Source organism: Besnoitia besnoiti, chromosome III, assembly GCF_002563875.1.
Source record: "Besnoitia besnoiti strain Bb-Ger1 chromosome III, whole genome shotgun sequence".
Taxonomy (NCBI): domain Eukaryota; phylum Apicomplexa; class Conoidasida; order Eucoccidiorida; family Sarcocystidae; genus Besnoitia; species Besnoitia besnoiti.
The window spans coordinates 4,055,331-4,120,822 of NC_042358.1; the positions used below are offsets into that span (position 1 = coordinate 4,055,331).

Below are 65,492 nucleotides of genomic sequence, written 5' to 3' on the forward strand. Positions count from 1 at the left end.
ACTTCGTGGAACAGAGATTTGTAGAAGAGAGGTGTACTTTCGGAGGAAAAGCGCCTGGAGGCTTGTGCGGGCTCGTAGACGACATTAAAGGCATCTGAATTACACTGCAGTTACGATAATCCGCAGACGGTTAGACCGGTATCGGGGCAGCCCACATGACATTGTGAGTGGCAAACGTGGGAGACCGGTTGGGGAATGTGGGGGCGTGGCGCTGCAGTGAGTAACATGCTTTCGTGCATTAGTGAGTAACATGCTTTCGTGCATTATTAGATCTATCACTTTGTGGGTCATATTCCTCATTCGCTGCTACTCCCTTCAGAATGATGGGCTCTACAAATGCCGTGCTTAGTCACGTGCCGAAAGATGCGTGCACACATTTATGGGATGATGAGTCGTCTGAACTACCATAGAACTGAAAATATGGATTTCCCGTGATATTCGCGGCAGGTGGTCCAGCCATCTGTATTTTCATTCGAACAGGCCTGCTGCATCTGCGGCACGGTGCTACTGGCTAATTTCCGAATCATGATTTCAATGAATGAGATTCAAGGGTACGCTGTTCTGCGAACGGCGCCGTCTCCTCTGCCCCGAAAGCCCCGAAAGCCCTAAATCGTGCGGGTCTTTATTGCATGCCATGAAAGAAGTTGCAATGGGAATTTTCTAGCTACTGTTCAGTGCTTGACACCAATCTGTGATCCGACCGTGAGCCTCCTTTTCCCCCGAAAGCGAACGCGTTTTTTTGTGTTCTCTGCCCCGCCATGCTCTCATGCGGCAGACAGGTGCTTCAGAGCGGAGAGCGGAGCCGTGTGCCGCGCTGCGCACACCCTGGAAAAGCCAAAGTAAAATTGTCCACAAACCGTTTCTGGATCCGCGAATCAAAGCCCTTTTTCGTCAGTTTTTCTCTGCTACCAGTGACTATACCAGCGGGCTCGTTTTCGTGATCGCGAGTGTTGCACAGCAGAATATCATCGAGAATGTTGTTTTGCACGGCGCGTCAATTTGCTCAATTGACCAGCCGCTCTAACAAATCTGTTTTGGCTTTGCTGGCTGTCAGCAGTGTTGTTGACCCACACACATGCGCGCCATAGTACCAGACTGCTCGCTCATATCGCCTGAGGAAGAGAGCAGCTCTCTCGTTTGCCGCCATGGAGCACGTCGTGTGCACCATCTAATCGTAGAGCCTTTAATACGGAGAGATTCCACGTTCCCTCGACAGTGCACATGTGCATAGACGCCTGTGATCAGCAGCCCAACCTCGGCCCTGGCGCAACCCGTTTCAGTCTCAGGCCAAACGTCAGGAGATGTAGAGCATAGAGCACTATTTTTGTTAGCTGGGGTGCTTGCACGGGTTTCGGGTTGCGTCCGTTTATGCTCATCTAGCTTCGAAGGATCGGAATGGGTGCATATGTGTGTGTGACGAAGCGAGTTTCTGTCGCCCCTCGTACACAAGCGGTTGATTCCTTACCATGTCGTCACTCATCGCTCTCCTTTCCTCTACACGCATTTGCCGCCTTTGCGTGGCATGAGTCGTAGACGGTGATCTGGGTGAGTCTCTCTATTGACGCCCCCCTGCACGCAGTTACGAGACCTTGTTAAACCATGTTATTTACCTGTATTCCGCCCTCACTTGGTACGGCGCCCCAGCCCACGAATGCTAGTGAGAAAGTGCTTCAGAGGAGACAATATGGTGAATTTCTACGTGAGCAGATGGCAGCTGGCAAACGCCGCGAACTCATGAGCAAGATGGCACTCTCGAACCCCTGCCCTGGGCCGTACGTTTCATCTTCTCATGACGCCTACAGCTGCCCACAAGGATTGAACATTGCGGCCGCGCCAGCGTATCCGACCCTCGGCCTTCCTCCTACTTTTGTCAGCAGCAGTGTCGCCTCGTTGATACCGTCCGTGCAGAGCCAGGCAGTCTGCGCTGGTTGTAGCGCTGGATCAGCAGGCGGCTCCCACGTTCGCCATGCAGATGGCAGTGGCCTGATGGGGACGGGTTACACACTCCACGTGCCTGCTTACGCCGCCATTACACCAGATCGCATAGCACAGCCGTACGCAGGTGGGCCCCCCTCTTACGTGTTAGGACCAGTATACCCTCCACAACCAGTATTTCCGCAGAACCTTTTCAGCGCAGACATGTATCGGTCCGGCTGCGCTGGAAACGCTACATCCTTGGCGGAGCTGCAGGCTCGGAACCCCTCCCAATGTGAGGGGGGCCCCGAAGCTTGCGCTTCCCTCAACTTGGTCAGCGACAACAGAGCCTGCCAGCCACTTGAACAACAGAAATCGAATGCATCTTCTGCAGAGCCGACTGCAGAAAGCACCAGGGCGGAACATCCGATAACAGGTAGGCTTTGCAAGCTGACAGCCGTCCTTACGCATGTCGAAGCATGGAAACTTTCATGAGGAAACTGGACAGGTAACATCTGCACAGAAGAAATGCATACGTACCCCTGAGATGCACCACCTGTGGGTTTTCGTGCTGCCGTTGGTGTCTGAGTCTGTTTCCGCCATCGAACCGTAGAAATAAAGGCGCAGGTGCATTGAAGTTATTGGCTGTTGCTCCACTCGAAGTGCGACAGCCCGGAAAAGCCGCGACCGTGCAGACGCTCTTATCAGTATTGTCTTCTGCCCGTTTCTGCCCGCTTTCTAAGGCTCTGTTGCCAGCGAGAACTTCTTGCCTGCGAGTATCGAGGGCGAGCACCGTGAACTTCTTCCGTTTAGCGCGCCTGTGCCCGCGAGCTACATCGAAGGTCGGGGCGGAGAGCGGAAGGCATCTGCGGGTCAGACAGCTCGGGAAAAACGCAGGTACAGAGAGTTTTTACAAGCTCAGATTGCTCTGAGGAAGGAACGGGACAGAGCGGAACGAGCGCGCGAGCTAGGAGTCGATTTCCTCCCCGAAACAAAGCAACACCGACCCGGGCTTCAGGGCGGTACTGGCGATTCCAGCACAAACGGCAAGTCTGCAGAGTTGCAGGCAGAAACCGATGCCGGCATCAGGCGAGCCTTCCTCGGCAGGCGAGGAAGCACCCCAAATCATGACACGTTTAAGCAGATGGCCCAAGCTCCACCCACCACCGATCGCCTAAAACAACAAAAAGAGTACGGCGAGTTCCTAAAGAGGCAAGCGGAGCAGAAGAGGCTCGAGAGGGAGCGAGCTAAGGATGAGGAAGTAGCCGAAGACAAGCGGATACTCGAAATCGCTCGCCAGATGGAGGTGCGTCGTGCTTAGAGGTGGGGGGGGGGCGATAACCTGCTGCAGTTACACCCGAGGTTGCGAACACTATGCCTGTTCTTTGGCTCTGTTTTTCATAATGCCGACTCGGCGTCGTTTCCCGGTTTGCCCCCAGCTCAGCTCTTCTCATAGTTACCGGCTTCCTCAGACCAGTCAAAGCAGGCAACGCACGAGAGACCTGCGACTGGCTGCGGAGCGAACTACGATACCCGGCGAGCCCCTCGTCACTGGCATCCAAGAGGGTCGTGATCGCTCGGCCGACCACTGCGCAAAACAAGCGAGTAGCCCGCCTGACGGTGACATTTGTCACTCCCGCAGCGTTCCGAGCGACAAGCGAAACGGCTGCAGTGCCCCTTCGTCTCGACAAGCAGAAGACCCACGAGGCGAAACATTGAGCCTCGGGGGCAGACGGATGGAAGATGCGCTGTCACAACCGAAGCAGGCGCTCATGTCTCGCGAAGGCTTGGATGAGACGCGGGGTGGAGCCGAAGAGCAGTGGCGCCAGAAGTTAATCAGGAGACAGCTTTATCAGCAAGCACTAGCGGAGCAGATTCGAGAGAAGGAAGCTCGAAAAGAGGAGGAAAAACAGAAGAGACTGAAGGAGCAAGCCGAAGAACGGCGACTCATGGACGAGGCGCTGGAACAGGAGAAACGAATGCCGCGGACAGGACGAAAACACGTCAGAACGTCTGACGAGGATGCCGTAAGCAGACGCGGCATCTTAGTCCAGACACGTGATCTAATGCCGGCGCAGTCTCCGCACGAGGTGTTCTAGCTGACCTGCTGTACCCAATTGCTCCGGTGAATGTGAATTCAACCCTACTCAAGGATGAAAAAACACTGGCACCTAAATCACCAGTTATGCACTTTGGTGTCTGCCACTTCTTACTGGTTCAGCTTGTCCACCACAGCAGCTTCTCAAACACGTCTTGCGCGAATGAATTTGAAGGGGCGGCGCGATCTTGCTATCTGCCTTCTCAGGATGCCTTCGGACTCCCCCGCCCTTCTGATGGGCCTCCTTGCCAGTTGTCGAAGGGAGTTAACGGCTTTGCCGCTTCTGCAGCGACGACTGTGGCAGTTACGCCTCCTCCTGAGACGATGCCGAGTCGGGACGCCGCCGGCAGGCCGTCCGCAGTGCCAGATGGCCCCGAAGGCTTCGAGAAACCTCCTCCGAGCTCTGCGGGAGCATGCACGATCTCGCCCTGGGTGGAAGCCACCGACAAGAAAAGCGCCAGCTGTGCGGTTGACGGCGGCCACTTTCCATGTGGCTTCACAGATCATACATTGGGCTACTGCCGCCGCTACGCTGTTCGCTGTATGGGTCGCTGCGTGGGCCCTGGGTCACCGTGTCAGCGAATGCGCGACTTCACCAGCTGCAGGCCAAACACAAAGTCTGGGGAAGCTGACACCTTAGACATCGTGGGGTTGGATCTAGAGGCTGTGCGAGCTGAGATCAAGCGGCAGCAAGACGAGCTACGCAGCATGCAGCTCCAGCAGCAGCTGGCTCAACTGCAGCAGCGTCTGCAACAGGACGAACTCAATCGGGCCCTGTTTGGGCTCTTGGAGAGCAGGAATGTGCTGCTTCCGTCGAACGGCGGTCACAGCTCGGGGGCAAGCGAATCAGAGAGTGGGGTTCCTGTTGCTGCAAGACCGCAACCCCCACCTCTTGACATTTCGGCGGTGCTCCGTCTGGAGCAGCGAGGGGCGAAGCTTCCAGACAACAGACAAGAGGCACTGGCGCGCAGTGTTTTGCAGGTGGCTCATGGTTTGACTGGCGGGTCGCTGCAGCCGGATGCGACGCATCAACCTACTGAAAAGGATGTTCCCGCTAGTCAGGCGACAGAGACCGCGCTGGGCGGCTGCTTGCTGCGTCTGCTTACTCCGTTTTTCACCCACGTGCTGGGGGATCAGAGAGAAAGAGTAGAAAAAGCTGAAGCGCCTATTGAAGACCGTGGTGGGAGCCCGAATGCACGTGAAGACGACCCGAAAGCGGAGGCAGCGGAAGTCCATCACGGCGGCCGCACGAGCAGAGGACGGAGCGAGTTGTCAGTCAGGCTGGAGCCGCCCAACAGCCTCTCGAAAGAGAAAGAAAGAGGAGGATCAGAAAGGCAGAGGAAAGCCTGGTCCAGCAGTCCCCCAGTGCCAGCTATCCGTGCCAGTGAGCGCCAACGAGGCATTCGCGGGGGAGAAGCGGCAAGCGCAAGAGCGTCGAGTCGAAACTCAGATAGATCACACGGGGAGGGATTTGACTGCGGAGGAGTCCGGTCCCACTTCCTACGAATCGACGAGGTGATTGACGGGTTTGAAAAGGCGCTGGAGACTGAGGCGGGCGGCCGCCAGAGCCGCCTAGGCGGCACGTCGAGAGCCTTGTCGCCCCCGCCTTCTCCCGCTTGCTCTCTCTGTTGCAGCCACCGACAGGATGCACCAAACGCGTCTTGCGGTATGTCCCTCTGCACAGACTACTCGCTCGCCTTCGGGGATGCCACCGCCTCTCTGGCGCTCCGAATCGCTTCCGCGACGCCTTCAAAAAAACTCGATCGGTGCGAAGGCTGTCCGGACTGGAGCTGTACGCGAGGTGAACGATGCGCGAGCTGCGACACAGACGATTCAGAGGAAAGTGGAATCAACTTGGAAAAACTACCGCAAGCCATGCGGAGGCGGTTCCTCTCGATCCGAGCTCTGGATAATCTGGCAGCTCGGACTTTCTGCGTGGAAGACGACTCCGGCACCGCTCTTGGTTCAGAGGGCGATTCTATTTGCGAGCCTGCTTTGCCCCCTGTTCCTGCTGGATCCCCTTCGGACTTTCTTCGGTTCATACCCCTCAACTACCCTTCAGGTATGCCAAGAAGGGCTCACAGTCTCTCCCCGCTTTCGCGTGGTCTGCGGCTCGGGATTGCGCCACCGGTGTCTTCCCCGGGCTCTGGCGAGGCTGGAGCCAGCAGGCGCGGAGGCAAGAAACGTGGCGCAGACAAAGAGCCCTCAAAGACTCCGGGAAAGTTGTTTCTAGCTCTGCTGCAAAAACGACGGGCGCAAACCGAAAGACTTCAGAGGATGAAAGAGCCTCTCCGACGCAAAGATCGATTCCGGGGTCGGCTGACTTGGGACGCCGATATTATGCACGCTTTCAGCAGAGACCTTGGCAGCGGATTAGACGCCGTAGCAAATGCACTCGCAGAGGCTCCGCAGGAAGAAACGAAGGATACCAAACATGACACAGAGGAAAAGAAGTTAAGGAGATGGAGCATTCTGCGGCGCGCCGCCAAGCTGAGTCATCGTCTAAGCAGGAAAAGGATCAGCTTCGCCCCGGACACCATCGCAGCACGCGAGCAGCTGGTAGAAGAAAGTGAGCGTGGGAAAAACGATACGACAGTGGAAGATGAAAATGAGAACTCCCAACAGCCGGTGCCGAAAGCCTCTGAAAACTAAGAGGTCGGAGGCGAGAGACCCTCAGACAACGAGTTAAACAGGCGGACCTCCGGTGACTCCGGGGAGAACGGCGGATGCCGCCTCTGTGCTCTCCAACTGACAGGGCAGCGAAGTCGGTACATGCAAAGCCGTCTACGAGGAGGTCCAGTTACAAAAATTTATCGGAGCTTCTTCCGATTAACACACACATGTACTGCGCTGGACTGCATCCATTTCACCATTAGTCTTGACGCACTCCACAACATGCACTGTGATCAGGAGCGTGATTGCAGGCTCGTAACTACCTCCGTGGAACGCTTTTTTTTTCGGAATCTGTCGCTCAAACTTTAGTTTGTGCCGACGGTGGTGGGGTTCCGGTAGCAAGCACGCGTCCCTTCCGACAGCGGCCGCCGACTTTAGGAAGCAGAGTCGCCGCGATGCCGTCGTGGACTCGGCTGTTGGGGTTCCCCGATACGCTCAGACTTCCCGCGATAAGCAAAGCATTCTGGGCTCTCCATGGGGCACGTCTTGTTCGTAGCCTGACAAAGACGCGACGCTTGCCGCCACCCTGTCAGCTCTCGAGGCAGAGGTCTCCGCAACTGAAGAAAATAGACAAGCTGCAGCAAGCGCCCTATTGGACGGCTCTCACGGCGCAGAGATACTGAGAATACGATATTCCGTGGAAAGTTGCGAAATACCACTGCTTGAACGGCCTAAAAAGGTGCCGCGGAAAACACCCTGAATGCTACTCTTGTGTATCGGTGGCGAGAGCCAGTAGATTGTCAGGACGGGCGCCGGCGCTCAAATGGCTGTGAGCATCTGCGCCCATCAGCGTTCCGTGCTGCAACTATATCTGGCAGAACGCGATCCTACCGAAACGGCGGCGAAAAAAACCAGAACGGCCACGTGTTCGATGAAAACAACCGATAGAGAAAAACAGCCATGCGTCATAGGGACCATGGATTCGCGCTCATGCATGGAGACAGGTGCGCCTTTGAGGAAAATTTCCAGGCCTTCAAATGCTGTGTGTTGATAGGAAAAAAAAACCAAAAGGAAGACGGATGGCTATAGCCAGAGAAGCAGGGGTACGTTGAGTTCCTGCCGACTAGCAAACTCATCACGGAATGGGGCGAACCGGCTGCCGACACACACTCTGGACTGGTATCTCTCCAGGATCTACAAGCACACAGGAGAGGCGTCTACATGCGGTGCCTCTCCGCCTGCGGGCACAAAAAATGGGGCCACACGCACTTTGATCCCGTCTCTGAGTATTCTGAAGGAACGCGGGATCGAACAACACTTGCGTGTAGGGGTTGTGCGGCTTGATTCCCACGCCGGTAGATCGCTGCCTCCTGAACGCTGACGGCACCAAAGGCACCATCTCCTTCTCCAGCGTGCATTCACATCTCCTTCTCCAGCGTGCACTCACATCTCCATGTCTCTGTCATCGTTCGCTTTTTGGATTTCGTCGGTGGGGAGGAGCGCCGGATTGCCGCCCCACGTCGGCGGATGCCACTTCGGAAACACGCGCTTGTAGAGATACATGCACACCTGAAGGAACCGTCAGCCAAAACCGCCGTGGTCCATCATCACGAATGCGCCGCCGAGTCACGCCGGTAAAACTTTTGTTTGTCAGCATGTCATCCGCGCACGAAACCCATGGATATCCACCACACGCGCGGTTCATTACAAACAGAAACCACCTTTGAGAAACACAAAACGGCAAATGCTGAACAGGGAAACTGGATGCATGCGCACCGGCTCTCCTGTGCTCTTTCGTCTGTTGGGCGCGCGCCGAAAACATGTGACGAAATGCCGGAATGCCTACCGTATCATCCTGTTTGACGTATTGATTGAATTTGCACTTCATGTAGCCGTGAGTTCCGAGCGGCTGCATAATGTTGCCTCGCAGTCCTTTCTTTGTGTGGAGCTCAACGGGCGCAAACCACCTGAAAAGAAAGAAATGCAAGGAATCGCACAAAGCCGCCATGCACAAAAACACACGACACGACACCCTGCGTCGGCTTTACTTCTGATGACGACATGACAAAGACAAAACGAGAAGCGCGCGGAAGAAGTCATCGGCTCCGATACTGGCTAAGAATGCATCTCCTACTCGAGCCGCATCCCTATCATCCATGCGGCCGCCAGATCCGACCAGCGGACGACAGGTACCGAAACAAAGAGTAACGAAAACTACTTGTCCCGCCAATCAGCAGGCCGTTCGTCGCAAGCCGGCTGCGAAACTCACCGGATATCTCGGGGGTTGAAGAACATGAAACGCACAACAGCTTTCCGGCGATGCACCTTGAAGGGGTAGCCAGTCAGCACAATTCTCTTGATGATGAGACGATTGCTGCTGCTGTTGAGCACGCTTCCCCATGCGCAGACTTGCAACGGCTCTGAAAACAAGAGACAGACAGAACACGGAGCGACAAATGAGGGACGTCCACCGCGAGTGGAAAAAGATCCAGAGTGCGAGACAGCCGAAGGGAGACAAGATTTCGAAACAGAGGTACGAAGCGAACACCACTCACAGCAAAAGAAACTCCGAAGGCTAGGCGAGGAACCCGCAAGCAATACTGTTGCTGCAGCTCAGACGAATCATCGCGACAACAGACGGTTCGGTAAGCCCCAGAGCAGAGGACGGACGGCCCTCTGGCATGGCGTTTTCGTGGTCACTCTCCAGAGGCACCCGTCTGTCAAGGTGCGTAGCCCCTCACGGCGTCATCGCGAACCCTGCTACGGTACGCCGCCGTCCAGTTCTGCAGATTCGCATCCCGCAGACCGTTCCTCTGTTGACTCACGCGCACTGTCTTCTGTTCGCCTAAACACGACAACTGACGCCGGCGGGTAGAGCGTAGGCGCGTAGAGCGAAGCGACGCAGGACGTCCCAAAGCGGAAGAAAGGCAGCATTTTCGCCTTGTCCATGTGGCTGCCGGTGTTTGAGATACCTCGGTCCACACTGTAGACCGGGCGCCCGACAAATCTGAAAAAAAAAAACAGAACTCATGTTCCCGTTTTATATTCCTCCGCCGATATAGCGTCGCATGACCAGATGCTGTGCGTACGCCGCGCTTTACCCGGTGTCACCCTCGGCAGCAGCCAAGCATCACACGCACGAACCGCTCTCCGTCCTTCAATTATTTTGCGCTTGGAGCGATATCACACACAGACGAACCCCGACGCCTCATGCAGAAAAACGCGAGAACGCCCCTCAGAGCCATCGGATCGCACTGACTTTGTGGTGAACCAAACACGCAGCTGGTTGACGTCCCAGTGCATAAGACCAACGCGGCTCCCGCTGGCGAGCGAAAACAGAACGCACCTTCGGAAGCCGCAGTTGAATAGCAGCTCGTCTTTGCCTTTAACTGGGCCTTCGAAGGTTCCGCCTCGCGTCAGCTGCATGTGCACGACGGAGACAGCGCACTCGTACGGTAGCAGACTCGAGAGAATGAGGAATCCCTTATCTGTTCGCCGCTGGATGATACCGCCGTTCCCGCTCAGCTGCTCCATGCTGTGCCCCGGGGGCGCTGCCTGCGCCGTAGACGCTTGTTGAAGGTGCTGCAGAATCCGCGCGAGCTGCTCCTTCGTGCACTTCCGCGGCGCATCGCCATCCACCGCCGCCACAGGGTTCAAGGACGCCGGATGAAAGTGCAGAGGAATCGTCACTCGGCAAAATCGGCCGTGGAACGCGTTGCTGCTGCACAGGCGCCGCAGCTCGCCTCGCGCAAAAGCGCTCATAGCCTGCCACATCCCCACAAAAATCCGCAAAAAACGCAGTGAAGGACCTCCGCCCACACACACACAAAAGTTGAACAAGGCGGAAGCCAAACCACCGGGAAGCAAACGAACGATACGATACAGGGAACACAACCGAGAGTCGAAGCCAGGTGAAGAGACGCATGCGGCGAGGAAAGAAGCCGTAACTTCGCTCGTACGGGAGACCGCCTGCATTTCTTCATATCGCATTGCCCGCCCCACGACGAAGGCTAATGGCGTTTTTGAGCCGGCGAAAAAGTGGTTGGCAGCTAAAGTGAGTAGGGCGACCTCAGCTAGCCCCTGGAATACAGGACGAAGCCACAAATACCCGGATTACGTACGTGGATGCACTTACGAATACTCGACCGCACATCTGGCTGCACACATGAACGCATATGAATATGTGTGTTCGGGATTATATACACACATATATCCAAATACATATATATATATATGTATACGCATGCCACGAGATGACAAGTTAGGCGCACCCTGGTTATTTGAGGCTTACCTTAAAGCGCTCGAAATCGACGACTCGTGCGTAAGCGACCGGTAGATCCTCGTCCTTGTTCCAGAAGGACGTCCTGAAGCTCTTCAGGCCGCGATACTTCTGGAACCGAACCCGCGCCTCGACATCCAGCGGCGTGTCGACCTTAGCGTACAGAAAAAGCACGCAGGGGCAAGCATGCAACGCCAAAGGAGCAAACGCCTAAAGCTACAGCGACTGCCGTTTGAAGGAATGCCTGTCGATACACAACCCCGCTGAAGTAGCCGCATGCGTATCTCACAACAAGCCCCCCCCCGGACACGCTTACCTCATCAGGGAACTGGAGGTCCTCAGCCGCTCTCTGCTCAATCGTGAAGTTGCGCTTCTTCGCTTGCTCCTCTCTGCAGACAAGAGACACTGAACGTGCTTGCTGCCTTCTGGCTGCCGATGCCTTCCGATCAAATCGCGAAAGACATTCGGCGGTATATTCCCTCGTCTGTGCCCACGCCTCAGACCCACGCGGCACGACAAAAACCAGCTGGCACATCTCGCGCCCAGCCGCAGATGCATGCATCATCAGCGGGGAAAGAGGAGTCATCGGAGCCTCCCGCCCCTCCTTACTTTTCTTTCTGCATGTCGCCTGCATCGGATGGATGCTCGGCGATTTCCTCCGTCTGCCACTCGTCGTCGTCTTTTTCGTCGTCGGAGCCCATCTCCACGGCTTCCTCTGAGAGCCAAGTGCACACGCAGAGAGAAACACTCCAAAGTCGCAGAGTGGCATCCCCTGCTTACCCCCGCCAGAGATATAAATCGAACTGCCACACGAACTCCTGGCACTGCAACTCTCCCTCTCGTCGCCCTACAAACCTGCTAGTCATTGATACACTCCGGACTGCGTAGGCTTCAGGTACACGCTACATACGAGGAATAGGGAACTGCACGAATGACTGTTTCAGCCGAGCTCAAAGCACGCATGTGCGCGTTGGATTCACACCTACTCGCCTGCGCAGTCACCCCGTTATGGAGACGTTGCCAACCCGAGGGAGGGTATGGCCTGCATGCGAGCACGGCTTACGCAGAGAGCCACAGAGAAGCCATTTCGACGAGGATGGGGGAAGCAAAAAAAGGCATAACTCACCTTCTTCCTCGTCCCTCTCCGCGTGGTCTTCGGCCTCGTCTTCGTCGACTTCCTCTTCGTACCAAATGCGCTCGTACTCGGAGATGCCCTTCGGCACCCGGATTCGGCGGCACTTGCCTCCCTTCTTTTTCTCTTTTGTCTCCGCAGCTTCCTGCAGCTCAGCCTCCGTTGGCCAAGTCTGCTCGAGGGTTGTCGAATCAAACGGCTGCAGCGGCCGCATACTCGCCAGCAGCTCTGCGAAGCACCCATCACAGCGGCAAACGCTCACCAGAGGCGACTACAGTGACTCCCACACGGAATGTCATGATGTTCGTACAGCGTGTATACAGATGCTGGATTTTCACGTATACGCCGGACGCAACTATACGAATGCGCCTAGCGTGAGGGTCACGAAAAGCACAAGAGAACTTGGATCCGGTAGAAAAGACCTTCGAGATCTAAACCAAAAGTCCAACTCGTCGTAGCTGCTCACAACTCAGCCTTTTCATTCCCCAACCCCCTCCAGACCGTGTCTGTCTGAACCACGCCACGGGCGTAGAAAACCGTCCCAAGACACTGCGACAAGATCAGATCCGCGGGGATTCGAGGCACGTCAAACACGCGGGGCCTTGACTCCTCGCAAACGAACTAAACGCGCGCCGCATTGCGCATGTTGTTTTTGCCTCGCGAGCCCGTCCAGCCGAGTTTCAGGAGGGGCAGCCCAACGCTTTCAGGCCTCACCCGCTCTCTCAGCCGGGGTTAAACTCTCTTCATCCAAGCGATGGAGGGCAGAGGAATCGCCACTGCCGTTCTCGCTGGGATCGGCATTCATTCCATGGCCCCCAGAGGCGTCCCCGGCTTGCATTTCGCAGTCCTCCTGGCGAGGCGCGAACTGGCATCCCACGCCGTTCGCAGCCGCTGCGGAGACTTTTCGTTTGTCTCGCCGCAAGTCGTGTTCGTAAACAGCTTCAATGCGCTCGGCAATGAAATCGCCAACACCCGTGATGTGGATCGGCAACCTGCAAAGAGGAAATACCGCAAAAAGGAGGCTAAAGAATAGCAAACAGCCAGCGCCGGGTGCGCGAATCGCGGAAGCCGAAAACGCCTCGCGAAAGGAGGGTGGGGCCGGCGGGTGGGAATGGGGAGACGGTATAGGCAACTTGACAGGGATGCGTCCTCACGGCGCGACAAGCGCTTCTGCTCAGCATCCTTTGTGTATCCCCTCCGCACACTCACTTCTGCACACACATGGGCCACAATGCAAGGGCAAAACCTGGGCGCTTATGAAGCCAATGACAACCCGAAAAATCACGTCGGTCTGGACACGGCCGGGCGGCGTCACTCCGAACCTGTAAAGTGCGCGTCTGACTCAGCGAGCGCCAAGGTAGACTCAAAGAACTCCTGGTAGACATCGCTGCTCACCGGCACGTCATGCCCACGCCCCTGACGAATCCGTAGGCCTGCAAGAAGGTCTCCTCGGCCTCGTCGTCCTCGCTGCCTTCCTGGGTCTGCTGCTCGGCCGTGCTCGGCTCTCCGCCCATCTGTGCTTGCAGCTGAGCGCGCGTGAGAATGTCCCAGTCTAGCGCCAGCATGTACCCTCGGCCTCTGCGCCACTGAAGATCTGCGCCCGCGTTCATGAGCGAAGCCGCGGCTGGAGACGACGACGCGACGTCCTGCGGGACATTGGCGCCACCAATCGTGCGAACGACCTTCTGCCAGTCCGAGGGGAGGGCGACAGCGCAGAACTTCCTGAAGGGAAAAAGGCAGATGCCCAAGAGAGCGAATGTTCAGAGAGATCACATCCCCATCTTGCGGCGACTCAGCATGAATCTCGGCGTCCTGCAGACTCCCTCAGGACGATGTGAGTCAACCGCCTCCCAGCACAGCGTCCTCTATCTACACAAGGCCGACCCACATGGGGGCATTCACACTCACGCCTTCCCCCCCCCCCCCCCCCCCCCCCCCCCCCCCCCCCGCTCTCTCTGCTGAGGGTCGTCCTAAACGGGTGCACGTGATACGTAGGTTACAACCCCTGACTCCAGGTTCATTCTGCGAAGGTGACGCACGCTCTACCCCGGTCTCCGTCTTACTTATCGGAGCCAAACTCAGAGGTGAAGTAGCGTTGCTGGAACCTGAGGCTCTCCGCGGCTTGTTTCTTCCCCGCCTTGCCGCCGCCGCTCTTCGGGTGGAGGGTGTCGAGGCTCATCGACGAAGCATCTGAGGTGTCCATGGCCTCTGAGGTCGTGCTTGTGTCGTTGCTGCCTGCGGCGAAAGGCGAAGAACTCGTTGGTCCGGAAAGGAAGTCCATTTGAGTCTGCAGCGCAGTGGGTGAGCCGACCCCGACCACCGGCGGAACGCCCTGCAGCTTCAGGGCAGTCAGAAAACGGTAGCCATGCTCGTCGAACGCTGGACGCGTGTAGGTGCACTCGCCCGAGAAAACACACAAGAGCAGGTCTGCACATTTGCAGAGGTCGAGCAAAGGCAGAAGGTTTTTCGGTGAGGGCGCGGGGAGAAGCAGCACCCGCTGCTGGGACCGGAGCGGAAGCGTCGGGCATCTTGCGTAGCCAGGAAGAGGGAAAAGGAAGGTGGAAGATGAGACAGAAGGGTCGCTCGTGTGCGCCTCTGCATTCAGAGGACTCGAGGCCGGTCCCGCTCGGCAAAAGGACGACACAAGGGCCGTAGTCAAGTCGGACTGCGGGTCCGCTGGATTGTAGCGGGCGCTTGAGTGAGTATCCTGCAGCGCCAGGTCTTGGCGCAGCTGGCGAGCCAGTGCTGCAAACACGACGCGGGAGTCTGTACGTTCATCGAAGGACACAATCAGAACAACCCGGGGCGGAAGGGCCGCGTGGCCGCACGCCGCCGCCCCTCGCAGAGAAAGCTTGAGCTGCTGCAGGTGCTGAAGTTGTCGCGATCGCTTCTGCTTCGTCTCCAACGCTCTCTGTTGCTTGTTGATGGGCCGAAGAGACGCTGTGATGCCTGGAGCCGCTTCCCTACGTTTCTGTGCCTCGCGATACGCTGACGCAGACACCGGGGCTGCCGACCCCTTCTTGAACGGTTTGTTTCGTTGCTTCAACGAAGACGAAGGGCGGTGAGAGTGTTGCGTCATTTTGGCTAGCGTTTGCGGGGACACGCGCGCAAATGCGTCAGCGTGGACGCTCACACCCACAGTCCGCCCTGAGGATGGGCTGCGCTGCTTCCCTCGACGGGTAGCTGCAAAGGAATAGGCGAAACCGTAGCTCCTGTGCGCGTCGGTATCGGCCTAGCTGTGACGCCGAGTGAATCCCGAACTGGAGGATTGCGGAGGCTTCTTTTGGTGTACTCGAACAACACAGAAGCGCTCTCAAAACGAGATTCGCGGCCTCATCAGCTAGGCGGGACGGACCCCGTCAAGGAATGCGATCAAGCGAGACACTGGATCGAAGACGGTGCAGGTCCATCTACCCACGCTTGTTTAATAAGTGTGGAAAGACAAATCTGTGACTGTGTCACGGCTGGTTGCATGTGAAAATCGAATCAAGGTAGAGACACAAGACGACGGAAAGTCGCAAGGCCTTGGTTGTGGCGGGCAAGAGTACAGCGGAGACAGCTCCGAGAGATTCCCATCAAACTTTTCCATCAACCATGGGCTCTTACGTATTTCTTTTCAATTGTGCCATCCCAAAAAACAGGCTTTTACAGCGAGGAAACAACGGCGCTAATTCAGGGGCTGCAAAAACAGCTCACTGTAGCGCACATGCTGTGTGGGGAGCGGCTGGCGAAACCTAGTGTCGCAGTACCCATCCATCCATTGCTAGAGAGCATGCATGTGAGCATGCACAGCGATCAAGTCGTAAAGCACAAGATATTCAAAGACTGAACAGGAAGTCTATTTTCCCGGGGTCTGCAATCGAATAATCTCTGGTCTCCGCTTGCGGATACACGCATATTGTTGATCCACTGATTACCTTCTAACTTGCGAAGGCAAGCGGGAGCGCTCGATGTATGGGGACATCCTCGAATGGCGAGCCTTTACAGAAACCGCCGGGGGGACAAGACACTCACCGCCTACTCGAGAATTAGGTGGTTTTTCAAGAGTTTTTACTGCACACATGTTTTCATCGAGCGCTTTTCAGGCCAACGAAACGGTAAGAGGCACGAACCCGAGGCACAGGCAGGCCTCGTGGAGGCGGTGTTGTGCAAATCGTCTTGCTGGGAACGCCGCACAGCTGGGATGGCTGCTGTCATCATTCATTTCCGTGTTCCGTGCGTGTCAGACGGAACAGCATCATCGCATCATTTATGTGAACTGACAAGGGTGGCTGTATTAGCAGCTTCTCAGGAAACGGGCAGCTCCAGGGGTCTACTGCCTTCTAGACCGAAGTCTGCACGAGCACGGACGAAGTAAAGAATTGCAGGGGTCCGCCGGCATGTGGCTCAGGGTCACTCTTCTTCACCGCTAGTGAACAATTCTCTCACTATCGCCCTCCACCATCTAGTACTGTATGCAATCATGGAACGTACATGCAGGGAGTTCAGAAGCGGAAGAGGCCCCTCAAGCCTCGCCCTTCTTGCTCCACAGCACTCGGGCGCTGAAAGAAGCCTGCGCCAAACTCCAACACAGCAGATGTGGGAAATGCCCTACAGGCCGGGAATGTCCGATGCTGTGTCACAGAAAAAGGTCCGTCCTGCCCTGCCTAAGTGTGCGATATCGCAGGTGCCATTAGACTCTGGACTCCCTGTGTCGTATATGATGGCATCCCTTCTAGCAGCGTGTCGACGACAGTATCACCTGATACCTCCAGGACGCGAGCGGTCTTCCTGTATGCTCCGCTTTTCTTAGAGAGGGCCGATGCTCGAGCCATCATGGTGCTGAGAATTGCTTTGCGCCTCTTTGTGAACCTTGTTGCCCAGGAAAAGAATTTCCGCAGCTTTTTCCAGAGTTTCAGCGCCAGCTCCTTGATAGCCATTTCCATCCGTAGTAGCAACCTGCTTTCCGAGCGGACGATCATGTACACATTGCCGATGACGGTGGCGCTGATGATTGTCGATCCAATACCAGAATACAGGCCGACTTTGAAGACATCAGACATCGCAGTGAACAGCGGCACCGCTACAGCCCCACCTCCTGCAACCGGCAAGCACGCCAGCTCTTGCATAATTGGATTCCAGTGACAGTCTTCCACAGCTTCCATTCCTATGTCGGTCAAGTGCCGTGCTATATCCAGCGCGGACAAGAGCGTGTAGACGAAGATTAGCCCAAGAGATACTACACTCTGTAAAGCGAACTTCCGAGCGCGGCTTCTCTTAACCAACCAATCCTTTACCATCTGTCCCATAAAGGGCGCTTGTCTCTGGAGTGAACCGGCCAGGTACGGCATGTTGAGGTTGCCGTAGGCCATTCCAGCAAATCTCATCATATTCGCGTACATGAACGCCTGTCCATCTTTGAGTGCCATCAAAGCCTTGCGCGTCTCCGAGGGGGTGCTGTACTCCAGGAAGTTGAGAGCGGCATCGCTCGCAAAGATGTAGCGGAAAGAGTTCACATAACTAGGGTTGTCCAGCTGCTTCACTGCATGATCAGTGCCGAAAGACCGTTCGTAGTCAGTCAGGAGTGACGGATCAAGCACGAATGGGTAGACGAACCCAAGAATTTGCCGCCAAAGGGCGGCACAATGGTCCGCACACATAGATAATTGGTATTCCTCGGACCGTCTTTCAAAGCCAAGGTTGCCGTAGTCGGGTCGCAATCCTATCACACCGATGTTCCGGAGGGCTGTGGGGGGTTGGCGTCTAAATGATTCTGTCCGGACTGCTATCGTTTCCTGCACCAATTCCATGAATGCCTCATCCAGAGGAATTGACACGTCTTTGTCATCCGTGGCACCCACTGCGATCTCCTTCATCTTGCGAAGAACTCGCAAGATTGACGGGAAACCGAATGTGACGCCAAACCACACTGCATGGTCCGATTCCGGGACATCACGAACAATGTCAAGGACGAATGACTTCATGCCTCGCTTCACCCTTTTAAAACGTGACTCGCGGGCACCCCGAGCACTGCGTCCAAAAAATATGGTGCTATCAGCAGCGCCTTCTTCCGTAAGCCTTTGCGTGGTGTCCATGACCAAAGTGTACAAATTGTCGTTCATGCCTTCCAAATGGCCTTCATGAGCTCGATATTTTTCAAGAGAGTCAACTACAGATCTATGGAGGCGTCTCCACCATTGGTGAGTGTCTGGCGTGGGCATAGTTTCAAGTCGAATTTTATTCCACTTTCCCTTGAATGTTTCATTATGCAGATCCGCCTCAAGAACGTCAGGCGAGAAACCGAAGCGCGACCACTCGTATATTCGGTGGTCGCACCTTTTTACAGCGCTTTGGCTTTGGACCGAGAACGACGGAGGGGCGGAGAGATACGTAGACTCTTGTAAATCGTCCAGGGCTTGATCACGGAAAAGCGAATGATAATTCACCACTTGCATCAGGGCGGCACTGTGGGCCGTGAACGTGAAGGCGCTGACGACAATGTCTTGCCAGTCGTCTGGCAGATGCTGACGGAGTACTGGGAACGGAAGCAAAACAGAACCCAACGAGAGACGACTGCATATGCTCGGTACATCCTTGCCTCGGGTAGTGCTACCTGCAAGCCCTTGGCTCTCCCTTGTACGGTCGCAAAACTGCTCAGAAAACGCTAAGATACGCCTCGCTGTGTGTCCAGCCAGCAAGTTGGTAATAGGAAGCGCGTGTCCCAGCCAGCAAACGTGGGGTACCTACTACGAGCCTGCCATAAACTTCACATGGGTTTGTGCCGCCAAGAAAATATGCACGGGTTCGTGGTCGAAGCTCTTGAAAGCAATGGTGAGCGGTGACCACAAAAACTGCCGCGTTAGGGTTACATGTTTCATTCGGAGAAGCTGTTGCGTCCTTTAAAAGCTGTGGATGCTGAGCAGGACACGATGAATAGACGTTCTATCTAGTATTTTGTAAAATCCGCATCTAGGCTAGTCTCATGCTAACCTCTCGCAGTTACCAGCCGTTGCGAGACAGCATTCCCACCTGCGGGGGCCGGTGTACACCATCCAGCACGGTGCACACGAATGCACACCTACATAATTTTGATCGTTCCAGACTCTTCCTCCGCATTTTGGCTAGGACACCAGTTTTTAAAGTTTTGTAGAACCGGCGGAAGAGCAGCGGTATCGCTTGACGATGTGAGTACAAAATTTTTGTCCACCTAGCACTCCGCTTTACTGCTTGGCTCCTTGTGACCCGAGCGTTAGGCGAATCTGCATAAGATGGCAAGACGAAAAGGGACGTATAGAGAAAAGTCATAGAGAGAGACAGTCGTAAATAATTTGTCTCATTTCTACGGGTCGCGGGGCCTACCGTCGTCTATCAAGAATTCGAAAAGCCATAAGAATGAGAAGCCCTTTGGTACACCGAGATGGACCAGATCGTCCGTCATCAAAGGCTTGAGGCGCGCAGCCAGGATCATGCTTCCTGTTTCGCCGTCAAAGGCCTCTCGAACAAACTCGATCGGAGACAGGTATTCCTCTCGGTATGGATTCCATTGTGGAACTGCGACAGACAGGAGGAGAATCGAACACACACGCAGAAACTTACACCTGAGCAGCCGCGGAACGCAGCCACTCCTCGTCTGTCTCCCCAAAAGCATTTGCCTCTCAGACACGCCACTGAGCACCCGAGGAGCTATTGGTAAGTACAGACAGGAAGTGTAAACCGATGTATTCAGGAAGTCCCAATAGCTAACGCGCTTGAGAATAACTGAATCGGCATGACTTGAGTAGGAGGGTGCTCGTGTCAGACGAATGCTTGGCTTTGTCATCAGGCGATGACCTTGTTCACTTACGCAGTGCCATAATGTGGAGGCGAACGCGCAATGCTGTCTTGTAATCGTGGAATGCCTCCAGTTTCCTGCTGATGTCGCTTTTGTCCCATAGCGGGGTGCTGCTGGCCTGCCGCTGGTTTGCGAGGTCCAGCAAGTGTGACAATCCGTATCGCTTCAGGATCTTCGCACTAGCTGTTTTACATTGTGACAGAATACAACAGAGCACGGGAGACGATTGCCAATGATATCGCATCCACTGTAGAACCTTTTCTCTTGGTAGTCACTTCTGACGTCCCCTTAGTCGAATAAACCAGTGGTGCAGTCCATCGGCGAACGTTGCGTGTGTTCAAAACTCCTACAGAAAACCCCTTGATCGAAGGGCCTGTTTTGCAAAGTATCTCCAGCTGGCACCATGAGCGCAGCGCACCTTTCTGAAATCGAGACATCATCTGGTTGAAGCGGAAGTTGTCGTAAAAATACCAGTTATTCATGGCTGCACACACACGCCAGTTGTTGGCAGCATGTTGTACAGTTCCAGCACCAGCGCCCCAAGTATGGTAACATCTGTCCAGAGCAACCTAACTGCTAAGCCACTTACCGGTTCCGAGTTGATAATCTGAATATAGACGTGCGATTTGGTAGCCAGCAGAGTCACTCGATAGGAAACCTGTACGCATGCCACCGAGCCTCCTATGTAGTAGTCGTCTGAGTGACACCGGGCAGAGTAAATACCATCAGCACAGCTCTAGTTTGTTCCTCCGGAGCAGTGGACCGTACTGGTTATGCGACAGTCCCCAGAAGCGGGTAAACTCAGTTCAGCAAATCTGACTCACCTGTATTCTCGCGTTTTGCTGCGAGACTACCTGAATAGCGGCACAGCGGGGAAACAGAACGATCACATGATCGGTACACTGTACGATATCACTTGATTTCGAAGTTCTGTTTCTAGCAGCTGCTACTTACCTTACCTTTGCTCCCTGCGTGTCGCTTTGTGCTTCATCACACACAGTGCAGAGGAAAATACCTAAGCCAACGGAGGGGTCGTGCTTCATAAGCGTTCATGTATGCGTTTCCCTCACGTGCAGAATTCTGCAATTGTCGAGCTACCGCTACTCACCTAGTCCGGTCACCGTGTTGAACGCATTCTCCAGCTTGGAAATTTTGAGGTGAGTCCGCCTCGCGCCATCGTCGTTTTCGCCAGCATCGCCAGAGCTTGACAGCGTTTCGACAAGGAGAGTGTCCTTCCAGGCGCAGGGAATGGCTATGGCATTGTTCGTAGAGCGGCAACTCGAGACATGTAGCCTGGCTAAATTATCAGCTATTGGAATCGACGCTTCCACAGGGATACCTGCCTGCCGGAGTATTTCAATCTGCTGCTCAGCGTCTATACACATCCACAAAAGCTTGACGCCTCCATGATAATGAACATGTGGGTATCGTTTTCAAGTTGATCTACAGGGCAGCGCAAGGCCTGTTCTTATCCCCAAACGTAGAAACGAAAGACATGCCACTTTTTTTGGTCCCCTTTCAGCGAATTCCACGACTCGACCACGCCTTCATCCCTTGCACGTGCCACCCTTGCAGTTTATCTCGTGTCCTCTCACTTACAAGTAGTCAAGGCTTCCAGGTGCCTGTCAAGCACATCGAGTATGAGGCGGTGACTTCCGAGGGGAAGCCGTGAACTCCTTTTCCGGTCCCAAGAACTGCTGGCTAGGTCGAAAGAATATGTAATGTTCTTCTTTCTCGACAACCTCGAAATCACGTACCGCTTGCGCGGCTCTCTATTGGCAGCTGCCATGCTGTCTAAACGCGCAGGAGTGTCTAGTGGAGATAACATGGACAACAAAGTCTGCGTCCCGTAGAAAGGCAACAACGTGGGCGTTCCATCACCGAAGTATCTGTCATATCCGAGGAAAGCGGCTCCTAAGAGGAGCAGATGCGTGAGCACTGCAGAATAACACGTACAACACACAACAAAAAAGGGCAGGGTTGAAGAAGAACGTGCCACAGGGAGTGCTGTACTCGTCCACTTGATACCCCACAAGGAACAGATTCATGCACGAGATAAACAGCGTTTTACTGTTCTAACCGTGCCCGTAAATGACAGTGCATCTGCAAAGCGAGGCGTAGAGGCACAGCAATGATGCGACACTTACGGAAAGGATTCGAGGTGGCGATGAGGCCCACAACATGTGGTATAGAGGCGCCTTTCGTTGTAGCTAATCCGGTCACTCTTCCGGCTGTCAACCCAGCGAGGGGGACCATTTCACTACTGTCTTCCACTGGGCCAGAGTCTACAGACGCGCCAGATGCGGTTTCATCTATCGAAACTCCAGAACCTGTAGCTGTCTGGTGGATGCCGAACTGTTCGAAGCCCAGGGCCATCCCAGCTACCCTCTTCAGTTTCTCAGTGAGCCTCGTTCTGGTCTTCTCAAGAGGCTCTTCGTCAACGATGCTACTTGATCCAGCCAACGAAAGTGACAGGAAAGCAAGATTGTTGCGCATCTCTTGCTGCTCGACAGCAGCAGCAGAGATCTCTTGAGGCATGCGATCGTCTGCCGAAGAGAATTGCTCTGCCGACGAAGAGGGCATTGCAGGCACTTGCAAGTCCGACCATGCCTCCAAAGAATCAACAGAGGATGTATGGGCCTCTGATGATTCTCCATATTCCAGGACAGGCAGCAACGCAAGAATGCCTACATGCAGCACAGAAACGCACGGGTTTTCGCAGTTCGACAGGGGATGCTATGGTAAGGAGAAACTGATGGCTGGGGTAGTGAAGAAATATCCAAGCCCTCATGCGGATGCAGCTGTGAAGCTAAACACACTACCCTACCATTGACAGCTTTCTCGAGGTCAGGGTCTTCCAACATGGTCCTAAGCTCCTTCAGATTGTTGCTGAGCATCGCAAGTCGTTCATGATCTGTCACGAAAGGCTTCGGCTGCACCCCGGGGAGGGCTTCTGCGGGTTCGTTCATAAGCTTTTTCACTGAGTGTGTAACCTCATCGACGAGATTGGGACTGGGGGACTGATAGGCGGGATCAGCGTCGAGTAAAAGAAGCTTGTCCAACTCCTGCTCCGACAGGTCCGGCGGCGGATAATCCTGCGCGCTTGTCGCCCTGGGGGCAAAAGGCGCAGCGTTTACTGTCCCGTTGGTCTCTACATCCGAAGCCGCCGACCCTGTCAGCGGGGCCGGCCTCCTGGCCTCAACCGTGGAGTCTCTCAGTCCATGACTGGATATGTCTACGAGAGAATTCCCAGAAAAGGTAGAAAAGTGGAGCTGTGCGCGGCCACCATCGGGAGATAATGCATATGACGAGTCCAGCCACTGTTTCCGCGCGCTAGAGACGTCTAACAGGAAACAGACGCAAATAAGAAGCACAGCCCAAAGGAGTTGCGTTTTTGCTGTAACTGCTGTGGAGGGGAGCGCGAGCGCTCCTACGAATCCCATCTTGTTGCAGAATGACGGCACACACGACAGCTTGTGGAAATAGATATTTAGGATGCGTTGCACGCTCAATTTGGCATAGCTATCTGAAATGTGCTACACTGAAGACTGGACATGGCGGCAGCATCACAGGGCTTTGGAAGTTCGTTCAGGGTGAGCATCCTGAGCAGTCGTGCTACGCAGGATCCTCCGATAGTTGCGCTCGAAACTATCAGGACCCGACGTATACCTTCAGGGGAACATCAACCCATGTTTTTTTGCTGGAAGCAACTAATCGGCGGCACGGTCGAGTGAAACAGACAGGCGAGTGATAGCTTGGCTACCTGATGCAATCAGGGTTCGAGCAGACCTGTTGGGTGAGAGCCTGGGCGTCGCCGCCACAGCACCATGCTAAATGACCTTTCCATGCAAACAAAGAACATCGCGCAAGGCAATGCCACACTCATTAAAAGCACACTGTGTTATATACGCTGATGCAGGCTACACTCTCGGAGTCTACGCCATCTCCATCGAGAGTGCGCCGAGCAGTGAGAAGATACTGTGACCTCTCCTCTTTCAGAGAAAAAAGCCAAAACAAGTGTGGAATGCAGAACTCGCTGCGTTGGAGTCAACAATACTGCAAAATGCTCTCTTTAAAGCCGCCACTGGCATGGTCATTTTGGAAACACGAGGAAATCCGTTCTATTTCTACAACCGGTGGGCCGATGTGCGGAAGAACTGCCTCGGGTTATTGCAGTAAAAACGATGGCTTCGTATCGCCCATATAGCTACCCTGCCACGCCTTAGATGTTGATATTAACAAAACTTTTCTTAAGGCTGGCGCAACATATGGGTGATACTGTGTTCTTTGCCTCTTCGGATGAAATACGAAACCCCCCAACGCCGTTGACAGGCCCAGTGCGATACTCGATCACAGTGCATCCCTGGGATTTGGCAACCAGCAGCCAGCAACTCCTGGACTGGATCTCTCGTCCTTCTCAGACTCTTTTCGACAAGCAACCGTCACCGATAACAGGGCAATTTTTTGTAGTCGTAGTCGCGCGGGATTTTTGGTACGGAGCGGTCTAAATTGCAGAGCCGACACACCGCTTGGGTACTCGGGAGGCTCCGCACTCGTGCGTTCAGCTAGAATTTGCAGATTCACTGTCAGCCACCCCATTCTGTGGACACAGTTCCCCGAAAAACTGTGACGACACACTGTATATTCTCTCGGTTCCGTCTCCCGTTTGTTAACACCTAGGTGCTTCAGCTGACCGATGCGCCGACATGCAACATCGTGCTCGCGCATCGAGAACTAATTCACTACAGCTTCACAGCAGAAAACCTACGAATAGCCTTCGCACGAACTTAATCCTAAATTGGCAACTTCCTGCATAGTATAATGTGCCGGTTGTTCTGTGGGGGTCTTGCCGGCAAGCATGGTTCAGAACCTCCCCTAGGTAGGCGGGTTAAGAAATCGCTAGCATGCAGCTGTGTCTTGCACAGTGCACGTGACCGGCAAATGAATGACCTTAACCCGTCCAAGCGGAGAGGAAACATTGTGATAGAAGGGAATATGGGACTCAATGACGTCGTCTCACTGAACCGAAACGTCTGCTTTTTACTAGACTCCGACCAGCAGTCGGCTTCACAAGCTCACTGATTCTGCGTTTTCCGAGCAGTGGCCTTCCCTGCTCGTGGCGGCGCAAGCGTGCCTTGAGAAATGCAACTCAGGCCTCCGTCCCTGCAGTGGTTCGACTTCCACATCGTCCCAAGAGGAAGTACAAAGCAGACCCACCACCGCCCTACGAGCGCGAAAAACCCTTTTCTTTGTTTTTTCTCTGCCCGTGTTTGCCCCGAATAGTCGTTCCTAGTCCCCAGCTACGGGTGTCTGCGGGCTGCAGACGCGAAGGCGGCACGTCCCCTATCCTGCTGAAGCATCGCCTGCTCCTGGTCAGGTTTCGACGACAGAGACGGAGATCTCGCTGCTGGTGGTAGCGTTGGGGAGTCACTCGCAGGCTGCATGCTGCGTGTTTGTTTGCCTCAGGATCCCAGGGAGCTGCGACGGCGTCAAGTCAGTCTGCCCAAGCAGGTTTGCATACGAGCCAACCTTGTCACCATACTATCTTCGTCGGGAGGTGCGGCAGTCTGCGAGAATTCTCGATTCCAGCCGATTTCCTTGGGCTCATGGCAGCAAACGCTCAGTGTGCCGCAGCAAGGCTTCAGTCCGCGGCGCCGATCGGTTCACGGGTCTCCGCTCCCGCTGCTCATGCACCAGCCTCTAATAGAACGGAATCCAGCGTACACACAAGCCGGAATGACGATCTTGGAAAGAGGCGCATTCAAACAAAAACGTCCGGCCCTCGAAAACCCGCCAGCCTGCCACTCCTCAGTTTGAAGGGACAGTGGATCTGCGGCGAGTGCGACAAAACGTGCATCGTTATTCGAGAAGAATGCCGATGCCTGTGCGGCCACCGTTTGAAGGAGCACACCAAGGGCGTTGCCGCGGCTCTAGAGGGGGCGACGAAGTTTGGCTGCACGAACGGAAAGTGCGGCTGCCGCGATTTTTTCTACATTGTGGCTGAAGGCGCGTGGATCCTGAGGTCGGCGACACGCAGAGGAGGAATTGACCTGCAAGGGAGCCCTGGGCAAGCGCAACACGGGGTACAGCGACAGAGGGTGAAGGAGGGGGACGCTCTTCTGCACACGAGCCGCATGCATAAGCTTGGGCGTTCACTGGGCACGTTACTGACTAGTGGCATCTCCCTCGACCCGTGGCAAGAGATACCGCTTGGCTACTAGCTGTGCAACGGAGCGAGCCTTGCTAGGCTACTCTTCGGAGCGCGATGGAGAGTCGTCTTTCTGATACTCTGATGAGGCTGGAAGTTGTGCCCTTTGCAAACAGGTGCAGATGCAAGCACAAACACATCGAACACGATCCAATCAGCTTCAGATGCACCAAGTAAGCGGTCGATGTGCGGCGACAGCTGAGGTCTGGAGTGCGCCGTCGCGGCCGGAGACGCACCTCTGAAGGACCTATTCACACGTTTGTGCGGGTCGCTGTATCCTGGAACGCTGAGACACCGGTGGAAGGCGCGTGAGGAGCCCCGCAAACAGAAATCCTGTAATACACCTGGCATCCCATATGCGGAGGTCTGAGTGCCTGCAGTCACGGGCTTCCTAGCTCTTTTTGCCAGCAGAATCCTGGCGCTTCGCGTCCGCTGTGGTTGATCCTCTAGAATTCTAGGTAGTAGTCGAAATTATCCTGCAATAAATCCATTTTTAATAGTTTATCAACAGTATTATCACATGGTAGTTTTTCTACTAAGTAGATTTAATTGAATAAAATTGTCTTAATTTTATATATATATACGAATATATATATATATATGTTATTGGTTCGCAGAACATCCTGCGCATGCAGCAAGTTCGATTCTCCATGGGTCTGCAACTGCAACCATCCCTGGAGCGTGCACAAGCAAGTCATGGCGAAGGCAACGAAACCCGCAGACGCGTCGTCGCGTATTGGAAAGGACGCGGTCGCGGATTTGCTGGAGCTTGCTGGAGAGGTATTTCCAATTCAGAGTGCTGCTGCGCTCTGCGAGACGCGTCATATGCTTGCGTTTTCCTCACTTAACGTCCCCGGTGTTAGCGGGTGGAACCTTTCTCCCTCTCCCCCTCTCCCAGGCTCACAGCTCTTGCGGCGGTGTGAGGCCAGCCCCCTCTTTGTGGCTAGTCGCGTGCCGTACCGCACGGCGCACAGACTCGACAGGATTCGCGCCTTTTGGTGCTGTGCTCGCGCAGGTCAACAACTTGGACGCGGTGCGCAGGGACCCTTTGGCAGCCTCTGTCCCTCTCGTGGCTCCCGGTCGCCTCCAGTCGTCATCCGATCTGCATAGAGAGTGAGCCGGATCTCGTCGGGGTCCGCGGTCGATTGCTCGCCTTGAAGATAGATCATTTCGAAGAGGTGCAGGCGAACCCCGGGCAACTAAAAAGAAAAGAGCACGTTTCGGTGGATAACACGGGAACACGCTGGTGGCATGGTAGCCCCGCGAATGCCGCTGAACGCTGCTGCGGGTTTCCATTCACCTCGTCTTACTGGGGCTCTTGTCATGTCTTGTGTAACATTATTTTCCACGCCATATTTTCGGTCGCGTTGCAGTGTCACGCCACCGTCCTTTGTGCGAGCTGTGAGTCTCCCTTCCTCCACATCTGTGCTTCAAAACGGCTTCCCGCAGTGACGGTTCTATGTCAGTTGCTAAATGTTCGGCCTTGCATTGCGTGTTGCGGAAACTGCAACTCCACTTGACTTTGACAGATGAGAGTGCACATCGCGGCACGGGATCGTCGGCATACACATGATGTTCACAATCTCCAGAAAGGCTTTGCTGCGCTAAGTGGCTCTAACACACGTAGCAGCGGGAGAGGACGAGCGTACTCCCCACTGGAGGTGTGGGGTCGCAGTCGCCTTATCGAAGTAGCTAGTTCGCCCCGTGGCAAGCGTCGACAATAAGAGACATCAAGCCGAGGGGGCCATGGATATCGATACAGCCAACGCATTACCATGCGTCGCGGCCGAAATTGCTCTAGATGAGTCCTGCGGTGGCAGTGCAAGGTTGAAGACGGGAGTGCTGCGGAGCGTCGCACACCTGTGCGAATGGAAGACGACGCGTTGGCTGAGCCTGTGACCGACGCCCTGTCGACCGACCCTGTTTAGCTGAAGTCGGTTTTTCAAGCTACTGGAGTTCCTGGTAACAAGAAGCGCCTTCCCAGCGGGTCCCCAACGCGGAGAGTAGCTGGTGGGCTCGCCTACAGCTCCCGAGTATGTGCGCGTGGCGAGGCGGCTTCGGTGATCCCTGTAGCAACTGTAGCTATTTTCCTCTGTCCGCATGCAAGCTCCCCTATAAGGCAAGCAGGAGTGAGACGAATGCTTCTCAGATGAAACAGGGCCCTATTCACCCGTTTTCAGTGGTGAAAAAACTGCTGAGGCTCCACGTATTTGCAGGCCTTTCTAGAGCCTCGGAGCGGCAGCCGTTACGCTCTCAGAAAATGCAAACCGGCCGCTGAAGTTACACACCGTCGGCGCATGCACACTTCCAACTTTTCCGTGCATGCGCGTGCGCGTGCAGCTCGAGCAGCCAGAGGATAAAAAGGTCAGAATGAGGCGCCGTTGTCGTCCACAAGACTGAAGAGCAGCGAGCGCGATGCGAGGCAAGATTCCAAACGCCACTCGGCAGTGTATATCCTAGGTGGGACGCTTACGTGCAAATCGAGAACGCGTACGCGACCCGCGTACGATGCTTCTTTTGCCCCGCTAGTTTTATTGTCAAATTCCCCTGCATCTGTCCTATTCCTTCGCCACTGATTTTTTTTCAGAGAACACCGAGAGGTCGGGGAGAGCTCCGCCGGTCTGTCTGCGTGTTTCCTTCTAGACACTTCCATCTGAAGTGAATCCCCAACCGGGCCTCGCCCGCTGCATGCAGCCGATTTTCCTCACTTCGCTAGCCTGCTTCAGTACTGCGACCCGTTCTGCTCTCTAGACGGCCTGAGTGCACGCCCTCTCTGAGCCAGTTGCTTTCGTTGGCCTTCTCGCGGTGATCTGCACTCGCGACTCGAGTCTGTCGTTCAGTCTTCGGCGCCGCCGAAACGTTTTGTCTGCCTCGCTCGCCAGCTTGTCGACTGCGCCGGTTCTCCGCTTCCCGCCCTCGTTTCTATAGAGACTCCGCGGCATACTATGGCGTCGCCTACGTCATCACCTCCCCGTTTGATTGCCCTCGCGGCGACGAAACAATGGCCTATGGTCGTGATGCGGCTCGACGAGCTCGTGAGCAGCGTGTGCATCCCCAACGTGCCCTCGACAGGTTCCACAGAGGAAGCGCCGGCGCCGCGCCGGCTGCTCGCGGCTGCGGAGCGACAGGAGTTGGAGGAGACGGACAAAGCAACGGGCAACACGCTGGCGCACTTCGCGGCGGTCGCCGGCGCCGTGGACGTGCTGGAGCGTCTCCTGAAGCTGACCCTGGAGTCCCCTCGCTCCCACGTCGCTGAGGCGAATGGCAACGCCGCCGAGAAACCCACTGGAGTTCTCAGGGCGAAGAACTGCTCAAACCGCACGCCACTCTCTCTCCTTGAATTCGAGATGACCCAGCTGAAAGCGAAACTCGAAGACTGCCTCGAAGAGGAGGCTTCCGACGCCGAGAAAGCCATGAAACTGCAACAGAAAATCGACGCCATGGAGAGCGCGAAGACGTGGCTCCTGAGCAACTGGTGAGCGCCTGCCTGTTTCATCTTGGCTTTGGAAGTTTCGCCGGCATCTCAGATGCACATCCTCCGCTCGCCGAGTGCGTTTAAGAGTTTTGTCTTTTTGGCCTGAGTGGACGATGAGCAGAGACGGCGACGGCCGAGAGTGTCTGCGAAAACAATCGCTTCTCGACAGGACCTTATCTGCGTGGAAGACAATCCAAGGTGCCGCAGAAATCAACCATAGAACAAAGTAACGGTTTCGCTCGCGGGAGCATTGAACTGTCCTTTCTTCGCACACCCGTCTGGAACAGCTCCCCGTGCTTGGGGTTGTGTTTTTATCTGGTGTTTGGTCTCAGTAGCCCTGTGCGTCTGCCTCAAGCCGGTGTTCTTTTATGTATCGCCGTGCCTGGCTGTTTCTAATTGCAAGCGTCTGTCTCCTGTTTGAGGTGCTGTGCTCAGCTACTCGGCTGCCGAGCGACTCTTTTATGGCGACGGCTCCTACGAGGACATGGTCAGGGAATTAGGTGCAGACCCAACGGGTGAGGAGAGGCGATCTCTCCGGTTTGCTGGTCAGGCGTCGCCTTCGCCTTCCTGACGGAATTTCATTTTTTTGTTCTGTGCGCGTCCACGCCACGTCTACAGAAACACCCGGCGGGAGGAACGCATATAGAGATGTGTGTGTATGTGGATTTATTTGTATACATGTATGTAGTCATATGTATATATATAAGTATATCAGGATGTGGGTCTGTTTGCTCTTGCGGCTTTCTCGTGTGAGCATACTCCGTGGTAGGCCCAGCTTGTTCCTTTTGGGGACACAGTGCCTCTATCTCTGCGTATGTGCTGCCTTACACTCAGACATATATATATATATATATACATATATGGGTATATCTGTGGATATGCATATATCTACTTATGCGCACACACGGACTTCCGTCCGTTTAACTGGAGGGAGGGGGGGGGGGGGGGGCAGGAGCGGGCGTCGCCCCTGACCTATGGTGTACTTGGGAGGCACGGGTGCGTGCGCAGTCAGGCCTCAACTTTATTTATTTTTCTCGAGCTTTTTGAAGTACGGTGAAGTCCTTTCAAAACTTTTTATATTTTAAAAAAGGGAGGCCGGCTTGCACTGCCCTGTTTGGTTTGCTGCTTTCTTCAAGTCTCGTGCTGGGTCGTGCGTGTCTTTCTGTTCAGGCCTCTTTGAGCGGCTGGAGTGCTACAATGACATGCCTTACCCCTTCCTTTGCGTCGAGGAAAACGATCGCCAAAAAATCGCGTGGATTGGTGAGGACGACAGGGCCGCTTTGCTAGGCGGGGCGTCGGAAACAGCGGCTCCCCACATTTGAATTCTGGATGCCTGATTTTGTTTCGTGTTTTGAGGGACACCAGTCTGAAGCGCAGACCGAGCTCTGTAGAATGTGTGAAAGGGAAGGCGTGTTGGCACCGCTGCCTGATCACCTGCAGAGACTTGCACTCCGCTGTGACGAGTTTTATCGGAATAGATTTGCGCATGCGTGCTCATCTGAGAAGGGCACGCCTTTGGTTTTTTTGAGAAGTCTCATGGCGCTGAAGGCTGCGGCGAGGCGTGGCGAAGAGCATCATCACACGCCCGTCTACCACCGCACATGCGGCTCCGCGTGGATGGGGCTGATCGCTCCGAAGCGCATGCGTGAAAAAGGCCCTCGCTCTTCCGCCTACTATGCATCGAGCGGCATTTTCTTCTTCTTGAGGCTGAGTTACATTCGCACTCGCGCTCGCGGCTTTCTTTCCGTTTGCAGCTTCTCAGAATCTGGTCTCGCCCCCCACGTTGGCGGGCGCGGGAGGGGTGTCTCCGCTCGAGCTGCGAGACGATCACGGCAACACGCTTCTCCATCTCGTTCACTTCGAAGTCGATCTGGGATCCGGCTTCTCCGACGATGAGTCTGAGGACGAAGACGAGCCCCCTAGGAAGGGGCAAGACGTCAAAGGCCGCGCCGCAGGCGATGCGGACAGCGGCAAGAGAGAAGACGAAACAGCGGTGAGACCAGCGACGGCGGCGTTGCCTTCGTACCAATTGATTTATATGGTAGATAGGCAGCAAACTGTCTCCAGACCAGAGTTCGAATTTCAGGTAATAGAGCCTCATATCAATATGTAGTTATTAGACGAAGTTCTGTTGTGCTAGCATGGGTTCGAGGACGCACCAAATATCCATGAGTGTATTCCGTACAGTCTGCAGAGACCGCCACACTCCGCCCTTGGCTTTCGCAGGCGAGGAGGGAAGCGGATCCCACGCAGCGTCAGACAGAGCTGCAACGACAGACAAACTGCCGCAGAGCGAGCCCGTTTTTTTCCCTCTGACGCTCGCCTGCGCCGTGCGTTTTCAGGCGTCTTCCGGAGAAGCCACCGGCGAAGCCGACGGCAAGACGCAGAAGGGCAAAGCGCTGCCGTTGATAAGCGAGACACTCTTGAAGGGTACGGAAGTGCGAAGAGGGTGGGGAGGGTGGGGGGGGCTGGTGCACAAGCAGACGCCGAATGCGGAGTGTTCGTGAAGCGGTTCGTGCAACCTACAGATGCAGGTGTCTAGTTTCCCGAGCGGTGATTCTGCGCGTCTGCGCAGAATCGAGGTGTGCCGCCGTGTGCATCAGAGTGAGCTTCTGGCGCCTCTTGGGGGGTGTTCCTCTCGCGCCTGCACGATTTCTTGTCTGCGCTGTGGGGGGGCGGGGGGTAAGAAGGGAGAGGGGACCAGGGCGGGGGATGCAGGGGGAACTCGATACGGTGTCTTTGACAAGCGCGTCGAGCTTCTTTAACGCGCCTCGGATTTCGTCTGGACGGCGATTTCAACGGGGCGTGAGGGCCCGTTCGTTTCCCCTGCCGCCGTCATCCCGATAGTTTCTTGATGAGCCCCTTCTCGCCAATCGCACTTTCCTTAGGCGTTGTGCGTTCTCTGCAGCTCTCACAGGCTCGGACAAGGAGACGCTCCAGACGCTGCAGCTGCTCCTTAGCTACCCTGCGGTGAAAAACTTCGTAAGTCTTCTGGCTCTGACGAGTTCACGTTTTCTTTTGGTCGATCGCGTCTGCATTGCCCGCCGTGGGGTGGCTATATCCCGTTCGCGTCCCTGGCATCCGCTCTCTCGTCGAAAGTACCTATACAATATAGACCAAAGGACTCCTTAACTCAAACTGAGGAGTCAAGTAGGTGCACACCGTACAAGGATTAATTACTCGCTGTGTGCGACGTCTCGTGGGCCCGCAAGCGAAATCCCCAGCATCTTTTTCGCGTGTGCTGAGTCTGTCTCTCTGCCGCAGGTCAACACGCCAAACAGAACCGGGCAGACGCCCGCGCACTTCATCGTCGAAGACGCGCCGACCGGTGGGTTTCAGGCGGACTCAGTGTCGGGTCTCAAAGGGTTGGGGCGGGGGAGGGAGGGGTGGGAGAAGGGGGGGGGGGCTGTAGGATCACCACTGAAGCAGAACGCGTTCCTTTTTTTCTTACGTGGGATGGCTCCATCTGCGTGGCTGACGCGGCTCGGCGTGGTTTTGCATCGCGTGAAGGATCGAGCCTTGCGCCTTCCAGGAAGTCGCGCGGCCGCCCCTGCGAGTAGCCCGGATCGACCGATACACGGCTTTAGCTCTTTGCATGTCGAAATCTGTGTGTGTGGCTGCCCAAAGCACTCAAGCGCCCTCTGCAGCGCATGTCGCTCGGCAAATCAGGCGGCGGCGTCGCCGTGGTGTCGGCAAGGCCGCAGCTCCTGCGCGCTTCCGCCTCTGCGCTGGGTCGGGGGGAGGAATGTCTCCTCAATGGGGCGGGAGAGGGGCCTACCGCGGTTGCAGCCACACGGCGAAACTCACACGATCCGTGTTTCAACGCAGCTACGCAAAGATCAATTTGCCCGCGAGTGCGAAAACGCGGAGAGTGACAAGCCACGGCGGGGTGGCTGCTCGGCGCTACAACAGAGGCCGCAGTGGTTGCTGTGTCTCTTCGGCTCGCGCGCTTGGCTAGGAGACGCCCTCATGTTCTCGCAGTACTCGTTCTCGCTGTGCTAACGTGTTTGCGTTTGCAGGTGACGCCGCGCACGCGGCTTTGATTCTTCTTGTCAACGCCGGCGCGGATCTGAACGTCAAGGACGAAAGTGAGTTCAGCGCCGCGAGGAGGAGGTCTTTGCGTGCTGAGGAGGCGGCAGAGTTTTGGCGTCTTTCTATCCACTCCTCGGCTGGCTATCCTTCCCTACATTGCACTTTTTCCTGTTCCTGGATTTTATGTTTTGCGGTGCGAACTCTTTTCTCGCTCTTCCACACTGCAATCTCCGTGTCTGACGCGTCGCCTCGCATCTTTATCAGGTAGTCTGCGAGACTCTGCTTCTGAGAGCCACCATTGCCTGCGCACTCCATTCCCGCCTAGCCGCGGTTTTCGGTGTGCTTACGTTCGCGCCGTTGTGCGTTTCTTACTCGCTTCTGCTGCCTGCAGGCGGGCGCACGCCGTTCATGGCGCTCTGCGAGGCGCACGGCGACGGCCCGTGGGTCTCCTGGGCGCTGAAGCCCGCGCACGAAGGCGGCGGCGTCGACGCTTCTCTCAAAGACGACAAGGGTACGGAAGTCGACAGACGCGCTGAGCCGTCGCGATTCGTCTGTGCGTCGCCGGGGACGCATTCACGTAGCTGCCCGCCTGCCGCTTCTCCCTGTCTAGCGGACCAGCCCCAATTCTACGCACCCGTAATAGGTTGCTGTCCAGAAAAATGAGCTCGTCTAGCAAGAATTACACTGGCATAGACGAGAGAACCTATGTCGGAGTGCTGTGCGACATCCGGCGTGGACTGCAGCAGCTAAACCGTAAACCGTAAACCGTAAACGCAGCGGAAAGGGAGCCATGAGAGCGGTTCGACGCTCTCGGCTTTGCTTGGTTTTGGAAGTCACGTTTCGGCACTGGTCGAACGGGAGAGCGCGGGAAGGATAAAAAAACGGCAGACAGAAAAGCGTGGAGGAAGAAAGAGCCCCGTGAGTGATCCATGCGATGTGCAGGCCGGACGTATAGGGAGTATATCGAGATGGGCGAGGAAGCGGACAGCTGGGAAGAGGACGAGGAGGAGGAAGACGAAGATTGAAAATGTAGTTGAATTTCGTCCCTGGAAAGAATACGTGCAAGCGTGCGCACATTGTCCCCTGGATATGTTTGCTCAGCTTTCGAATGCGTCTCCTCGTTCTTGCAGGGGACCTCGCTTCAGCCGTCTCTCTCGGCGAGCTGGGCTCTTTTTTGCCTTTTCTTTGTTTTCTTGTGGCGTTTCGGAGGGATAGTAGCCGCTGCATGCGTCCTGTTCGCCAGCTCCGGTGTCGAGTCGGCGCTTGTTTCTGGTCGCTTGGACGGCCGATAATGAGCTTCTTCGTCAGTTGCGGCATCCAGTGAGCGAAGCCAGGCGACACGTCAGATGTACGTTTTGATGTAGATTCGCGACTGTTTATACAAAGCAGTCTCGACTCGCGCTGGGGTTTCTTCGCCTACATAGTCAATCAACAGAGGGTTTTCTGTTGCCAGGCGCATCTTACGCAAAATCGGGCTCTCAGCCGCGCAGACGAGTGTCCGGCCTCACGCAGGCGTCCGCACTGCGATACAGTCCTCGACACATTCTTGGGTATGCGTCTGATACTAGTTTTTAACCTCAAAGGGCGTATCTGCTGTCAACGCTCCACGCAGGGACTCCATGCAGCGTCACCCTCACCAGGTACGCAGACAGTCGAGGAGTTCTTCGTCGTTTAAGGGCCGTACAGAGTGCAGGGAAATTCACGAAGCTGCCTGGCCGTTTTGGGGCGCTCGCGCCATGACACGCAGCCGGAAAAGGTCAGAAAGCAAAAGTATAGTGCTAATGAAACTCAGGAAATCCGTGGGAGTGCACGACCCGCCAAGCAGCAGTGAGATCTCGTTCGAACAGATATGCATGTGTGATTGCGCCCTATCGTCGGCGTGAACTACTCTCTTAGTCACGCGTATACATTATGCGACTGTACACTTCCGCTGACTATTCTTCGCTGTGAATTCCTCCAAAGTATCGGTTTTCAAAGAAAGCACGTCGCATTCGTCCGATTGCCGCAGCGCCTCCCGCAGACTTGCTCAGTTTGAGTGACGCATGCGTTTCAAAAAAATCCAAGTCCTGGTAAGGCCTCGAAAAGGCCGGATCGCCACACACTCCACTCCTTCGGTCGGCCCCCCCTTTCGGTGCCGCAGACCCGCCAGCAAGTCACCATCAGTGTGCTGCTTCTAGGAGAGTTCTACGCGAGCTGCAGGCAAAACTGCGGAGAAGCCCTCGGGTGCTTTGACGCATCAGTAGCGACCTTGAGACTGCTCGCCCGTACAAGTCACCCCACGAAGGCACATCTTCGACCTACAACCGACTCGGCGCGCCACACGCGCGGTCACTGACATCACAAAGAGAAGCGCTTACGCGTGAAAGTATCTGTGCACACGAACATATCGATGTAGAGCCTTCGTCGCGGTCAACACGCCGCACATGCCTAGATCCTATTTCAAGTGGAGTCGGTACGATTCCGTGTATATACACGCACACACCCTCCCAGACCCTTGGTACGCCGCGCTCTAGAAGCCGACGTGGGCGCTGCCCGGTATGCCACGCGGCTTCGGCCGCACGGAGAGAAAAAAAGGAGAGAAAAAAGTAAGAACGCCTGCGGTTAGAATCGGAAGGCATCGACTACGCCCTTCAGCGTCTCTGTTACGTCTCTCGCGACCCTGACGCAGAGAACGACCCCCAAAACGTGTGCGGCGATCCACGCGAGGGACAGCTGTAGCTCGGCGTCGCGTAGGCAGCCGGCGACAAGCTGGTGCCAGAACCAAAAATCGCGGTAATAGAGGTAAGACGGCGACCGTGGCGCCTCTTCTTGCTCCACACTCGACGCCGACGCATAATAGACTGCGCTCCGCGCCTCCGACCCGAGACTCTCTGCGGAATCCGTTTCTGTTCCCGCGTCCGCAGGTCGCGACCCCGCCGCCGGCGGCGCCGACGCAGATGAGAGAGATGTGGACACAGAGGCCTTTTGCCCCGTCTGCTCGCTTCCCCCGGGTGCCCGGCGGCCTTCGAGGCCCCCTGCCACGCTCTCTCGTCTTGCTTCGCCTCCCCCAGAGGCGTCAGCAGCTCCGCTGGCGGCTGGAGGTGCTTCTGGAGCTTCTGGCGCGGACGATGAAGCGGTTAGAGCTGCTGCATCGGCTTCCTCTTCCGTGTTCGGTTCAGCCTCCCACGAACAGGAGGGCGACGACGGCGAAGCGCACGCGGGAGCCGGGGTGTTGGCCTCTCGGGGTCGGGGCGTACGCCGATGACGATCGCTCATTCCCGCAGCGCTGGTGGCGCGTGCGAGCGAAGACCCCACAGGGGCGCCTGTGGCGGGTGGAGGAAGCTGCGCGACATGCGCGACGAGGGACGGCAGACTGGTCGCCCGCAGGTCTTCGCGGAAAGCCTCATCCGCGTTTTGGGTCTCTGAGGCTGCCTCGGTTTGTCCTGCGACTTCCGCGGCGAGCGAGTGAAGGTGACTCAGCTGATACTTGGTGATGTGGCATCGCACGTTTATTTGAAGAATAAAGTTCATGATGAAGAAGACCAGAAGCGTGGCGAGCGCAATGAGGAAGGTGCGCAGCTTGGTGTGAGCCGCCGTCGTCTCGCCGTACTGAGACAGAATGACGCGTTCATAATTCTTGAACCTCGTCTCAAACTCATCCCCACCGTCGCCGGCGGCGGGTCTCCCCGCCCTGGCCGTCCCTTTCGATCTCCTGCTCTCTCTCTCGGCGTTCCGCGTGCGCTGTTTGCCGCGCTCTTCAGTCTCCTCGCACCTCCTCTCCTCTCCCGTCTGGTTCTCGGCGTCTCCCTCTCTCGCGCTCCTGCTATAAGCCGAGGGGCCTAGGAGAGGCAGGGGGGTCGAGCTGGTGGAGAAGAGCAGCGTGAGGATACCCAGAACAACAAGGGCCGCCCAGCCGCAGACGCAGGACAACCCCAGCTCTCTTTTGACCGAGTGAGGGAGGAGGCGATAGTATGGCTGTTCGCTCTCGCCTCCAGACGGGTGAGTGTGTGTGAGGGAAGAGAAAGATGCGTGCGTCATGAGCACTTTGTCGATGAGAGAGGCGGGATTCAAAGAGTGCTGCGTGGAGGTGCTTCCTATGATAATCACGTCGAGAAAGAGCAGAGCGTAGATGAAGACAATTCGCCGGTCCCGCGAGGGGAGTTTCGGCGCAGCCGGGGCAGAGAGCGTCTTTTTGCCGTTGTCGTTTCCGCGGGAACCCGACGCACTCAGCGCGTTTCCTGAGGAGGCGCCGCGTGAACGTGAGGCAACAACGTCCGACAAAATGGACTCAGAACGATTGACGCCGCTTCCAAGGGCGCCAGCACAGACATCACTGCCGTGGTCCCTTCCGCCATTCTCCGCACAGGAGTGTGTTGCATGACTTGCGCCGTTCGACACGACCTGCGCGCCTTTGCTGTGTCGCCGCGAGCCGAGATACGGTCTCCCCTGTGGACACGACACCGCACGTCGGAAAAAGTCACCGGGGTAACTGTAGTTGCCTTCGATTCCAGAGCAGATTTCCTCTGAAAAGGGGGGAGCAGACCCGGTTGAGGCGAGCCTTGTGCCCGACGCCGCGCAAGACGCTTCCGCTGTAGCGTGAGATTCACCCGGGCCAGGCAGATCGTGGAGGCAGACACCCGCATGTGAAGAGTCCGTCGAGACACGCAGGTCGCGCATATCAGTGGCAACAGGCGAAGAAGGGCACCTGTCCGGAATAGCCGGGAAACGAAGCTTCTCTTCGGCAGCCCCCGAGGAGTTGTTTGCAGGCGAGCAAACCGATCCAGAAAATGAGCGGCGCGACGCTGCGCAGGACGGTTGAAAGGATCGCGACATCGCGCTTTCCAACGATAGATGCTGCTGAGCAGCAAAACGAGCTGCTTCAGCGTGAGAAATGGAAGCCACTCGGTCGCCAGGGCGATACCGGCCGGAGTTGAATTCGGATGACGAGCTTCGCGCGGTACCCGCGCCAAGGGATGAGACGGACAGAGGCCCTCTCCACAGAATGCGATCTCCCTTTCCCCGGCAGCCTTCGTCCAGCATTCGTCGGAGGGCCCCGTCGTCAGCTTCTGGGATGCTCGCAGAGAGGACCGACATGGCGTGCAGAGAAAGGGGTATACAGTGCTACAGAGGACATTAAAAGACGCAAACGCAAGGAAGAGGCGTGCATTGCCTTCGTGGATCAGCAAGGAGGTGTTACCGCTCGGTGTCATGACACTGCACGAAACGCGGGAGAAATCGCCATGCAACAAAGACAGGGCGAAAGCGCGGAAGACACGCGACGTGCCACGGACGAGTGCAAGACTGGTCCTGGAACGTGGACAGCAAGAGAGAGCCAGAAGGGAACGTGCGTAGCGAGAGAGGTGTCTGAGGGAGGGTCTTGTCAGGTTGCGTTCCCGAGCTTTGCCGGCGACTTGGCTGTATGCACACGCACGGCACACGAGTTTGCACACGATCGGTCAGCCAGAGACTCACGGTCGCCCTTCGACGACAAATACCTTGGTTCGTCGCGGAAATAGATACAGCGTAATTGACGGAAGCCGAAAGTTAGACTGTAGTAAGGCGCGTTAGCCCGACGTCCACAGGAGACACGCAGTGACCACCACTATTTTCTGAAGTGCCAACGACATCAAAACGCCACTGTTACCACCCTGCACGAAGGAAGAACGCGGCACTCACTCCGTAGAACGAATGGAACGATGATCTGACCGAAACACTTTGGCTGGAAAGGAAAGGCGACAGCCAACTCTCGCTGCGCCCCTGCGCCGAAGGACGGGGCTCGGAGATGTGCGGTTGTCTCTCAGGGTCACATGCAGGCGGACGCCAGGCAACGAAGAGACGGAAAGAAATACGAACGCGTAAGACGATGCACGGATTCCTGCCAGGAAGCAGCCGGAGAGAGGCGCCTCCGCGAGACGACTTGCGCCACAAATCCTTGGAATGTGCGTTCACGGGTTCATGCAAAGAAACCGAAGACAGAGGCGTAGCAGACACACTGTGCGGCTCCGGGGCTCGGCGTTGCGCGGTTCGGCTTTTTGAAGGAGCGTTTCTTGCTCCAATGTTCGGACGAAAAAAGCCACTAAAATATTCTTACTCGGCTGCTCGTACTCACCGAAGGAAGGAAAGGGGAGAACTCCCCACGGCATCAAACGCGTTTCTTCGCCGAGAGGTCGCTGGAGGTCGCAGCAGACTGTACGTGATTCAACCATGTCGCTAGAGACTTCGCGGGTGCATGCACAGTGGACGCCGAAATCCTCAGCAAGGGACACAGAAACCGCGACGCAACACACAGATGTGGAGTGTCAAAAGCCACGATGAATAACACCACGCACTCTCCGAGACGAAAGCCGTAGGGATCGTCAGTGTGTGCGTTTCTGAAAAGTCCGTTTAGAGAGCTCAAATCTCGTCCTTCGCTGCGAACGCAGAACGCCGGACTGGGTACCACACACAGCAATCGGCCGATGTCGCCTAGTCCAATATGGTCTAGACGATTATTTACGCGTGAGTACTTCTGTGATTTTCCCCCTGGATTTTGGAAGTGGTCCTAGAGCTGGCCTGAAGTCACCGGTACGTGCGTTGCACCCCCGCTTTTCGAGAGCCACGGATTCGTGGCTTGTCTACCCTGTATGCGTGCACACGCGGAGCACACCAGCATTGGAACCCATGAACACGCAGGTACCAAGGCAGTTAATTGATCGTAAGATTTCACAAATTCCTAGTACTGCAAGAGCTCCGATAAACCAACGCGCTAGTATCTGGTATATCACATCAGCCTTTCTCAGTGGTTCCCCAGACAGAAGGCGAGGCGAGCCCTAATTAATTGTCAAACGTGCTACGCCGAAATGGTAAAACACATACTACTAGGCTTCCAGAAGTGCAGCGAATTTGACAGTGCCCTTTGGCCCGGCGCAACCCAAATCATCTCGTAGTTGGCGCGCATTCAGTACGCAGGGCTTGCCAAGAGGGAATGCTCAGCGATCTGGAAGATGGAACATCTGTCTGTTACCTTGTTCCCGTCGACAGCGGACAGCATGTTGTCGCACTTCAGGGCCGTGGCAGCACAGGTGGGGTCGCTGCCGACGCTTTGCAGACTGTGACGTTGGCGTCTGCGTTACTGTCTGTGGCACATCTACGACAGCTCGTAGCACGGCAACAGTAGCAGACACCTGACACACCTCCCCATTATCTGCATCCGCCCTTTTACGACACTGTTAGCCCGTTTCCGCCTTCAGATGACTAGTGAATTCGTAAGAACGTGCTGCAGGCAGACAAAAGACTCCGCACACGTTTTTAACAGCGAGGCCTCCCGCCAGGACACTTTTTGCTTTTCCACTGATGTTGGCCGGAACCCGCGAAGGTGTTTCGTTGTAGACGTTGCGCAAATCTCCTGATTCGGCTACCCTCTCTAAGATGCCTTCCTCCCTCTCACTGCATGTGCCGCTAGGCAATGCGTTCGCATCCCATTCCTGAAGCGAACATCGCCGCCCTCCAAAGGCGCCCGATGCCACCGCCCCTCGAGGCCTTACAGTTTTTCAGGAAGGCCAAAATTACCACGCCGTGCAGCGAGACAACTAAGTACGAGGTGGTTGACCTAGGTTGCCACTCTCACAGCGAATCTATCTCGGCGATAGTGGGGGGGGGGGGGGGGGGGGGGTGTCGTATACCAGCATGCAGGCCCTCTGCATGGCAGACCGTCTGTATCGACTACTATACATGAGAGAATCCAATCATCATGCCCCCTGGATCTAGATTCCCTTCTGCAGTCGTTTGGGTAAGGAAGGCCGCCGCTGAATCTATCGCCGCAACTCGGAAAGCCCGCCGGGAACGATCCTATACGCCTGCACATGGTCTTGAAGACACAAGAGGACGTGGAGCCATGTATTCCTATCCCATACAAGAGGGTACGCCACACACCCAGCTCGTATTACTATGCACTTGTTCAAAGCGCTCAGTCCTCCATGGCAATGCATGTGGGCACACTGTACGGGCGTTTCGTGCCCAAAAACAAGGTGTTGTTTTTCAGTGTCCGCGGCACGACAGAGCCACTGTCGTAGACGTTGCCAGCACATCAACACACGAAATCCGTTACGATCTGTATCGCGTCGGGATTCTTCACTTTCACGGTTCTCGATGGAGAAAGAGCTGAGGATAACTACAGAGAAGCTCCTTCCGTCCAGACGAGCCGCGAAGCCGCCTGCATCCGCTTACCCTCCAGTGAAGATTACTCCCTTGCATCAACGAATACAGGATCGCGGAGAAGAGTATTCGCAGATTATCACGAGATTGTTGTTCCTAGTCACATCTACCGTACCGATTTGAGCTCGAAAAGCTGGGAATGAGGACCAGGGTTGCGGCTCGAAGAGACACTGTCTTCACGCCGCGAGCGGCCGTTCTTCGGCTTTTAGTCGATTCTTCCGTAGCCCCCGGACGCGTACGAATTTTAAAGAAGTCATGTGTAGCCATCTTTCTACTCTCTTTTTCGCGTTGTTGGCGCTCCTGTTCTTCCTGCTCGCTTTCTCTTTTCAAGTTTATAGGATCTTCCATAGCTTCCTCTCTCCGTTGTCCACCTCTCTTCTCGAGCTGCGACCGGCGTTTTCGCGTGCTCCAGCCGCTTTCTCCCACTTTTTCTTCCCCCCTGCACATGAATGCGGTTTCCCGTCCTTTTTGATGCAGGCGACAACCACGCGGGCCATTCCTTGTAGCCTTTTCTTAGGCATCCTAGAGGTCTACGTTGCCTCGTCTCGCGTCATTTTGCGTCGCGCTGGCGCAGGCCTTCTTTAGTCCTCTCGCGTTATCTCTGCGGCGGACTTCCGGCAGCCAGCCGACTGCGTTACGGCTGCCTGTCTTCACTACCATGTGTACTCTTCCCCTCGTTGATTTCACGCTTTGTTCTTACCTGGAGTCTTCACTTCCTCTGCTGGCGATCCTCGAGGCGTCCCTGAAACGCGCTGCGAGTGTCGCGCGGTGACTGTCGTCGCTTCGGCGGCCGTTCGACATTTTGCTCCACTGCCCTCTGGCTTCGCCCCCGTTGAATAACACACACGTCCAGTTCCTTCCCTTCACACATTTGCTCGCAACCGGAGTCTTCGGCGCATCGTGACTTTTATCGGTTCATTCCGAGAGAGTCGCCTGGGGAATTCCGAGCCCTTCGACTGCGCAGATGCGTAGAACTCTGGGTCCACGTACGCGTACCTGTTCAAATGAACACCGAACTTCGTTTTCTCTCGCCTGACGAGCACATTTATCGGCGTCTTTGTGTGCATTTATACAGATATCGGCTGCCTGCTAGGAGCATAAAGAGCCACAGGACGGCTGAGTAGCACGCCGGCGAGCAACAACCTGGACTCTGCCTTTCTTGCTCGTATTCTGCATATTCCACGTCCTCGTTCGTTTTATTTGAAAAAGCGGCTCTCTTTCGGTCGCTCGTTGGATTTCGGTTCACAGACATCCCCGACAAGCTGTCGGAGGCATCGTCTGTATCGTCTGTCTCTCGCATCTTGCTTTCTGTTTGCTGCTTTCGGTCGGCGTTTTGCGCTCGTTCGCTTCTTGAAAGTCTCCTCGTTCAGACCTTTCACAGCGTCGCTGCTGCAGTCGTCTAGCGATTCGTTCGGGCAGCGGAGTTCAGTCGCCCTTGCCCTTCTCGTTCGCATCGTTTTTTTTTACTTTTCCGTTTTTCCTTTCCTCGCCCAGCACGATGGATGCTGTCATGGTTGTGCACCAGCTGCAGCGGCTCGCTGCGTCGCCGAATCCTTCGCCGGCGGTTGCGGCGAAGCTGCCGCGGGTCGCAGTCGGGATTTGCTACTTCATCGAGCACCCGGAGGTCGGCGTCCGCCAGCAGGCGGCCAACGCCGTGCACAGAGTCGTCTCGCTGCATGCGGAGTTGCTCAGAAACACGCAGGAGGGCCGCGAGCTGGAGGCGATGCTGGAGCGCCACGCGGAGAGCTCCAAGGATCCGCTGATCGTCGAGAGCTGCCAAGCTACGCTGGCGATCTTCCGCGCCGGGCGATCACCCTCTGGAGGCGCAGCCGCGCCTGGGAACCCCCTTCGCAGCGACGGCGCCGCCACAGCGGAAGCCGCCGCGTGCTCCCGCGCCGACGAGCGAGGCCGGTCGTGGGCGCCGCTGAGCGAGAGCTGCCCGCGAAAAGAAGGCGACAGCGTGATGATGCGCCGCGGAACCTCAGGTCCTGCGGACCCCCACGCAGGCCACAGCGGCGTGGACCGCGAGGAGAAAAAGAGCGCGGCGAACCGTCTCGGCGAAGCAAAGGAGGGAGCGATGTCTCCGCTCGCGGCTTCGGACCCGAGACGCGGTGGCTCGCCGCTTCCGCCGCCTTCCCTCCACGCGGGGGCCTCGCTGCAGGCTACCCACGGGCCTCTCGAGGGCGAGATGTGCACCGTGCTGCTGGGTCTGCGGGGCTTGGCGGCGGAAGTGCGGCGCCTGGAGGGGAACGTGTCGCTGTCGAGTGGAGTGCTGCCTCCCGCGGCCTCTGCACCGCCCTCGTCTGCGACCCCGTTTGGCCTCCAGAAGTCGCTCTTCACAAAGCTCGACGCGCTGCAGCGCGAGATCCAGTACCGACTCGTCCGGGTGCCGGGCGTGAGCAGCGCGACCATCACGCTCAACACGCGCGGCCTCTGTGCGCAGCTCGAAACTGAGGACCTCGATCATCGCCCGGCGCGGGGCGACGGCGAGGAGGGCGACGGCATCGCCGTCCTCCTCGTGCGGCTCGCCCACGACCCCAAGAAGCGCAATCACCACCTGCAGCAGATCCGCCTGGCTGCAGGCCCTCGCACGCTTGTCCTCCGCGCGGAGCGCGTCTACGACGGCGTCCGGCGCGGCGCCGGCGGCGACCGGAAGCGACGAGACCGGAGAGGCGGGGAACGCAGCGGAGACCGGGACACCCAGCCGCGCGCGCAGGCGCACCACGAAGAGGCGGAGGCTGGCCTCGACGCCGACGGCGGAGGCTCGCCGCCGGTCGCCAAGGGCCCCGCCTACTTGGACGACGAGGCTGTCGTGCGAGGCGACCGGAATGACCTCGGCGGACTGGGGGAAGACGAAAGCTGCGGACGCGCAGGCGCCGGCGAGGGCCTTCACGGGTCGGGAGAGACCGCTGCCGGATACTCCTTCTTCAGCCGAAGCTCCGTCCTGTTCAGTGAGTCGCGAAAGTCGCGCCCAGACCTAGGCTTCACGCCGCCATCCTCTTTTTCGTCATATTCACCCCGCCGAGGCGCGCGGGAGTTCTCCCCGCCAGCGGCGCGAACGCAGCCGGAGGAGGCTACTGAAGCCGCGCAGCTCGGCGCGGCAGGGACCACTCTTGACATCAGATAGAGAGACACATGCATCCATATATTATATGTAGTCAGTGCATATATATATATATATATATATATATATATATATATATATGGATGGATAGGTGGAGGCTGGCTGGGGGGTACTCTGTAGGTGCGGCTCGCCCACGCTTTTCCTCAGATGTTCGCCAGTTTCTTCTCTCCTCTTGGGGTTCCGTGGGGACAGACCGCGTCGTGAGGCCGCACCGCGTTCTATGCGCTCTCCGCGTGCGAAACATGAAGCCGAAAGATTAGAGAGTCTCCCTGGATGACGTGTGCGTGTCTAATGGCGGGGTCTTGGTGTGCGTGTGCTGCGGTCTACAGGTCAGTCTCGCTTCCTGGGGAGCAGCATCCTGCCCTACGAAGATGACCCCGAACTCGCGTCTAGGCTGAAGCGCGAGAAGCAGAAGAAGGTGGAAGAACGTGTGAAGCTCCTCGAGTCCCAGACCGTGCTAGATCGCGTTTTGGGGAACATCGGCAAAGTTCGCTTCTGGTGATGCTCCCTCCCTCCCCTCGAGAGTGATCAACAACAGCTCACAGCACACATCGCGCGTCGGAAGAGAGACGCCTGCTTGCTTCGCGGGCCCCGAACTCTAATCGAATATCGAGGCGCAGACCCTGTTTCGAATTCACACTCAAACGCGTGTGGATGCAGAGGGCTTTCTGTTGTTCGCCACCCCCCTCTGACTCGCGGACCGAAGCGAAGCCTCGTGCGCTGTGGGGGGCCGTGCCAGCACAGACGCGGGTCTGGTGAGCATCGTGTTGATGGAAGACGCCGAAGCCGAGCGGCGCGGGTTCTTTCTCTTCCCTGCTTCTTCGAACCGCGGCGAACGCCGCAGGGGACACCGCCTCGTCTCTTCTTACGGCGTTACCCGTTTTTGAAGTCGCAGCCGTCGAAAAATACTGCGAGGGGAGACGTGCGAGGGCGCGAGCTAGGCAGTCGGTCACCCGCGGGGTAGCGTGGCGCGGAGGGAAGGGGTCTCTTTGCCGCCGTTGGGGAACGAAAAAAGGTTTGCGCGAATTAAACTCTCGATGCGGAGCGAGGCGAAGCAGCGGGCCCTGTCCGCCAGCGAGCGGGGGAAAATGAGCGCTGGCTCGTTCACAGCCTGAGAGGGAGACGAGGGAGGGGATCAAGAGGTAGAAGGGAGAGCGAACGTTGCGCAGAGCTCGGGTTTTGGGGTTCTGCTGTCGAGCCGATAATCAGTGTATTTGTCATGCGAATAACGCTGAAGGGACGACTGTGCGAATGCGCAGCCTGGAGAAGCATTTAGAAAACGGCTTTCTCCCTCGGGCCCTGCGACACGCACCAGCGGGGTGTCTCTACAATCGTGTGTGTGTGGAGGGATTTGCTTGGCCCGTTTCCCTGCGCGCACGATCTTTCATTTATATACTTGGATGCATACTACTATGTTCACATTCGTAAAATGTATTCATCTTTGTATAGCTGCCGCGAACAGAGGGGAGATGAGGTTCCTCCTGTTGTCTCGGTTCGCTGGCGGGGTCCCTGCAGTGTAGAGACTGTCGCCAAAGCTGGGGGACTGTTGCTTTTCGAATTTTTGTTGTGAAATCCGCACGCGTTGAACGCCCTCAGGTACAGGGCAATTCAGTACAGTGCAGCGGCAGTCAAACAAAACTGCAACACGCACACGACTAGCGATCACACTTTTTCCTCCCTCAATCCTCCTTTCTTCCTGGTTTTCCTTGTTACGCATGGGCTTGTTTTGCCTGGGGCTACTCGTTGTCCTGTCTCTTCGTTTCTATACGATTCTGCTCTCTCGCCCCCTGACTTCATTTCCACCTTCTCTCTTGTCAGCTCTCGCTTTGATTCGCCTCCACATTTCCCTCTGCGCGATTCCAGATTGCATGCGCTCTGAATTGTATTTTCTGCGGTCTGGCGTTCTCCCTTCTTTCCTCTCCTTTTTTTGCATCTTAGATTCTCTCTCTTCTCTATTTCACTCAGTGTTAACACGCGGCTGTCTGCCGGCCTGCATCACTCTGCAGCCTCTCCGGACTATGCTCTCTGTCTCTCACCTCGTTGTCTTCCTGTTACACGTGTCTTGCTCAGTAGTTGATATTCATCTGCCGTGAGGTATCATTCTCCATCTCTCAGTGTCTTTTTAGAGCCATTCGTATGCTTTATCTAAGCCGCTGACGCCAGGAAAGCCAAACGCCGCTGTCTGTTGACTGCGAGCCTACGCAGAGGCAGCATTACCTCTGAACCGCGGAGCCACTGCGCGGAGGTCTGCAGAAATCTCACGACTTGAAAACAGAGAAAAGTGTCTCTCGAAGAGTTAGACGCATCACAGAAGCGACACGAAGTACTATCCAAGACGCTGCGGGCTCGCCCGAGCTCGCCCTCCCTCCCTCCTGTACGAAACAAGTATGCATGCGAGGGCGGCCTCTTCGCCGCCGAGAAGAAACGCAGCGTCTCACAGCAGAGAAAGACGCGGGTGCGACGCAAAGAACTCACACAAGCGGAGATCACGCCGCGCAGTCTCGAGTTCGGCTTCCCGCCCACGCACGGGATAACCGTGCAAATCAGGTGCGATGAACGATAAAAAATCTGTCCTCTTGCCGCGTCCCGAGAGACTGGAGAGCTCCGCTGCTGAGAAACTCCAGAGTTTTTCGGGCCGAAATGAGAACTAGGCGACATAGGTCTGAGAGAGCTGAAGCATCTGAAAAATGAAAAAACAAAGTGAACCGCGAAGGATAAAAATACGAATCAACAAAAGAGAAAAACATAAAAAAACCTACCCACACAACTGTAAGTGCGACAGCGCCGGACACCGAAATCATGTGCATACCACAATGCGAATACGCATATATATATATATATATATATATATATATATATATATATATATATTGCATATCTGGACATATGCAGACACATCTAACGACGCAAAAACAACAAAGCACGCGCGTGAACTGATCGTGCAAGCGGAAGAAAGCGCCGCTAAACCACGCTCCCCTCCCGCCACCTGGACGCCCCAGCGAACGAGGTCGCACAGGCTCTACAAACATATATATATATATATATATAAATTCACATGAGAACATATATATATATATATATATATATATAGGCTGCGGTTCTGAAAGACTCGGCATCTACACATCTTGGCAAGGCAGGCGCTGCAGAGACTTGGACTCACCATTTTGTAGCGCAGCGGCGTGATGTCGACTTGACTGAAGTCGAAAGCGAGTCGAGCCGCGCCCAAGTGCTCCGCGAACTGGCAACAAAACACTCCGCAGTCTGAGGAGTTCTCTTGATGTGGGACGCGCTTCTGAAAAAAATCAGCCAACACACATTCCACGTTAAACGAAGTCGCATTTGAAAGACTGTCGACCTCAAGCAGCGAAACAGTCGCCCGCCTTACCGCAGCCCCGCAGCACACACACACACACACACAAACACACCTCTCAGACACCCAGTCACGAGCTACGCAAATGCATACACATGTCGTGCATACATATATACATAAGGATAAACCCTATATACACACATATATATCAACTCTCCAGGGTGTACGCCAAGAGCTCGACAGACACAAAAGCCTCTTCGAGGAGGCTTCGCTCAGTCTCCTGAGAGTAATGATTCATTCATATCTGCATAGACGTGCACCACACTGTGCATCCATACATATTTTTAAACATGCATATATATGTATGTATATGAATCTGCATTGCGGTAGCCTGCTTTCAACCCAGCGAAGAGGGGAGATCGTGTATGGACTTACCACTACGGATCGCAGAGACTTTCCGGCGTGGAAGGGGCGCCCTTTCTTGTCGAGGTGTTCACGACGCAGGTAGTCTCGAATTCTGTCCCCAAATCTGAAGACAATTCAGAAACGGGAAGACACAAATTCACACATCCATCGACCTGCGCATGCAAGAAGATACTGAAAGAACACGCAGCCATATGCAGATGAGGCAGATACCTCGCAAGTCGCAGCGCACAAGCAGCTGCGACGCCTAGGCGACGAAAGAAAGGATGCTCAAGCGCGACGCCCGGCGTATCTGCGTGACTATCATCTGTTCATCTTTGTCAAACGAAATCTCGACAAAGACAACCTTTTCCTGCTTTTCTAGTTCGTCTCTCGGGACCTCAGTCGCGCACTTACTCTTTTCCTTCTTCTTTGTAGTCCAGGGAGTCGTAGTACTCAATAGCGCCGGCGCTGCAGATGCGAGGAAACCAAAAAAACGAAAGAAGAAAGAAGCATGCCAAAGACTGCGGAATTGAAAACAGGGAATCAGAGCGAGGGAACAGAACAGGAACGCGAAGTCGAATCAAGCAGCTCCCCACCGCGTGTGAGGAAAGAGAAGAAAAAGATGAAAAATATAGGCAGCGCTCTTCTTCGCAGAAGACAGACACGATGCAGCTTTTCTTTCGTATCGTTGGAGGCATCACCTAAGTTTCAGCATGAGAGACAGAGTTCTTTAGATGCACACCGACGCGCCTGAGATTTTCAAAAATTCTTAATGTTTGTTTGTTACCTGAAGTTCACGACGCCCAGGGCCCAGTGTGTCTCAGCCACCACGTGAAGAGGAAAGACGAGGAGATCTTGACCGAAAATATCAACCTTCTTCCTCATGGTCCATCGCTGAAAAGACAAGAGTTCAAACAAAAAAATTGGAAAGCGACCAAGCACGAGTCGGAGAGAGAGGCGAAAGACCTCTTCCTCGTTAGCCGTCGCGCGCTTCCGCAGGCCCAAAACAGAGGAAAACGCCCCATGGAGGGTTGATGCACTGTCGCGTGAAATGCAGAGACCTTTACAGGCTCTGAAGCCAGAAGCGGCAACGCCTGAATCCGAACCAAGCACTCTTGCAGAGAGGATACCCACAAGCCGCGAACGGGAAAGAAACGCCTGTCGCGCGCGAGGCGATCCTTTTTCACGCTCGGGATGCTGAGAGAGGCCTAAAAAAAATTCCAGGCCCGGGATCTTTCGAGGCGCACTGCGAAGGGATACTGAAGCAGAAAGGACTGGCAGACCTCGCTTGAAAAGGAAACAGCGCGCTCACCCGAACTCCCTCGTAGCCGCTCTTCCGCAGACTCGCGTAGAAATGCGAAGGAAAAAACTGACATCGACGGTGCCGCGTCGAAGCTGCCCTGAAAGGAGCCAAAGGAAGCGACAGAAAAAGCAATCCCATAGTCGACCCCACAAGGTCCACATACATCGACATATATATATATATATATATATATATATATATATATATATATATATATATATATATATATATATATATATATATATATATATATATACACGCATACGCACATGAATATCTACATCGACCCATATATATATATATATCAATATACGCATATATACACATATATTTTTGCAAATATGTAGACATGCGTATATAGGCGTCATGCAAGCGTGCGCGAGATGCGATCACCGTACGGCTGCACAGAGAGAACTCTATCGGGGATTATTTTTTGGCGTACGTATCGGGGCGAGTCTGAGAGATTCGCAGGCTGCGGTCGTCCCTCTCTTGCAGCAAGACCATGTAGAGGTTGATAACTTCGTCATCGAGAAGTCCGCCAGGCAGCAGGCCGCGCAGGCTCTTGCTGAAAAAGAAAATAAAAACACGCATGCAGCTTCATTACATCCTCCCAAACCGCCTAGCCGATTCCTTTCTTCTTTCCGCTCAGTCGAGCCGGCGCAACGCAGCCCTATCCCTCAGCAGTTATTTCCGTTCCCCTTTCTTCGTCTGCTTTCTTCACTTCCTCTCTTCGCTTTTTAGTCCGCCTGTGGCGGCATGACGCTCTTTTCTCCCCGCCGTCTCTCTGCCGCGTTTCTCTCTCGTTCCGCGACTCTCGCTCCCCGGCTGAATTGCGTGGGTGCCCACAGGCCTCCGCACTTCAGACTTCAGTCTTGTCCCGGAGCAAAATCTCCCTCTGCGCTGATGCCTGTCCTTTGATCCGTGTTTGCTGCCAAGAGGTATTTCTCTGAAATTTTTTTCTTACATCGTGAGCGGGATGCCTGCGCGGTGGACGACGACTTCGCCGTCGTTTCCGCGCACTTCGCTGACTCTATGAAGCAGCCCCGTCAGAGCCGCCTGATCCTCTGAAGAAAAAAGCGCGAAAAAAATCCAGAAAATTCCACAAAAAAGGTCACTCACAGCAGCCCAGCGAGGTCGCGGTGCGCGCACTGCTGCCTCGCGTCTGACCCTCGCAATGGACGGCGGACGAGAAAAAGGAAAATTGGAAAAAACATGCCGAGACACCTCAAAGAATCATCCTCCTCCTTTCAAACGTGAGCTCCTTTGACGTAAGCAACCTCCGAACTTCGCCTGCGAATAAAATTGTCTCTCACCCGGAGCGATTTTCCATCTCGCGCCGCGGGTCACCGGCCGGTTGGGGGTGGCTGCTTCGAAAGCGGATTGAGCAGGCTTCTTCTCAGGGTCCGCGCGCGACTTGGGCGATTGCAGCTCCACTTCGTCTTGCCGCACTTTCCTCCTCTCGAGGACTCTGTCGTTTCGTTTTTGCTCGCCGGTGCCCTCTTTCTCTTGTCGCATCTCGCCGGGGTCTGCTTTCCGCGCGTCGGGCTGTGCGCCCTCCACGGGGCCTGCCGCCGCGGCGGGCGCCTGCCGCGCGTCGCTTTCCGCGCACCGTTCTTCTCGCTGTGTCTTTCTCGGCCGGCCGTTCGCCTCCGCCTCCCTCGCGGCCTCTGCGTGCGCTTCTGCCTCCGTCGCTGCTCGTCCCCCGAGTTTCAGCGACGCGCATTTCTTCTGTTCCGCGGGCGCCTCACGCGTGTCGCCTGTCTCTGCGGAGACTCCACCTTGCCTCGCCTTCTCCTCCTCATCCTCGTCGCTGACAATCAGCACAGGAGAGGCAGAAGACGCGGCCACTGCGCCGGCTGGCGACTCCGCGCGGCCTGGTGTGTCCGGCTTTTGCTCGAGGGAGAAGTCCCTGGGCGTGGCTCCGCTCGGCGCGGTCTCCGCCCCTCCTCTCGCCGCCGCGGCCCGCTCCGACCGCGCTGGGCTCGCCGCCCCCCTTGCAGAGGGCACGGGGGGCGACAGCGCCCGCTGCTTCTTTGCCGGAGGGAGAGACGCGCAGGGCGAGCGGAGTCGCGCCGCAGTGGCCTGCGCCAGCCTGTCCGAAAGCCGCGTGGGCTGCAGAGACGCGGGAGAGCGCAGAGAAGGAGACGCTGGAAGTAGGAGATGCGATTGCCGCGAGGAGGCAGCGGCAGATGAGGGCTGCAAAGAAAAAGACGGCGCCTGAGACGCCGGGTGTCGCCGCAGCGAAGGCAGCGAACTGGACGGACGAGAAGAAGAAGAGGCCGCCGACGACAGAGAGGACGGCGGAACCGACGCCGCGTGCTGCTGCGGCGTGGCGGCGGGGAACTTTTTGCGACTCTCTTCTTCGTGCTTCCGCTTCAACGAAAGAAGAACTTCGCGATGGCAGTCCGCCACGGCGCCCAATCGACTGCCGTTTCTTTCGACACTGCCTCGCTCGCGCTCGCCTCCAGAGGCCAAGGGCCAAAGGTCAGCGGGCTCAGAGTGCCGTCGGGCCTCCTCCCGGCCGTCGTCGGGCGCTCCCTCCCCTCCAGCGAGCATTCCCTCCTCCTCGATAACGATGCAGTCGTCGTCTTCCGGGTCGGCTCTGCCACGTTCGACTCCGCGTCTGCGTGCAGCCTCTTTGGGTTTTCCGTGAGCGTCCTTTGCGGCAACCGCGCCGCCGCTTCGCGCCTCTCCATGGTGCTGCTCTCTCTGCGCGGCGCCTTCATCCTCTTCGTTTTCTCGCCCCTCAGCGCCCCGCTTCGCGAGAAGGCCCTCGGCGCCTGCCTCGCGGTCGCCGCCCCCCCGCCACCGGCGCTCGCTCTCGTTGCTGCTTTCGCTTTCGCTGCGGCGACCGGAGGTTCTTCCGCCGCGGGCGCGCCGCGTAGAGAGCGACAGGCTCCCCCGCGTCTCCGCGCGACGCTCGCCTCCAGTCCCTTTCTCTCGCGTCGAGCCTTCCTCGCCCTCAGCCGTCCGCCGCGCCTCGGTGCGGTGCCCGCGGTCGGTCGCGTACGTTCGCGGCTCGGCACGGAGCTTGGCGCTTTCCTGCGGCAGCAGCGGCTGCTCCCCGCGCAGGCCGCCGCACAGCGCGGCGGAGACAGCGATGCCGCCGCCGCTCACGTCCCACGCCTCCTTCTCGCCCTTCGCCGCGTCGCCCTCGCGCCTCTCGTCGAGCGCCTGCGTGTGCAGATACGCGGCTGAAAACAACCGAAAGGGGGGCGCCGGGGACGCCGAAACCGCGGAAGAAGAGATAGCGGGGACAGACGGGCGCGTCGACTCCTCCCTGGGCGCAGCCTCGCTGTGGGGAGCGAAGAAGCACGAGGACGAGAGCGCCGGCGAACCCGCCAGCGAAGAAGACGACGAAGGGAAGGCCATCGACGCGTTCGAGGACGGCGGAGAGTCCTGCAGCGCGGCGAGGAAGGCTGCGGAGGGCAGGGGAAGCGCGGAGTGCGACGGCGAGAAAAACGTTGAAGACACGACTTTCGCGGGAGAAAGGCGTTCGCTGTTGGCGGAGAAACCCGACCAGCCGGCCGAGCGCGCTTGTTCAACGTCACGGCGCTCGCCCTCTGCGCCCTCTCGGCTGAAATCCGTCATGTCCGCGGTCCCCTCCTGCTGCAGCTCCCCACTCTCTTCGAGTTCTCTCTGCACTTCGGCGTCGACTTCCCTCAGCGGCGTCGGCGTGCCGACCTCGTCAGGCAGCGGCGACGCGTAGCGAAACCGCGGAGACGCGAAAGACGAGACGCTGAGCTCCTGATGGGGGGCGAGACCAACTCCACCGCTCACGGTCGAGCCGAGCGGAGCTGAAGCGATGACTACGGAAGCCCGACCGGCAGAAGCCTCTTCTTCGTTTGCCGCGGCGCGCCTCGCCGCCAGCGCCTCCGCTGGGCTCTCGGGGGTCTCGTGAGCCTGAGGGCGCATGTCTACGTCGGATGCGGGCCTGGATGAAAAAGGCCGCGTTTCTGTTTCCTCGGTCGAGCTGCCGAAGTCAGAGACCTGGACACCCAATGCCCCAGAATCGCTTCCTTCCCACCGGCCGCCGCCCTTCGCCTCGTCGGGCCCCTCTTCTCCGTCCTCGCCGGGCTCTTCACCCGCCTCTCCGTCTGCGACTCGGGACTCGCCTCTGCCTTCTGCTCCGCGTGCGCCGCCAGCCCCTGCCTCTTCGTCCTCTCTCTCCTCATCTTCCAGCTTTTCATCCTCTTCGTTGCCTGCCTGCGCCTCCTCTGTGCTGCCGCCGAGGCTCAGATCCTCTGCGGAGCTTCTGGCGCTCGCGCTTGACGGGTGTCCGCTTCCGACAGATGCGTCGCTCTCCGCTTCCGCCGCGGTCTCCTCGGCGCCCGCCGGTCCGGCCGCCCCCTGCGCTCGCCCTCCGCCGAGCGAGTCCCCGCGCGCAGCCGAACGAGGAGAGTCGGAGCGGCTCCCGTGACCTCTGCTCCGCCGGCGAAGCCCCCTCTGGGGCGAAGCGACGAAAAGACCGCCGGAGGGGTGCTCTGAGACTGCAGACGCTGACGCGAGCGGCGCCGAAGAAAACACCGCGGCAGAGGAGGCGACACACGCGTTCGACTCCGGCGGCGCCTCGCCCTCAAATCGTAAAGCAGAGACGCGAGAGCCGCCGGTCTCTTCGCCAAAGAGTAGGGCAGGCGCGCAAGCGGGTTCAAGGGAGGGTACAGGGGAACTGTCGGCCGAGACTGCCGACGAGGCAAGCGCCTCGAGAACAGGAAAGGAGGGCAGCGACGAGGTTGGAGGACTCTCTTCTCTCGCCCGCAGGATTCCCGCTGCTTCGTCTGCTGGTGCCTGCTCTTCTGACCGCATTTCATCCTCCGCTTCCTCCCTTTCAGACCCTGCGTTCGACGCCTCTTCTTCTGCCAGTCGCGCGCGGGGTTCTCGCTGCGCAGGCGACGCGTCTTCTCTCTCAGAGGCGTCAAGCTGCTTTTCTGCGCTCTCCGCCTCGTCCGCGTGGGCTGCCGCTAGGGACATCCAGCGGCGAGCCGCGCCACTCTCAGGCTCTTCCTCCGCCGACCCGCCGTCGTCCGCCTCGCCGTCCTCAGGCCGCACTTCCTCTTCTTCCTCTTCCTCTCCTTTTTCTTCCTTTGTTTCGTCGTCCTCGGCGCGTTCTCTTTCTCGATGGCCTTCGGCGGCGCCTGAAGCGGCCCTGGCGGGAGAGAGGAGAGCGGGGCTCTCCGCTGGACTGAGATGGTCATCTGCAATCGACTCCGCGCCGAGGCGCGCGCGCTCCGCCCGCGAAGAAGTCTCTTCTGCTGCGTCTTCATCGCCCTTGTCCTCTCTCTCCTTTCCACGATCTGCTTCTTCCCCCTCTTGAGACTCGGGGCGCCGGGCGGGCGCCCCGCTCTCTCCCCCCATGCCCCCGTCAGGCGCTGCGCAGCTTTCGCTTGAGAAGCGCCTGGGCATCCAACAATCGAGTGCGACGCCTGCCGGCGCGCTGGACCTCGCCTTCCGCCTCCTCTCAAAGAGGCACGGCTGATGCTGCACGTTTTCTCCCCCTGCCTCGCGCTCTTCAGTGTCGCCGTCCAGCAGCCGCTGCCACAGTCGCGCCTCGTGGCGGCGTCGTAGAACTGACGCCCGCTCCTCCCCGAGCGCCAAGCGCTTGTCCTCCCGGTTGCCGTCCTCCGCGTTTTCACTCTCTGTGTCTCCTTTCACCTCCGCCCCCCCCCCTGAGGTTGACGGGCCGCACTGCGGCTCGCTGACGAGTGCGCCGTGAGGGTCTCCGCGCGGGAAGAGTCTATCTGTCGGCTCTTGGAGCCCGACACGCCCGCGAGCTCCGGCCTTCGGAAGGGCGAGGCGCGACCCTTCAGCGGGGACGCGACGCGCGACGGCGAGAGCCCGACGTAGAAGTAGGGTGGAAGACAGACTGTGGAATCGGAGTGAACGCTGAAGGCGTCGTCGTCTCTCTCCTCCTTGCGCCGCTCCACCGTCCTCTTCGCCTGCTGCGTGAGCGGAGACAGCAAGGCGCCGCTCGCGCGACGCACCTTGCCCGCCTGCGGCGACCCTGCGCCCTCGGGGCTTGACGCCTCCTCGCGCTTCTCCCTGCGAAGGCGGCTGGCGAGTGTGCGCGGGAAGAGCGAAGGACGCTCGCGCTGCAGGCGCTCGAAGAAGAGGAGCTGCTGCTGAACGGCCTCGCGGAAGTCTTCCTCTTCTTCTTGCTGGAGCTGGAGCGCGTCGTCTTCCTCCGCTTCGTCTTCCTCTTCGAGCTGCGCGCCAAGCACCTCGAGGAGGTGCTCGCGGCTCTCGGCTTCAAGAAAGAACGCCCCCGCCAGCACGCGCCTCTCTCCCCACAGCGCGACTTGCCTGCCTAGCTGCTTCAGCTCCTCGACCCGCCACAGCCCGGCGGCCCTCTCGCGCTCCTCCGGATCTCCGTCGTCTGTCTCCGCCCGAGGGCTCAACTCCCCAGACACCGGCCAGCGGGAGGTCGGAGCTCCCGAGGACGACCCTCCGGAGACCTCCCGCAAAGACACCGCAACGACCTCGCCTCGAGGCGTGCCTGCCCCGCCAAAGAGCGCGCCGGGCGCAGTTCCGAAGGACGCGACGCAGAGCGGCGGCAGCGCCGACGAGGACGGGAAGTGAGACGCGAGGGGACTGGAGACACACCCCGGAACTGAGGCAGCTGAGCGACCGCGTGACGAGCCGCAGAGATCCGCCGCCGCCGCCCCAAACGCGCCGCGCAGGCCGCTGTCCGCCTTGCGCGTGTGCAAGGGCGAGCTCGGCAGCGAAGAAGAGGCTGAAGAAGACGGCGAATACGCAAACTTCTCCTCGTCTTCCTCTCCCTCTCCCCCCCCGAAGCACAGCCCGGCAGCGCGGTCGGCCGCCTCGAACGGCGGCCGCGGCTCCAGGTCGCCCGCCGCAGAGAGACTCTCGACATTTTCGCAGGGAACAGAAGCGTGCTGATGAAGACTGAGCGAGAGAGGCGACGCATGCGACCGCGTCGACTGCAGGCGCTGACAAAACAGAAGGAACTCTCTGCGTTCTTTGTCGGCTTCGCTTTCGCGCTCTTCGCCCTGAAACAGAGACGGGAAGGGATTCTGCCCCAGGGTGCCCGCCTTCGCGGCCCCCTCCTCTCGCTCGGCGCCGGGCTCTTCGCACTGAATCCCGACTGAGCAGCACGCAACTGAAACGCCTCTTCTGGCCTTCTGGGCGCCTCCTTCTGCGTAAAGTGGCGCCTCGCCCTCACGCGCGCCGTCCTGCAGGTCTCCCGGCAGCGAGGGCGCGTCCTCTGTGTGACCTCCGTCCGCTGCGCTGACGAAAAAAAAAGCCTCGCCTCTCTCCTCTCCCGCGCACACGCTGACGGGACAACGACCCGCTGCACCACGCACCTCGACGCGGCTCTCTGCTTCCAACTGACGTTCTTTTGCTCGGGGTGACGACTCCAGGCCTTCGTCGCCGACAAAGGCCTCCCGCCGCAGCCTGCCGTCGCGCCCCTCCTCCCGCGCGGCGCGCGAATCTTTCTCTTGTCGGCGCGTGTCCGCTACGCTCGCTGCGCTCTGTGGAACGCGCGCCGGCCGAGGCGGCGCCTGCAGGAGGGCACTGAGGGAAAGCGGCGTGGCTCTGGCGTGCGGCGCCTGAAGAGATTCCGACCCGCTGCTTCGCTCCGCATGAGCTGAACGACCTGCTCGCTCGCCCGCCTCGTCTGCGGAGAGACTCTCCAGCCCCGCCTCGTGGAGTCTCGGTTCGTCTGCCCCTGCGTCGCCGTCCGCTGCCTCGTCCCGCCCCCCGCCTGCGCTGGGCTCCTCCTTGCGCGGCTCCAACGCGGTCGCAGGCGCGAAAGAGGCTTCCAACGGCAAGCGCGAGAGGCCCGCGACCCCACGAGTCTCCCCCCTAGCGGAAGTGAACAAAGAGGGCATGAGGCTGGTGACGGTCCCAGCGGGGCCAAGCCCCCGCGACGGCAGAAACGACGCCGGCCGAAGCGCCGAGCCGACGAGCGTGGACGCAGGATAGAGGAGACGGGAGGGAGAAGCGGCGAGGGAAGAAGACAACACAGAGGCCCCTGGCTTCTCGCCCTTCTTCCTTGACGCTCCCCGCCGCCCTTTCTCTCGCTTCTTCGTCTCCTCGACTGGCCCCGCGCCTCGAGCCGAGGCTTCGTCGTGTTTTCTTCCGCTCGCCTGGATAGAGCTGCCTCCGGGTGCTGCGCTCCCTGCCGCTTCCCGAGCCTCGTTGCGCGGCTGAGGGACGGCCGAAGACCCGCGCCCGTCCTCGGAATCCGAAATAGAAGTTCCAGTCGGATCTGCGCGCGACGCGCCTCGCGCGTCCTCTGCTTCCGCGTCCCTGTATTTCCTCCTCTTTCTCTCTTGGCGGTCGGGCGACGCTAGCGCAGTCTGCTTGCCCCCGCCGCCGGTGCCCTGCGCCTCGCCCTCACTCGAGAGCCCCTGATCTCCTCGCGCTCTCCGGCGCGCGTGCTGCCGCGGGAACAAGGCCTGGCGCGGTGCCTCCCCTGCTTCTTCGTCTTGGCTTTCGTTCTCCGCTCCAGCGGCGACCCGTCTGCGCTCTGGCTCAGTCTTCTTCCGTCTATCATCGCGCTTCATGCGACTTCTGCCCATTTGCAGGGGCTTGACTTCTTCACTTTCTGGTCGCTCGTCGCTGCCTGCGCCTGCGCGCTCTGCAGTTCTACGCGAGACGCATTTCTTGTCCCCCCCCGAGGCTTGTCCCCTGACCGGCACTTCTCACGCTCACGAGCTCCGCGGGCCGCCGGCTCCCCGTCCTCTGGAAGGCCCCTAGAGGCCGGAACCGCGGCCGCGACGGAGGGGTCCTCCGCAGGAAACACTCCGAGCGTGGACAGCAGCCACGACGGCGCGAGGACGGCATTCGAGTCAGGGGACTGAGCAGCTGAAGAAGACGAAGACGAGAGGTGACTGGACGCGGAGGAGTCGAGCGCAGCGGCGGCCGGAGGCGACGCATGCCAGGTCGCGGCGCCTGCAGGTCGCCGCGGGGCGTGTGCGGAGGACCAAGTCCCCACTTCGAGTGAGTTGTGCTTCTCTTTCGATATCCTTCTTCTTGAACCTGCTGCCGCCGAGTGCGACCTGGACTCACCATCCGCGGCAGCGAGAGAGGAACCTTTGCGTGGAGTGAGAGCGGGCGACGCAAAGCCCAAGCGCCGGCCGAGGAGATGAGGGCTACCACCATCCGAGCTCGCCTCCCTCTCGCGCCTGTCCCTCGCGCGACTGGAAGCGCCGGCGATGCTGGGTCGCGTTTTCCTCTCTTTCTTTCTCCGCGCTTTTCCGTCTTCCTCGACGTTAAGAAGACGCCCGCGGCCAGAGTGCGCTCCAGCGCCACGAGACGGCAAGTTTCTGCTGTTTTCCACTTGGCGGAAGTCGTCTTCGTCTGTTTCCTCGTTGCCTCCATCTAAAGAAACGGAGCGAAAGAGCCCCGCATCCCGCCTTCTCCGGCGGCGCTCTTCCTCGCTGTCCATACCGCGCCTTTCTCTTCTGATTGGGGCGTGGTCGGGGTCGTCTTTTCCAGCGTCCGCCAGCCTGCGCTGACTGTCTTCCCTTCTTCTGCCGCTTTCCGCCCCGCCCAGCAGCAGCGAGCGAAGCGACTGGCGAGACGAGGCGGAGGACAGCATCGCGGGAGAGACATGCAGAGAGGCGCGAGGCTGCTTGAACGGCCGCGCGCCTCTTGAGCCCATTTCATGCAGCAAGCCGACTTCCCTCAAGTCCGAGAGCGGGTCAGCTGATGTCTTTGCCCGACTCGGGTGGGCGGAGGAACGGTACATGCTGCCGTTCGACGTTCACGCAGGGGAACGGCAGTCCCCTACGGCGCGTAGCCGAAGCAAAAACAGCGGAAAGCCCGCCCCAGCACTCAGCAAAGAGGGAAATCCGTGGGAGCAGACGCAGAAACGAGGATGGATAAAGGGCGCAGGCAATGAAATGCTTAGAGGTAGAGGCGAAGCGGGCATGGACGCTGTGTGCAGTAGCCGGGCAAAGAAAACCTGCCACGATTCGGACGAAACGCAGACAAGCATGACGCTTACTAAGAGCAAACAGCTCGTCAACAGTCAGCCGTCATGGAACTGTAACGACGAACGCGGAAACTAGGGTTAGTTGGGAGAAACGAACGGCCTGGGCAAGTAGAAAAGACGGTCTCGGCTGTAGTGTTGGAGCAGACGGAGAGGGCCGGCGTCGAGTGTACTACCAAACTCCGCCCCTCAGAGTGGTACTGCGGAGAGGAACAAGAACAGAAGAAGGATGTTCGGCTGCGAATGTTGCAGTCTGGAAAGAAAGGCTTACGGTGGATATTCGGCCGAGTCACAAGGAAGCGGAGAGCGACGGCTGCTCTAGGAGAACAAGGCGGTCCGAATCCACGGTGAAGAAAGAACCAGTACCTGTTCCCTCGAAAATTTCTCACTGGACGTTAAGTCCTCTAAACAGGAAAAACTCTGGTTACAGATGTAGGAAACACTTCAGATGCATTTGGAGAAAAGAGGGCGCCCAGATTTTTGCGAAAAAGAGCTTCAGCGGATTGCAACCTCAAGTGTACGGGAAAAGTGGGAGGCGCGTTGGAAGACGCTGTCCTGGGGGGGGTCGTCCTTTTCACCACCCAAACGCTAGATCCGCAACTGTTGATGCAGAATGCAGTACATCGTCGATAAATGTGGAAGCAACCGATCGGGTTGCTGCGATATGAGTTCCTGCACTTAATTTGAACGAGGTAAGAGCCGCTAGACGAAGAGCTGAAAGAGAAGCATAAATCGGAAGGGGGTAGTCCGCGTCACACTGCTCACCAGCCACCCCCCTCCGCGCTTGTCGCTTTGCAGTTAACATGCAACGACCATATTTTCCTGTTATCCCTCGTTCCCCTAGAAGATTTTATAGCACGATCGGCCCATGGGTAAACCATTCGGTGACACAAATGCCGTTTTTTCGGACTTGAAACTGACGGGGCTAATGGCCAGACTACTTTCCACGTTTCCACCTCGCCTGCCATCTTATGGTTTTGAGCACCGCGTACCCGGTGTCGGCGGTGTCTTCCGGCTCACTCTTTCGAATTTTCCTTGTTGAGCCGTTCCGTGAGCTTCGTGGATTGTTATCAGGTAGCCTGAGTTCCGATCGTGCAATTTGAGGTGCTGCGAAAGGCCTATGGTATGACGAGGTGTTCCCTAGAGACGGGGATGTGTGGCTGGAGACTTCAGGCAGCACTGTGAGCTCCCGTGCTGTTAGTTTGTTCCATTGGCAGGGATTTTGGAAACGTAGTCCAGCGAAAGGACCTCAAAAGGTAGATTTACGAGAAACAGAGATCCGATCTGTGCAACAAACTCCCAAACGTGAGGAAGAAACGAAAACAGTGTCACCCATTAGCTGGTAGTGGAGAGTCTTGTGGTCGGCTAAGATGCTTTGAGCGAACCACTGAACTACACACGAACCACAAACGTTGCAAGGGCGAATGCCCAACACGGCAGTGGGCTGCGTCGTCTGATTGGTGGCTTCGCCACAAGGGCCTGTCTGTTGCCATCTGCATCCATGGAATGCTTTCTCCGGGTAGTCCAGGTGGCCAGGGAGGCTGAGATTCGGTGGAGCTTCTGGGCTTCGATTTACAGCGAAAGTGAAGTCACGTGCATCCCTAGTTATCTATTATATAAAAGTGAGCATGACGGGGTCTTCAAGCCCCCGGCAACAACTGCTATAGTGTCAGTAGGTGGAAACGACGCACGCCTCGAGTCCTCTGCTCGTTTACAGAGTATGGTTCTTCGGTTGGCTCAGACGCTACGTGAGGAAGTTCACGCGGCAGATCTTGCCTTCTTTTGCACTCTGTGCAGCTGGATCGACTACCTGAGACCGTCTCACGGCACGATTTACTAGCTGACTGACAGGCGTTTGAATGTCCACTATCTCTTCTGCCAATCCAACACACGGGTGCTTGTTGAGAAAGCCGCTCGCTGTCCAGGCGTGTGAAAAACGCAAACCGGTGGGTATGCTGCCGTGTCACGAATATTGGGTGCAGGACTGAGTTTTTCTCAGAAGAGACCACTCCATTCAACTAAAGAAAGCCCTCCCAATTGTCGACTGCCCGGGCAAGGCTCCAACATACGGGTATACACAGACCTGCGCCCTGCACAACTTACCCAGCGAGGCAGCTGCGCCGTCGCCTCGCAGAGATCACGTAAACCTCGACATTCACTGCCATCTTTTGTGCACAATAAAAACACGAAGCTAGGGAGGCCTTCATATGGATCGAGTCCCCCGAAAAACTGTCACGCTGCGCGAAGAAGCGGAACAGCAAAAACTCTTCCCCAGAAGAGGCTGGTGCAGAAACGACTGTTGACGAACTCCAGCAAAACTCCACCCCTGCGCTTCGCTTCGTTAACGATTTCCCTATTAACCAAACGATTCCCAAACTGGCGTGTGCTTCTGTTGATAGAACAGATCCTGAAAATCTGAAACTGCTTCACTCCTCGTTGCCACATGTCTGGAGCAGGGGCCAAGACAACGACGCAGACGTTCGTGGCGTGCCTTGAGAGGCTAACGAGGTCTTCTCCCACCGGGCTGTCAAATTCGTCACACGCAGCCGAAACCCGCACGAGCCATTTCGCGAGCGACTCCTCGGGGGCTGTGTGCTGATACGAGTGCTAGAGCCGACCCACTGACAAGCAGCCCGGCGAGGTCTCAGGCAGCCGCGCACGCGTCCACGGCCCATCCGCTCATTCGCCGCCCCCGGGGGGCTTGACTGGCAAAATGAAACCTGCCTCTCAATCTGTTTGCGTCGATCGACAGGTGCAGCACGAAATCTCTCACATACACATAGAGATATGTGTATACATACACATGTGTGTGTACGGAGATGCCCGCCTGAGACCCTAGATGCAAATACTCGCTATTGCGTTCAGACTGCAGAACCCATCCCACAGAGGGTACAAGGACGCCCCTCGAGTTCATGACTTTGAGCGCATGCACCCGCCTGTCGGCCGAGGAAAAGTCAGGCATCCCGATATATATTCAAGCAAACGTTACAACGGACCACCCAGAAGCGTCTGAGCGTCAACCGGCTGAGCTCGTGAAGCGAGCCAGACACTCAGCGAACACGAATCCCACTTGGACGGCCGGTTCGGAGAGTTAAAAAAGAAGAGGACCACCTACAAGATGGGCGAAGGGGGTCTCAGAAAAAAGTATACAGACGAACGGAGGGGAGTGGCCCCGCGACATATAAAACGACATCTCACTCTAGGCGCCATGATGACGAGGCAGTGCAGCGGTCAGACAGGCGCACGCAGTTGGCGGCGCGAACGCCGCCATGAGATGCAGAAGCATGTGAGGCTCCACTGGACAGAAAAGACCGCAGCAGAACAGACCAAGGCATTCTCGTCTCGGCTGCATTCTCGCCTTGAGGTGACAAGGTGGAATTTCGACTTCCGTTGCCTGTGTGTTGACTGTGTGTCGGCATCCATCCACAGCGAAAGTCGTGCTGGTACAGTCCTCCTAGATCAGCAGCCAGACAACGTACCGATCGAAGAAGGACAGAGTCACCCCCACAACGCTGCGGTTTACATCGAAGTGCATAAGCTCGTGATTAAGCTCCCGCGGATTGGGATGGAAAACGTGCATACAGACGGGCAGCAACAGGCCGCCGCATAGCACGTAGAACAGGAAAAGAAATAAACACAGGGTCATTGTGCTAGCGGTGTAAATCCGTCGCAGCAGGAAAGCGACATGTTCCGAAGCTAGGCCTGCGGCCCATGCTTGTAAAAGATTAGCATACGAACTCGTAGGTGCAGTCACAAACGATAAATTATTCTCTGGCCAGCCGTGATGCAGCACCGACCAGAACCTCGAGAGAAAGTCTGGCGAGTTAAGCTGGCGGGCCGAAACGGCTCAGTAGCACCTGACGGAAATTCGCTCGCGAGCGCCGTCGCCAGACAAGAACGGGAGAAGATCTTAAACCGTGTGCCGGTCTGCCTAAAAATGCTCTTTGCCTTGAGGTGTCTATGGAGAGTACCAGTCACCGAAGCGCTATCCACGAGCCGAAGAAGAGAAGCCTCCGGAATACAGGCGTGTTTGGCCAGACAACGGGAGTTTGACAGAAACAGGGTGGCAGGATGAAAACCAAAAGGTTTCCGAAAAAATGCACTACCTCGCCGCAAGAGGGGTCAGTGAGTTGGTCGCTTATGTAAACATGTGATCTGGAATCAAGAGGGGAGATTGGTAACGATTGTCAGTTGTGAAATCACAGAAGGCCACTAGCAAGTCACCCGAGGAGAATTAAATCGTTAGCACCCCCGAAAGTGTGGAACCTTGTGCAAGGGCACCGACACCCCCCCCCCTGCATGCTCTGCCTTACAATCCGCAACGCGCACACCTGGCACGTGAAGATGGAAAAAAGGTGAGTTCTCTTCGATTTAAAACCATGATAATTCTTAACTCACAGCGCGACTCTGATTGCCTCCATGGTACATGCCACTGCTTCCTGGGGACTCAACTGTAGTTTCTGCAACAGGGCTTTCTGCGTAAAATCTCCGCATCTGCTAGCCCACGTCCACTTGGGCACTGCTTGTCCGCGTGTGAACGCGTCACTGAAGGCGCAAGAACCAGCATCCACCGCTGAGGGTTTCACGAACCATAAGCATGCTAAGCGCTAAAATGTACTTATCTGGGAAATCGGCGAATCTCCGATTTAAGCTCGCGGTGAGTTGCACTCGTACAGTCACACAAGACTCAGCATAGGAGCTCTGCTAGCGGACGCTGCCAGTACTGCATGGCACATACTAACGAGTAGGCCCCAAAATAGGCGATTCCCAAACCTCTGCGACTCCTATCATCCTCATGACAGCTCTTTTCCCGAAATGCGAAGCCTTAGGGATTTCATTTTACAGTTCATAAGACACCTTGAACGGGGAATTCTAGTGATAAAACTTGCTAGAATATGGATCGGTTTGACGACAAGTAGCAATTATTTTGTCGGAAACTGGGAGCGGCAGGGGACCAATTCACTGTAGTCTCTTGTGACTCGAAGTCTCCTGAGTCCGCGCAATCGTTGGGCGGAAGTTTGGTGCGGAGGAATTGCCGCGTGCAGGATTGTGGTTGGATCCGGAGAGGCGTGCGACTGTTACACACGTCCGCGCACGTCTCCGTTCCTAGTTTTCCTCATGCACCTGTTCATATCAGCTCTTTCTGAACCCGCTAGCTCACGCTCGGATTTCGCCCGTGGCATTGGTCATGCTCTCTGTTTCTTCCCGTCGCGTGCGAACGCCTCAGTGTAAGAACCATGCAAGAGGAACAAGCAACGATAGGCGTGCGCGGAGCATCTCACTGTGGAACTAACTTGCGTCGCACAGCAGTGTGTCTTTGATGGCTTCTTCGTGTATTTTATCTCTATAAAGAAAACAAAGCAGATAAGAAGCACGTCCGTGTTTCTCGGGAATAGAGGTGATCAGCTGGTACATGTCGGCGCTGCCTGCGAACCCAAACGACCGTAGAAGAGCGCGGCCGGCAGAGGGCATTGCTAAGCACGTTTGATGATCGTTTTCAGAAAACCGGTTCAGGTGTCATTCAAGTCACTGTTTCGGCTATACCTCTATCATACCCGGAGCGACGCTGTGCGAGCGGAAAACAGCAGTTACGAGCTGAGGATCCTTGCGTTAACAGAAACCATCGAACAGCTGTTTCCTGTGGAATTCTATGGTTCTT

At 56.9% G+C, this 65,492-nt stretch overlaps 8 protein-coding genes across 8 annotated transcripts; 4 read left to right on the forward strand and 4 right to left on the reverse strand.

The window, feature by feature from the left end:
* Positions 1-1,743: 1,743 nt before the first annotated feature.
* Positions 1,744-6,664, forward strand: BESB_048400 (uncharacterized protein; the record flags this gene model as incomplete). Its single annotated transcript, XM_029363291.1, has 4 exons — positions 1,744-2,350; positions 2,658-3,220; positions 3,354-3,941; positions 4,220-6,664. The coding sequence occupies 4 exons, from the start codon at positions 1,744-1,746 to the stop codon at positions 6,662-6,664; spliced, it is 4,203 nt and encodes a 1,400-aa protein (XP_029220657.1).
* Positions 6,665-7,274: 610 nt separating this feature from the next.
* Positions 7,275-15,115, reverse strand: BESB_048410 (putative ribosome biogenesis protein; the record flags this gene model as incomplete). The annotated part of the gene is made up of 14 exons (XM_029363292.1): positions 7,275-7,356; positions 8,073-8,194; positions 8,472-8,592; positions 8,895-9,045; positions 9,451-9,632; positions 9,972-10,160; positions 10,287-10,390; positions 10,917-11,057; positions 11,221-11,293; positions 11,514-11,619; positions 12,031-12,264; positions 12,751-13,028; positions 13,432-13,758; positions 14,100-15,115. 14 exons carry the CDS (start codon positions 15,113-15,115, stop codon positions 7,275-7,277), a joined length of 3,126 nt encoding a protein of 1,041 aa, XP_029220658.1.
* Positions 15,116-16,682: 1,567 nt separating this feature from the next.
* BESB_048420 (putative rhoptry neck protein) lies at positions 16,683-23,289 on the reverse strand (the record flags this gene model as incomplete). Its single annotated transcript, XM_029363293.1, has 9 exons — positions 16,683-18,550; positions 19,098-19,274; positions 19,375-19,566; positions 19,859-20,029; positions 20,671-20,700; positions 20,955-21,221; positions 21,446-21,784; positions 21,994-22,533; positions 22,674-23,289. 9 exons carry the CDS (start codon positions 23,287-23,289, stop codon positions 16,683-16,685), a joined length of 4,200 nt encoding a protein of 1,399 aa, XP_029220659.1.
* Positions 23,290-25,452: 2,163 nt separating this feature from the next.
* Positions 25,453-26,067, forward strand: BESB_048430 (uncharacterized protein; the record flags this gene model as incomplete). Its single annotated transcript, XM_029363294.1, has 1 exon — positions 25,453-26,067. The coding sequence occupies one exon, from the start codon at positions 25,453-25,455 to the stop codon at positions 26,065-26,067; it is 615 nt and encodes a 204-aa protein (XP_029220660.1).
* Positions 26,068-28,999: 2,932 nt separating this feature from the next.
* On the forward strand, positions 29,000-34,586 carry BESB_048440 (uncharacterized protein; the record flags this gene model as incomplete). Its single annotated transcript, XM_029363295.1, has 10 exons — positions 29,000-29,529; positions 29,965-30,044; positions 30,700-30,789; positions 31,284-31,522; positions 31,872-31,959; positions 32,438-32,511; positions 32,794-32,857; positions 33,549-33,617; positions 33,953-34,072; positions 34,504-34,586. The coding sequence occupies 10 exons, from the start codon at positions 29,000-29,002 to the stop codon at positions 34,584-34,586; spliced, it is 1,437 nt and encodes a 478-aa protein (XP_029220661.1).
* Positions 34,587-36,162: 1,576 nt separating this feature from the next.
* BESB_048450 (uncharacterized protein) lies at positions 36,163-38,634 on the reverse strand (the record flags this gene model as incomplete). Its single annotated transcript, XM_029363296.1, has 1 exon — positions 36,163-38,634. The coding sequence occupies one exon, from the start codon at positions 38,632-38,634 to the stop codon at positions 36,163-36,165; it is 2,472 nt and encodes an 823-aa protein (XP_029220662.1).
* Positions 38,635-43,231: 4,597 nt separating this feature from the next.
* Positions 43,232-45,359, forward strand: BESB_048460 (uncharacterized protein; the record flags this gene model as incomplete). The annotated part of the gene is made up of 2 exons (XM_029363297.1): positions 43,232-44,684; positions 45,187-45,359. 2 exons carry the CDS (start codon positions 43,232-43,234, stop codon positions 45,357-45,359), a joined length of 1,626 nt encoding a protein of 541 aa, XP_029220663.1.
* Positions 45,360-47,504: 2,145 nt separating this feature from the next.
* BESB_048470 (uncharacterized protein) lies at positions 47,505-59,590 on the reverse strand (the record flags this gene model as incomplete). Its single annotated transcript, XM_029363298.1, has 11 exons — positions 47,505-47,537; positions 48,018-48,149; positions 48,603-48,696; positions 48,987-49,040; positions 49,360-49,466; positions 49,885-49,972; positions 50,318-50,440; positions 50,840-50,939; positions 51,189-55,270; positions 55,528-58,477; positions 58,546-59,590. The coding sequence occupies 11 exons, from the start codon at positions 59,588-59,590 to the stop codon at positions 47,505-47,507; spliced, it is 8,808 nt and encodes a 2,935-aa protein (XP_029220664.1).
* Positions 59,591-65,492: the final 5,902 nt, after the last annotated feature.